Source organism: Parasteatoda tepidariorum, chromosome 10 (genome assembly GCF_043381705.1).
Source record: "Parasteatoda tepidariorum isolate YZ-2023 chromosome 10, CAS_Ptep_4.0, whole genome shotgun sequence".
Lineage (NCBI taxonomy): Eukaryota > Metazoa > Arthropoda > Arachnida > Araneae > Theridiidae > Parasteatoda > Parasteatoda tepidariorum.
This window is the reverse complement of record NC_092213.1, coordinates 53,885,555-53,957,643: the sequence shown is the minus strand read 5'-3', so window position 1 is coordinate 53,957,643 and position 72,089 is coordinate 53,885,555.

Sequence of the window (72,089 nt, the reverse complement as noted above, 5' to 3'; positions counted from 1 at the left end):
AGAAATTTTCACCACACAAATGAAACCTGGTGCTGGAATAGAATAGACATAATTAGAATTGGAAGTAACAATTTCATATACTGAGTGGAATTCTCTAAAAGGCGGTTTAAATTTTTGCACTAGTTCAAGGTACAGTGTACAAGATACCACATCCGGTACCTCCAGCTTACTGTACTTAGCGTTCTTCAATATGGAAGGTGCCGGAAGTGTTGCTTATCTTGCGTTACCTGGTGAGCACCTTGCGATCAAAGTCACGGATGCTAGCAACATTACGTAAGCCACTCTGCTGCAGATATCCATTCACAGGGTGGGCCACATTCACACATAACTCACTGAAAGAAACATCCATGCCCTGGTTGGGGTTCAAACCAGCAGTCAGGCACGCTAACCGATCGGCCATCTGGTCGGCTATCCACCATAATTTTAAATGCTTGTAATTAATTAATTTTTTTTACCCATCATCGAACAGTAAAGAATTTTAATCCATAATTTTAATTGAAAACAAAATAAAAAGAAAAAGTTTAATTAATTTTGCAGACTTCAGTAGTATCTAACTCTCTTCATAAATCAAATAGAAAAGAAGTAAATAATAAATATATTTCTATAATAATTTTTTAAAGAAATTTTTTTTCTCAATAACCGCGTTGGAATACTTGAAGCATCGAAATTGTTAGCACGTTTTCAAAAATCATAAAACACCAGAATCATTCCTTAGGGAAGGCTGAGATAATATAAGGTTTCAATAAAAGCACTGTGAATTGAATTTTCAATGCTCTATCATTTTATTTGAGGTTCTTTATTAAAGAATTTTTACTCATGAATCATGGCAAAATATTAATTCTACTGAAATCAGAGAAATTTAAAATAATCGCCTTTAATTAGTCTTTAAATAATTAAAGTTAATATCCGTATAGTTTCTTTTGAAATTATATTAAACTTGACTATCAATTATGCTTAGGTTTAAAAAGTTATTTTATTTTGCAATTTTAATTAAATTTGAATGATGCAAAATGAAGTATTTCGAAGTAATTAGGAGAGCAATAATATGTGCTGCATTATGGAACTCATTAGTATTTTCTATACAGGCATTGATAGAGCGGTTTCATTAACCTTTAACGACATTAACTTCAAACTGTGTACATTAACTTTCGTCGATAGAAATAATAATTATTATTCTGAACCAACGATTTTTCCCTGACTTATTGATTTTTAACTTACATTTCTGAAAATTTAATTTAAAAGCTTAACTATATGCTGAACTAGCTGAACACTTTCGATAAAAAGGCGTCGAATTTCACTTTCAATGCATTATCAATTACGCTTTTCGCTTTATAAAGGAAATGCCATTCCGAAAAATTCATTTTATGAAAAAAGTACTAAATTAAATTCCAATAAATCGATGGTGGTAACCAGGCAATCAGTTTGATGGGGGTGTTTAGGTGTTCGTAATATATGCGAAAGGAAATTGAAAAAGTGCAGAAAGAAAAAAAAAACTTTACGGTTCTTTCGTATTTTTAATAAAGTTTTTATCGAAAAGATATTAAAGTTATTTATTGTTATAGAGCTTTAGTTATGTGTTTTATTGAAAATTTCTTTGTGACATACGAGTAAAAATAATTATATGAAACACATAAGTTAGCAAAATAATTGCGATTCTTTAAGATTAAATACTTTTTAGTATTTTCGTCAACAACGTGGGTAGATCAAAAATTTTTTTTTCTCGAAGGTGGCATTTTTAAATATCTAGCAGAACAATTCTTATTCACCTCTTAAAAAATTTCTTATTTTATCTATTTTGTTTACGCTTTCGTGCATTTCATTTGTAAACATTTGATATTTTTCATTTATTTCCCTTTAGGGTGATTGAGGAAAAACTGGGCATGGTTTGCAATTTTTTATGAAAGCAAATTTCAAGTAAAAATACCGTATAGTACGGTAATGACGTTACTGCATGAAATAAAACGGGTAATATTTCTTGCAAGAATTGAAACAATATTCTGGTAAATAAAACTGAACATTGGTTTTAATCCATTCATGTAATATTTCCTTTCATATGATTTATCGGATATTCTGATTTTTAAAATTGTAATTCTTATTACCAGACATTTATTAAAACATATTTTACTAAAAAGTAAATTCAGCCAAATAAATAGTTTTGTCATGCGTGTGGTAAAATAACCATATTTTATCACATTCACCAAATTTTACATACAATGAAAATAATAAGATATGGTTATAATATTCCCATATTGTAACCATATCTTACTTTTAATTTTACAAAAATCATTATCAAAGCACATCCGTAAAAATTACTGTTTTTTTTTCAGTGTTTCCATTGTGTCAGAAATACGGTAAATTGTATTATACTCTGGCTGTTTTGACCGTACGATTTTTGTCAATGCTTAAGCAATGAAAAACTAAAATCTATTGAATCTGCCTTTTAATACTTCCTTCTATTTTTTTTAATTGTATAAAAAGAAATTCATCTTTGGTATTTGTATTTTCTTTTTGGGATTTTATATAGTTTAATGTGTAATTTTTCATGTATTCATGTTTTGATATTAAATTTTAATGGGATGTTCTTATAAATAATATCGTATTTGTATCATTGCAGTGTAAAGACTTTAAAGAATAAATACAATTAAGTTTATCACAATATTCCAACGAATTATTCTTAACACTGTGATGTTTTATTCTTTACATTCAAATAAGTTTTCTTAACATCGTAATGAGTTAGTCTCACACTTGCCAATTTACATTTGCAAAGTTTCATTCTTAACATTACATTGAAATTTTTCTCCCTTGTAAAGATTTATTCATAGCATTATAATGTATTGTTCTTATCATTCTAATGAGCTGTTTTAATGCTCTCAAGTCCACATTGCAAAATGGTTTATATTTCAATAATTTAAAAGCTATATTTATTTATTTCGCTTTTATTTATAAATTTGCATTCTACATTTGAGGGAGATATGAATAGAATACAATTCCTTAAAAACGGTTATTTTAAAAAGTAGAAAACAAGGCAGAAACTTCCGACTTTAAACCTGTGTTTATCGATACATCTGAAGGATTGTGTCATCAAAATATCCCTTTCTAATCTAGTAAAGTGCTTTAAAACAGCATATAAAATTGTTTTCTACCATAGATAAAATTCTTAACTCTGCTATAAGGTATTCTTAACACTGCATTGTTTTATTCCTAACATCACAATGTGTTATTCCTGTGTAAAACTTGCAGATCTAAATCATAGCAATTTCAGAATTAAAATAGCTTAAATTTTCATAATTATGAAACAAATAAATTATCTATGAATACCGACTTTATGTATATCGATGCATCTGATCTATTACAACGGCAATTTTTTTTCTATCTATTGATATGCCGAAAAATTTGAGGAAACTGTTTTTATTTTTTTTACCTGACTCTGACGCAACTAATTAAATATTGTAATGTATTATTTTCTTAAATATTCTAAAGAATTATCACATTGCTTGTAAACCTAGATTATAACATTTTTAAAACTGAAATAGATTGCATTTCCATAATATTAGAACTATAACATTTTTAAAACTAAAATAGATTGAAATTCCATAATTTTAGAGCCATAACAATTTACATCCGCTGTTATTTATATTTATACAATAGACTCTCGATTAATCGGAATGGTCAGAAATGCTTCGTCCAGCATAGGCGAGCATCACGAATGATATAATTTATAGCAAATTTTGACGAAAAAAGGATAAAAAATGTAAACTATAAAACATTTTTAGTTAAATTCATTCAAGTGAAAACGATTTAATTAGACATTTTTAATTTATTTAACATTCACAATTCACATAATTTAATAAAGAAACAGAGGTGAAGTTTACCTCACTGTTTTGTAAAGTATGAATTGATAGAAGTTTGTTAATATTTTTTTATTTCCTTTTTGAACTATACCACGAAGATTTCTCAACGTCATTTTTAGCACACACCGGACAATCAAATTCCGGTTAATCGAGAATCTAATGTATACTGAATTTTTCTGAAACATTCCTAAAAACGGCACCTTATTCATACAGTGTGGAAACTTGTAGTATTAAACTGTGCATATCGATGCTTCTAAAGGATTGTGTCGGCAAAATTTATTTTTCTCATCGAATTAAGTGCCAAAAACAATAGATAAAGCAATTTATTTATTTTAATTCAAATACTCACAATTGCCATGAGTTTGCGTCATTAATATACAAAAGCTTTCAGAGTATCCATAACACCGTGATGTTTGTAAACCTACCTAATAACAATTTTTTAAACTGAAATAAGTTAAATTTTCATAATTTAAGAGTTATATATTTTATTAATATTTTCCCATTACATTTTTGGGCCACAACCTTAAAATGGCTTCCTATTCATTCAGTGAGAAAACTTGTGGCATTAAACTGTGTATATCTATGCATTTGAAGCATTGTGTTGGCAAAATATATTTTTCTCATTTAATAAAGTGCTAAAAAACAATAGATAAAGCAATTTATATATTTCTATCCGGTTATAAACATTGAAATACTCTCAATTGCCATGAGTTAACGTTATAAATACATAAAAGCTTTCAGAGTCTTCATAACACCGTGATGTTTGTAAACCTACCTTATAGCAATTTTTAAACTAAAATAAATTAAATTTTCATATTTCAAGAGTCATATCTTTTATTAATATTTTTATATTACATTTTCGGGCCACCGCCTTAAAAATGGCATCCTATTCATACAGTGTGGCAACTTGAGACATTAAACTGTGTATATCGATGCATCTGAAGGATTGTGTCGGCAAAATATCCTTTTCTCATCTAATGAAGTGCCATAAAGCGATAGATAAAACTGTCGTTAATTATTTCTACCTGGTGTAAGGACACCTTCTGCCTTGGCGCAGGGGAATCGTAAAACGGAATATTGTCCTCGCTTCTCCAACCTTCGGGCCCTATCTATTGCTTACTATCAACATCATTATCGTTCTTAGCATGCAAGACTTTCGGATGATCCTAGTATGAAGTAATAATGTCCAGGCCGTGAAAAAGTTTCGAGGGAAATTATTTATGGACGTTAATTACTTTTCTTTGTAGGACTTCATATTAACGTATTTTTTGAAAATGGAAAACTAATATTCAAACAGTAAGGTTTCAGAGCCCAAATCTGCCTATATAAGTATTAATATCATTAAATTTGCTATAAGATAATTTTTTTCTCTAAAAAATGGTTTTATTGTTTTTTTTAATTATAAAATATCATCTTATGTTTTTTTTTAAATAATAAAGGCACTTATAAAAATGATTAATAGATATCATTTAAAAATATGGCATTGACCTATGCCTTCAGAAGAGTAGATCAGTACAGTAAGTTGAATTGTACTGTGAAAAAAGGAAATCAGTTATACTAATCAGTATGGTGGGCTAGTCAATATGACTAAATGAAACACATATCAATATAGATAGATGGATTTTATATAAGCATATAATATAGGTAGATAGATTCTAAAATGTCATCTTAAATTTTTTGTTGCTTTTTTTAAGAAAAAAATTAAAGGTACGACTAAAAATGATTAATAAAGATCAATTAAAAAAATTGCGTTGAGCTATGCGTGCAACAAAATAAAAACTATCAGAAGAGTAAATCAGTAAAGTAGGCTGGATTAGATAGAGAAAAGAAAAGTGAAATCAGTAGATCAAATCAGTATAGTTGCTCTAGTTAATATAATTTTTTTTAACACATATTAATGTAAACAGGCGGATTTATAATGTAGGTATACACCAAAGAGCCATTGCATTATGACCATCCTGCTAATAACATGTAGGACCACCTTTAGCCCTCAAAACTGCTAGCACCCGCCGTGGCATTGATTCCACAAGGTGCTGATAGGTAATCTGAGGTATGTGGTACCAAGTGCTCACCAACTGGTCCTGCAATTCCCACACATTGAGAGGGGGTAGCGTGGCAGCAAGAATTTGGTTTTCCAAGTAGGACCACAAATGCTGTATTGGATTAAGGTCAGGTGAATTTGGGGGCCAAGACATGACTTGAAAGTTACTGGAATGTTCCTCGACGACTCGACCCTTATGACATGGTGCATTATCCTGTTGGTAAACACCATCCCCCGCAGGAAAAACTTTTTTGCCATGAATGGGTGAACCTGGTCTGCAACTATGTTCAAATAGCTTACAGACGTCAGGGATTGTTCTATGAGGATTATGGGTCCTAATGTGTCCCAAGAAAACATTGTTCCTCTGCGAGAAACCGTGAAAACCTGGGCGAGACCATTGTTATAGATGGAGGGTGGTCATAATGTAATGGCTCTTTGGTGCATATAGGTAGATGGATAGCAAAATGGATCGTTCCATGCGGAGAAATAGGACGCAGAACAGTGGACTGGCTTATACGTGAAAACAGGCGGGGATAGCCTGGTTGGTGGCGGGTTGTACCAACGTCCAATAGGTCGTGATTTCGATCTCTGCCGGCAGTGTAATAAATAGGAACTGGTGCACCTTAAATCTGTCCGGTCACAAAGTCCTCCAAGTTTCCGTAACAAATGAATGCCTTTGGGGGTACTGAATTGGAGATTCCTCATTCTCTAGCTCAGGTCAAAATTATTATCTGTAAATGAATGAATGCATGTATGAACAGATTCACCCTTTGAAGCGGGTTGTGACACTTGTGTTTGGCTGAAGACGTATTCTTGGCCATAGATGGAGCCACTGAAAAACAAGAAACTCACCCTCTGCTTTAAATTCGCTTCATTTCACCAAGCAGGCTTAGTGCTTAATTGGCAAGTAGCAATTGAAATAACAACAGCAACATATGTGAAAATAAAACACATACAATTAGAAGTGCCATAGATTATCAATTCAGTGAAATGGAAACCTAATATTTGCCGAGCAGATAAGTTTAGTGAACAGGGCTATATGGAAAAATAAAGCATATAACGGTAACATCATTATGAAAGAGTAGATAATTCCAATGTATTAGTCTAAACGGAATAATTGAACGGGGAAAAAAGCAGCGTGTATATGCAAAATCTACTGGTCTATGTGGGAAAATATAACACTGATATTAGTAGAGTGGTTTATGATCTTTAAATTATAAATATTCAAACATGAAGTTTCATTTTTTTAAGAGTTCCGTTTTTAATATTATATTAAATTCTCTATTATCTCTTCTGAATATTTTTAGTTAAATCAAAACTGACTACTGTTTAATAGATATGCTTATAAACATCGCTGTTAAAGTCTAGACTGGCAGAGAAAGTGCTTCTTTTCATCTCAATTTTATAATGGCTTAAAGTTCAAACTGCGTAAAGTTTTCGGTGCTGTCCAAGATAATAACGTCTGAAGAATTCTTTACAATCAAGAAATTTATAATCGATAAAAGCAACCAAGCTTACTAAAAGTCAAATTAAACCCCCATAAGGTGTCTTAGTCCCCTATGTCGATAAGGGGATTACAACTCCACGAAATTGTTAACCTTTATCGAGTCAGGTGGCCTTCTGAAACGGGGAGGACCTTTGTTTAGATAGCTTTATGGCATTGAGTGAGATTTGAAAACATTAATGTGACCTCACTTGATTAAAAACTTCATTCGCTTCAAAAATACACAAATAGAAAACAACAGTCGATTTGCTTCAAGAGCTTATTTTCAAGACTTGCCAGAGGTGAATGAGAAGAAAGAAAAGGGATTTGAAATATAAACTGTAAAGTTATCGTCGAAAAATAGAAAAAAAAATGAAAATCAGAGCAAAAATAAACTACAGTGGCCGAAAGGGGCTAATCAGGACAAAATACATTTCCACGAACTATGGAATAGTAGTGAAGAATTAATGTCGTTTGTTTTATTCACATGAATGCTATTTCCCTTTTAAAGACCTTATTTCCTCTCCACCTCTCTATATCGTGTGGAAATGCATTTTATGCTGATTGGCCGCTCTCGGCCACTGTGGTTTTTCTTGTTCTGTTTTTCATTTTTTCCCTCTATTTTTCCATTTTTCGTTGGCAAGTTTACGCTTCATATTTTGAATCAATTTTCCTTCTCATTCACATCTGGCAAGTCTTAAAAATGGATTCCTATTTCGAAGTGCTTGAAACATGTCGACTGTTATTTCCTATTTGTATATTTTTGAAACGAATGATGTTTTTAAGGAAGTAATATCTTTCCGCTTAACTTTCTTGGGATTATTTATTTAATAAAGGTGACTAATTAGAAAAAGCATGCATATTATAGATTCCGATAGGGAAAAAACTCGTTTTGCCGGCTAATGCCTTTTCTGAGTGACAGCAAGGAAGAATATCGGAGTTTATTTTTATCGAAATATCATTGAAAAGTTATCCGGAACTTCAGATCTCTGAATTATAAGATAAATACATAATAAGGTTTATATTTTTGCAGTAGCTCCAATGGCTCACTGGTTAAAATCACTTAGTTGTCATTCTAAAGGACTTGGGTTTATTCCTCAATTGCGGTTATATGCGCACCTACCTTCTGATCGATAGTTGCCAGCTTGTCTGGGAAGAAGAGAAGGTATTGTATGCAATGCTGAAAACATTGTCATTATTATGCAGTTAAACACGAAATTACGAAGCTTCAACTTCTCGACTCACCGCGAGCTGCTGTGGGAATGTTTTACTTAACGATATAGTAATATCTATGTTTTTTGGATTGAATAAAAACCAATATATTTAAATATATGTTTTACGAAAATTCATTAAAAAAATGTCTGCCTTTATTAAATATAACTAATTTTTAATGAAAGATTAATAATTGTTAATTATTAATCTGTGAGGCCCGGATAACCTGGTCGGTGGGGCACTGGGCCCATTTCCGAGAGTTCGTGGGTTCGAACCCCCGCCGGCCGAAGTGTAGTAAAGTGACTGATGCACGTTAAATCTGTTGAGTCGCAAAAGTCCTCCTTGTTCCCATAACAAATCAACATCTCTGGGGTTATTGGATTGGAGATGATCGTTCTCTGATTCAGTTCAAAATTGCGATCGGTGGATGAATGAATGAGTCCGCCCTATGAACGGGTGTGACGTATGGTGTGGCAGAAGTCGAATTCCTTGGCCATAGATGGCGACACTGGAAAAACAATAACAATCGCCCCTCCCCCTCTGCCTAAACAGAAATACATCAACAACATTAATCTGTGGATTTCAAAATGAATACGTTATCATACTCACTATCAATTCGAATATATATTTTTCTTTATTCAGCAAAGACATTAAGTGATACAAACATCAGCTGCAGCTGAACATTTGAAATTGTCTTAAATAGATATGCCATGAAAATCACACGCAGTGGGCTTTGAAATATATAACAAGAGGTTTAGTTCCATCAGTAGATGCATAGAATATTTTAATTATACACTAGCCATTTTCATCGACTAAATGGTTCTCTTCCAAGTGTATCTTTGTCGGAAAGCTTTGTCGCCTGAGGCATCATGTTTCTGAGTGTTAAAACGAACCTACTGATGGAAGAGTAGAGGTGGAAGCTTATAGTTCTTATCTGATGTACAAAAAAAAGGAAAAGAAAAGCGAACACCATATAGCGTTTAATCTAATTATCGAATTTTGATGAGGGACTCAATCTTAATGGTTCAAGTGCCTTAACCCTTTAACGATTGGTTAATTTTCAAGAAAACGGTCATAAAAGTACCTATTCTTTTGGCTTTTGTATTTGTATTACGTATTTGATTAGTGCCGATATATCTAGTTTAAAATAAGCTATCTACAATTACCTTAAAATATCCTGGTACTGCCATCTGGTGTGTAAAATGAGAAATAAAATGTTTCCTGGACAAAAGAGTTGAATTAGTTTTATTCTTATTGGCGCGTTACTACTGAACACTCCAGCCCGTCAATATCACGGGTGTGAGAAATAGCGGGCGAAACCTCACCCCGTCATTCTCACGGGAGCGAGAAGGAAGTGGTTAACATAAATATGCTGATTAATTTGCGGCAGAGAAAATCAGACACTAAGACGCACTTCATAAAAACATGTAAATAAGCATTCATTTATTTTGACAGACTCAAAATAAGGGATTATGCACAATGTGGAAAACAGGGTTTTAATAGTTTAGTCAGAAGAGTAGATGGAAATTTTTACCATTCCGTGTTTATTTCACTTTTTTTTATACTTCACTACATCTCTGGAATTTATAAAGCTAATCACAAAATATATGCTCACAGTTATAAAAATCGTTTATCCAAATGTAATTCCTTATTATAAACTACCTTCTATAACTATACGGTATTCTTCGTTATTGAATTTACTAATAGTCGACAAATTTGGACTGTCAGTTATATTATTTACGCTAATTTAATTTACGGAGTCATGAATGTCGAAAACTAAAATTTAAGCGGAATCCATTGAATAGGTTTTGAGAAATTAAAATTAAGATTTGAAATTCTCAGAGATTGGGAAATACACAAAAAAAAAATTAAATTAACAATAAGGGTTTAAAACTTTCGGTTGCTGCTCTAACTAAATTATTGGAAGCATATTTTTCATATTGCGACTATTTCACATATTTTTAGGATCAATTTGAGAAGAAAAAAATTTTTTTAAGCAGATTAATTAAGTTTTTTGTCTGATTTCTTGACATAAAATATCGTTTAAATGATTTAACGTGTGTACGGTTAAGATAAGACAACGAATCTTGAAAATTAGAATAGTACGTGAAATTCCGCTCGTTAGATCAAAAGTTCTGTAGTTATTTTCTGAACGCACTGTACAGAACTTTGCAGAGCATAATTGAAGAGAATAATGAAAGAGAGTTCTACGTGAAGTCTGTCAATAATCAGTTGACGAGTAATACTAGAAAACTTCCTTTTGGAGAAAAATTAAAACGCCAAAAAAGCACATGTTGTCGAATAATGTTTGCCCTGTCTTTCAATCTTTCAATTTTGTTTTCCTTATTGAATAAATGAATTAGATAGAAAACCTTGATTGTTTTCGAAGTGAAATAAGATTCGCTTAATTGCGAGCGCTATGACTCGAACAGTTAAAAATGAGGTTTAGGGATTACAGATTGAATTCTCCAATAGAAACCATGCGAATAAGAAATTTTAACAAGGAGTAGTCATTTTCCAGTGCAGACGGACTTTAGGGATTTTGATACACAATAACTAATTCAAAATCCTTAAACTGTCATTTCGAACCTTTATACACTCAGCTTTTAATTATAAATGGTAGAAAAATAATATTTTTCTTGTATTTTCTTTTCCTTTTTTTTTTCGTTTTTTCGTATTCCGTAAGAAATTCATGTCAAATCTTTTTATCGTCAGGGTAAGAATGGGAACATTTTTTATAAAATCATCAAGTTCAAAAAGCTATTACTTAATTGCAACTTACTTAACAATTTTTAAAATTTTAAAGTAATTTTAAAGCAATATTTTGTTAAAGTCAGTATAGAGCTATCTTAGCATTTACTTTGTTATACCTTGTTGTATAGAAGAGCTTTACCGCATAAAGTAAATGCTAATAAATTCACGTTGCTAAAAAAAATTGTTATCTTCTGCAAAATCAGAAAATGTGTGTTAAAAAGATTTTTGCTCTCAGGAATGGTTTAATCCTCTTTTTAAAGAAACGATTTTGATAATTATTTTTATAGTTTGAATAAATGCAAAGTGGTGTTTTAAAATACTGTATTTGAAAAAAAAGTTAAAAACTAAACCATTTGCTATAAAGATTCAGCAGTTGTCTTAGGGTGCGTTCACAGCGCTCTTCGTGTCAGCGTCTCGGTGTACTTTGATTGCGCAAGCGCAGAAAACTAACAGGTAAGTTTGGCGCTCGTTGAGCACACTTCCTTAGTTTGTTACCTTAAATGGATAATACTGAAAGGCATTCAATGTGACGTCATAACACATTTTTCAAAACAAAATTATTTTTGTTGCTTTATTTAAAGTAGAGTTTCCTATTAAATTAAATAGGAAACGTTTAATTGATGCTGTAGGTTTGGAATAAATATTGTACTGTTCATATTTTTATTTCAATTATATTTATTTAATCGTATTACAAGATAATTTCTCATACAGACAGTGGAAAAATTAATCATTGGAAAGCATTTATGTAGTAACCATAACAAATAACATTTTCAATATTTATTCCTTTATTAATTTGAAAACATTAATAGTGAAAGTCAACTCATATAATTAAGTTATGCACGCAACAGGGAAATAACTTTTAAAATAAAAGAATAATGGTGGAGTAAAAATAGTTTAATCAAATAACAATTTATATCGGGTGCTCAGTCAAAAATATATTTTGTCATTAAAACTTGACAGCCAATAAGAGAAAAAATATCCAAGCATTTAATAAAATTGAAATAAACAAAGCAAGCAAAAGACAAATGAAATTTCATATACTCAATGAAGGAAGAAGACGAAAACAATAATTTAATTGTCCAGTTAGAAGTTTGGATATTACTGCAAAGGAGCGTTTTAAATTTTAGGAAAACAAGCGTTGCTATTTTTCAACTAATTGAGAAAAAAATTACCTCAACTTTTCATATACAGATAATAATGGATTCCCTCTTAGATTAGCATTAAAATATAAACTCTTTTTGGCTATTGCTATATTTTTTAAATTGCTATGTTACTGAGGTTGTTACTATAGATACGTAAAAATTATTAAACTAATATTTATCCCCAAAAAATATGAAAATGTAAAAAAAAATTCTGAAAACGTTTTCCGAATTACGAAGTTAATGAAACGATGCCTGTCATCATGGTCAACAGCTTAAAAAGGTGTTGCAAACAAATCTATAAGTTGAAAAACACAGAAATACAATTTTCAAACAAGCCTATAAATTATTTGATTAATTGTTTTAAGAGATAGTAACTTCAAAGAAAAATTCATTTGTTTTTATATGATTCAGGAAAAAAAAGGCTTAAATAAAATAAATGCAAGAATTTCATTTCATATTTATGAATATAATTTTTATTGTCTGAACATGATTTACATTGTTTGAATAAAATTTATGTTGTTTTAATATGATTTACATTCTTTCAATATGATTTTCCACCCCAGTCGCATCAGCTCATCTTGATGTCCAGGAATCTTGTTTTATTCATATAAATGCTGATTACCTTGTTAACGAAATTAATACCTCACCACCTTTCCATAGCACGCGGAAATACATTTTACCCGTGATTTGCCTTCACGGCCATTGCGTTGTTTTTGTTCTGTTTTTCATCTTTTTTTCTCTCTCAGTCACTATGGTTTTCCCCGTTTTTGTTTCCCCTCTTTTCCGTTTCTTCGTTGGCGATTTCATGTTTTATATTTCAAATCACGTTTCCTTCTTTTCATGCACGTCCGTCATATCTTGAAAATGGGCTCCTTCTTTTGAGCGCTTAAAACATGTCGAATGTAATTTCTTCTTTATATTATAAGCTCTTAATCTCGTAATATCTTACCGCTTCAGTTTATTGGGATTATTTAGACAATAATTTTTCTTTGTTTCGTAAGATTTATTATATTGAATGTGATTTATTATGTTTAAATATGTCTCGCAATATTTAACTTAGTTTTTAAATAAAGTAATATCGTATAGAGATAAGTCAATTCACTTTTCTTCATACGAAATATTTATAAACGATCAATCAGTACTAGCAGCAACCATTTGGAATACGTTTTAATTCAAAGTTAAGTAGCATGAACAAGTGGTTGCCATTAACAACCACAATATTCTAGCAATTGATTGAATGATAATAGTCAAGTGATATAGTTTACCCTCTTGCTAAGGCATCTCTATGCATTGTTTAAATATAAATTACAAGCTCAGATAGAGGCCTGAAATCATTAAAAATTTTATATTTGTAAAGTCAGCTTTTGTTGACAAATCGAGTCATTTACAAACACAAAAATAAACCCATAAATCATTTAATTAACTATATTTCAAAATAATAATTCCAAAGATAAATTTCAATATTTGGTTTTACGTAATGCATATTATTAGATTTTAAACTAAATCAAATTTAAGTGTAATATTCCATTGCAGAAATATAACTTACATCAAAGTAAGTAAGCAATAAGAAAATAATTCGGCTCTTTTAATTTAAATAACTTTTAAAATAATTAAACTTTTTGTTGTTGGCTAAAAACACTATATTTTAATGGCATTCAAAAGCTTTCGTTCGAAACGGAAAAAAATATTAATGTTTGTAAACATCTGAATTAAATTACTTGAATTAAGAAAATTTTCTTTTGACTTTAACGAGAACGTTTCCTTCGTTTCAATGCTGCGGGCATAACAGTTTTATTTTGAGCTAAAAACTTCAATTTTTCTGATAACGCTTCCTTTTCAAAACTTCGCATTCAAATCTGTCTAATTTAATTATACTGGGTTGAATTCACTTCTATTCACTCAAGATGAATTTGCTTCTTAAATGCTGTTAAACAGATTTAAAGTCTTCTTCTTTTTCTTAATAAAAAAGTCGATATTTATCGCAGTATTCAGCAAGAGAGTTTTATAGCAAAATAAAATAGAGAACATGGAAAGAACTTTTTTCGAATTTATAATCATGAAAAAAGTTGTTAGTTCCATTCATGAAACGTAAAAAAGCAATTTGCATTTTTTTAAATTACATTTTTACTTTACGAACGGAAAAGAATGATTTGTATAAATTTATACTTGCATATATAATGAACCATTTAAAACGAGAAAAAAAAGTTACTTTTGAAATATTCTTAAGCGGATATTTTTTTATTATTTACTTGCTGAAAAGATCAAACGATTTAAATACAGATGATTATTTAAAACTGATAATTTTGAGCAATAATCAAATACTTATTAAAGGTTTTCGAATAAATTGTCAGAATATTTATATATTTAATTCATGGTTTCGAGTGATTGTTTAATATACCTGGAATCAATAAAATGGCCGCCGATTTGAATAATCGAAAATAATGGAATGAGATAAAAATACAGTGTTTGCTTCGGTATATTTAGTGAAACATAAAAGTTAAAAATTTAATAATAAAATTACGAAGTTCTTCTACAGATGGCGCTGTGAACTAGAAAAACTATGAAACATTGTTTTCTGCCAGATATTACATAATTCCATCTGGAATATTTTTATTGGTGTTTGTTTATTTATAAAAAAAATATTATTTCAGAAAAAGTAATAATTTATAGATATTTTGATGATTATCGAAAGATGGTTATTTTAGTGACATTAATTTTATAATTTTCATAATCAGCAACGCCATCTGTTGAAGAAGACTGTAACTCATATTTTAAATTTTCGATGATGAAACGCATGGCTTCTAAGAGGAAATGCAGAAAATTATATATTTTTATCCTCTTCCTTTTTAATTTGATCGATTTTTTAAAGTGTCAGCTACTTTTTCGAAACTCAATATTTTTCTTTTTCCAAGATGATTAAACGCAAATACACATAGCACAAATAATACAGTTTACGTATCCGAAGTCAAAAGTAAGTTTGATCTCCCAAAAATACATTTCATCGTCTTTTCTTGCAGTTTCAGAAATGCTTATATAAATGGAATCATCGTTTTGAATCATTTCATTTTGGAATGAAATGAAGCAAATAGAATATTTACTTTAAATAATCTGTGCGGATTGCTAAGGTAATTTTGGGATTTGCTAATAAATGGTGCGAAAAGAATCAGAATAAATTCTTTTCTCCAAATATTTCTTGAGGCTTGAAAAGGGCGATTCTTGCAACAGATAGGTAACTCTTGTGTTCGACTACGTTTACCTCCAGCTTTTATTCAAGCATTAGACACTGAATAGTGTATTTAATCAATCAGACAAACTCACTTTTCATAAGGACCTCTCGAATTAAATTAATCCACGTGTAAGTTACATAAGGATTTAAAGTATAATAAATATTAAAATATTTGTGGTGTAATAGATGAATGGAACAATGATTTTATCCAGGAAATCTATTTCTTTTAGAAGGTGGGGTTCGAATTTTGAATATAAGTTGAAGAATAAATTTAGTGAGTAAAAGAAAGTTTAACCATTAATTCCTTTTGTTAGATCTCTACTTTCTAATTAATTCTCTTTCAAACAAGTAGATTCTACTTCTACAAATAGATACTATTTCTAAAAATAGATACTATTTCTACAAATAGATACTATTTCTAAAAATGGATTCTTCTTCTTTCATTAGCATGACACCCTAGTACAAGCCAGAGCCACTCTAACTAGTCGTTTCTATCTAGTTTGATCAGACTCTTGGTTTCTTCATCTATTGTTGCCCATGATTTTAAGATCTTTTTCCACCGAATCCATGTGGCGTTTGATCTTTCCCTTTTTCGGTTGCCTGTAAACCTTCGAAAAGTCAGCTTCTTAACTGGGTCACCATCATTCCTTCTATAGATGTGACCCAGCCATCTTATTCTATAAGAGTTGATAACTGAAATTATATTCGGTTGCTTAAAGTTTCAATATAATTCATAATTGCACTGAATCCTCCAAACACTGCTTTCTTTAACAGCTTGAAGACGGATCTGAGTATTTTTCTTTCAAATACCAGTAGTTTATTTTTCTCAGTTTTACATAAAATTTAAAGTTATGTTTATTAAATAGATACAACTTTAACAAATTGATTCTACTAAATAGAACGACTTTCTAACTGTAAAATATTGTTTTAATCCTTTCGAAATTTTTCTTTTTAAACTTGTTTTGAAACTCAGATAAAAAGAAGTTTTAAAAGGATTATGGAGGTTAAAAAAAATCAAAAGTTTTGTGGTTTTTTTTAAAAAAATTAACTGTAAATTTTACAAACTTTTTAAATATTTCTTTTTATATTTCTGGGATCATTTATGCTGTGGAGAAATGAATAATCCATATAGAATATATTGAAAGTTCTCTTAGAAAGTACTATGGAGATTAGAATGAAAAATGTCATTGCTTGTTTCTAGAGAAAATAGCATGGGTAAAGAAATAGAAAATTCTACCCGCTTCATCAAATATTCTCTGTATATATATTTATGAATGCTGCAAAGACTGTTGTAAAAATAAATTACGATAGGCGTTGCTTTCAGACATTCTGTGGCGAGTGATTGGAATGTAAAGAATCACAATGGGTACTACTCTTAGGTATGACGCAACGATTGATTGAAATTAAAAAAAAACAATCCCACAACTGTCAAATACAATGTAGCAATTGATAAAAAAAATCAGCAATAACACAAGTTTCAGATATATGTAATAATTGATTGCCTTAAAAAAGTTATTGATGCCGCCACTTTCTAATATTTTGTAACAATTGATTGGAATAAAAGAGAAGTCACAATCGACCCAATTTTTTGATATGTGCTAAGGATTGACAGAAATAAAGGAAAAATCACAATTGAACCAATTTTGAGATATGCTCAGGCAATTGATTGAAATAAAAGAAAATAACAATTAACCCAATTCTTTGATATTCTCTAACGGTGGATTGGAATAAAAAAATTCACATAACCTTTTGACATGACGTAACGACTAGATGTAAAATAAAAATATTGTTGAGCACAAAATTCGGAAATGTTGTGAAAAAGACTGTAATGATTTAAAAATGATTGAAATAAAAAGAGAGTTCAAGAAGGATACGAATTTCATCGATACTGTAGTTTCTTTTACAACTCAGATATACACTGCGAAAAATTCCAGAATAAATTCCAAAATAAGTCACAGTAGAAAGTATTGGTACTCAATCTGCCAGTACTTTCTACCACAAGATTTTTCAAAACAAAAAGTATGATATATCTTAATGTTTACAATAATTTTTGCTGTAGAATTACTTTAATACCCCTGTAAAAATTACGGTATAAAATTTTAAAGTAAAGGTGAATTATACGGTGAAATGGATTTCACGGATGATGAACTCAAGGTGTCAGTGCTATTTGCCGTAATTTGATCCGGAATTATTTTACAGTGTATGCTTTAAATATTTCAGACACTATTTAATATGAAGTAACTTTCTAGATCTAGCAAATTATCAACCAAATATGAGTCAAGGATATTTGGCTGAATTACTGAATCTGAGACAACTTTGAAGCTATGCTCGCTCCGAAATGCTGCAAGTATATTGATTTTGTAAAGCAACGCCAGCAGCAAATTTGGAAATGAGATACTTGTAAATTCTTACACAGTTGTGGCCTTTGATCAAATTAATGTCGTATATTCAATCTTATGTACTGTTTTCCAATTTGATCATGTTTAACTCGTATCGTTAATACACATTACTTCACCCTTGCCGTTAATATAGTAAAGTCATGATGATGAAACTAACTATCGATCTTAAAGTATATGTATACACCTTAACTGATTTAAGCTTGAACTTATTCCAAGGAATGTGAATAAAATACTTAACTTTAATCTATAGATAGCAATAGTTTCTAATTGTACATAAAAATATAATGATGGTGTTGCAGTTTTCTATTGTTTTCACAGTGCAGTTTTATTGGCTGAACAACAGCATACAATGATTTAGTTTTCCATCAACAATATGCTTAACTTTTTTTGGGTTGTCGGCAGCATGAAATTAATTAAAGTTATTGTATTCCAATAAATTGTTTTTTTTTATCCCAAATTCATAGGCAACCTCAGTTATTATTACTTTTTATTTCACTCGACTATTAATATGTTTTTGAATTTGATAATTGGTAAAATCCTAGAATAGCCCACCCCTTGGCGACTTTTGGAAATCTCGCCGAGTTAGTGATTATTACTTGTATCAACACTATTTTTTATTGTTAACAATTCAAATTATTACAAATTTATTAAAATATTTTCAATAAAATAAAATGAAAAATAACTTACCTTTACTCGGATATTTCTTTTATATACCTCTCGATAAATCATATACCAATCAACCACAGTGAAACCTAGTTTGGCGAGATTTCAAAAAATCGCCATATCGTACATCTTCTAGCATCTACCCTGATAATTTTCTAAATTAAGAGTTTAAATCTAAAGGAGTAATTCCTTTAGAATGGTGTACTTCTATTAAATTAAATAATTACGCTACGTTTTAAGATAAATTTATTTAAATCAGTGCTTTAATTTTTTAACTGTTTCAGAATTATCATTTTTGGATATAAATTTCCTAAATATGCTATTATAAATTACCCTTAAAGAGATTAATTTAATGATTTAGAGATTAACTATCAGCTTCATGCACAATGTGATGCCAGCATAAAATGTATTTAATATATCAGCCTGTTTGGTAAATGAAAATATTGAATTTCGGCTGTGAACTCACCAAATTTGTTATAACAATATACGTTTAATTTGAAGCATTATTTTTACGTTTATATTAATTGAAAACTAAATGTGCAAAAACTGCAAAATTATTCGCGTTCCCTAATTAATCGTGATAAAATTGTAGCGTAACTACCAGTATAAATATTAAATACCAATTCACTAGTATATAAGACATTTTAACTTGATTATATCTGAAGTATCTTTTGGTGGATGAAGATTGACATAGTTAATAAATAAATCCCCACAATTAATGTGGCGTAACTACCACTATAAATATTAAATACCAATTCACTAGTATATAACATATGTTAACTTGATTATATCTTGAAGTACCTTTTGATAGATGAAGATTGACATTGTCTTTAAGTAAATCCCTTCAATTAATGTGGCGTAACTACCACTATAAATATTAAATACCACTTTGCTAGTTTATAAGACATATTAACTTGATTCTATCACGAGGTACCTTTTGATAGTTAAAGGTTGGCATAATTGATTTATAATATCATGTAAAATATTTTATACTATTTAAATAAATTTGACTAAAAATAAAAATTTAATTTAAATAAATGTGAGGTGGGGACTTACGCGTAAGCAAACATCTTCCTCTATCACACCAATCATTTTAAGGGATAGTTTCAATTTTTGCATAATTTTTTTTTTTATTATGCTGATAAACAATTATTATTGCGAAACAATCATCAGGGTTGGTGGGCGACAGCGAACCGGGTACTTAGCCCTCTACTATCCACATAAAAATCAGTTACCATATTTTAAGAAATCTAAAGAAAATAATTATTTTAATGTAGTGTAAAAGGTCCCTAAAACGAGATACTCTTTTTATAATTATGATTCGAACATAACAATCATTTTAATGGATACAACTTTCATCTCTATTTTAAATATTTCAGAAACCATTTCAACTGAAGATACTTCCTCCATCAAGCAAATTATCAACTAGATATGAGCCAAGGGTATTTGTCCTTTCAACTAAGCAATTTGAACCAGCTGAGTTACAGCATCTGGGACATCTAAGAAGCTTCGGTCGCTTCTAAACGTTGCAAGTCTATTGATTTTCTAAAACAACGCCGGCAGCAAGTTTGGAAATGAGATACTCGTAGATTCTTATACACTTGTGGCCTTTGATCAAATTAATGTCGTATATTCAATCTTATGTACAGTTGACGAATTTGATCATGTTCAACTCGTTTCGTTGATGCTTATTACTACAACTTTACCGTTTATTTAGTAAAATTATGATGATTAAATTAATTTCCGGTTTTATGGTATATATGTTTACTCTATTGAGAGAAATGAGTTATTCTACATGATTATCTAGGCACACTGAAAAAATATCGTCAAAAATACCAGAATATGATAAAATTTGTAGAGTTTCTGGGTCTAAGGAAGCACAAAAAGGATTGGAAATTTTTACCGAGGGTAATTATTTTGGTAAAATTAACAATAATATATTGTTTTATAATTTGTGTTTACATTTGGTAAAACTTGGAGTTATTATTATGGTATATTAAAACATGGCCTAAAAATAACTTATTTGGTTGAGTTTTCTTAAATGTCTAGTATTCTTACTAAATGTGTGCAAACAAGAACTATAATTTAAAAAAAAACAGTATTACTGGTAAATTGTTAACATTTGACTGGTTTAAATAACGCATGTTTTGGTTTATTTACAAGAACTATGGTTTAATTATTACCAAAAATGACTTAACCAAACAATATGATAATTGGAACAAAATTTGTTTTCACCGGGTAATGTGTATTTTAACTAGGATTATTCACTAAAGAGTCAAAAAACCTGATTACCCAGGTAATCAGCAAACTACCTATAGTTAAAGTGCACATTACCTACTTTGTCCTCGTTAAAGTGAAAATAAGATCTTTGCAGAAGCAATATCAACATTTTTGTTAATTGAAATTGACATGGTGCTATTTATTAAATTTTTTACCGTCAAGTTTCTACTGCTTTTTCTACAGTATTACTACTACAGTTACTATTGCTAATGCAGTTACTATTACTACCACAATTACTACTGACAAAGGATCAACACATAAATTTATAGAATCCATCATCAATCTATTTAAAATCTATAATGCAAGGAATCAAACAATATAAAATATTATTAAATTTAAGGAAATTAACAGAATGTCATTTATTTATTTTTCAATATCTAAGGAGCTAATAAATACAATGAAACCATAAACAAATTAATTGATAGAACAAGAGAAGATAGATTGACAGAAGATAGATATTTGAACTTACGCAATACGAAAACCATTAATGAGCACTTTACCTAGATGAATTAAGTAAAACTCTTGATTCTGCACTTTAAGGAATTACGCAAACAGATTAGTAAAGTAAACATAAATTTATCAACACATGAATTTATAGAATATATCATCAATCACTTTCAAATCTATAATGCAAGGAATCAAATAATTTGAAATATTATTAAATTTAATGAAATTAACAGAATGTCATTTATTTATTTTTCAATATCTAAAGAATTAATAAATACAATGAAACCATAAACAAATTAATTGAAAGAATAAGATAAGATAGATTGATAGAAGATAGAAATTTGAACTTACGCAATACCATGAATGCCCACTTTACCTAGATAATTTACGTAAAACTCTTGATTCTGCACTTTAAGAAATTACGCAAGCAGATTGGTAAAGTAAACATAAAATTATCAACACATAAATTTATAGAATCTATCATCAATAACTCTAAAATCTATAATGCAAGGAATCAAACAATTTAAAATATTACATTTAAGGAAATTAACATAATGTCATTGATATTTTTTTCAATATTTAAGGAATCAAGTCAATAAATACAACGAAACCGTAAGCAAATTAATTGATGGAATGAAAGAAGCTAGATTAATAGAAGATAGATCTTTAAACTTAAACAATACGGGAACCATAAATGCCCTCTTTACCTAGATAAATTGCGTAGAACTCTTGATTCTACACTTTAAGGAATTATTAAAGCAGATTAGTAAGGTACTGTGCATATTAACGATTTTAAAGCTTTAGCAGTAACAAAAATACGTCGGAATAGTTGGCACATTTAAAACTCGTTGAACTAATTTTGTACACGGAGAAAAAGTTTTAGTAAAATTACCGTGCTTTATAGTATTGACATTTCTTTGAAAACATAAACCAAAATATATGGTATTTAAAACATTCATTTGGTAATTTCTTCGTTCATATGGTAATGGTTAACCGGAAATTTTCGTTTTCAAGATTATAATATGTATAACCTCACTTTTAGTAAAAGGTAGAAGACTTAAAAGTAAATTTAACCGAATAAATGTTTTTATGTTATGCTTTAAGGTATCGTGTTGAAACTACCAGATTTACTGCCAAAAAGCGTGGTAATAAACAATATTTTATTGTAGTTTAACTAAAGCGCTTCGGTTAAAATTATCGAGCGTTTTGGTGCTCTCATAGAGCCAAAAACACAGTAAAAATATTCTGGTAGTTTTAACCTACCTCTTCTTTGCTGTGAAATGTTAAAAAAGTACATCCAAATTGTCATAAATTTTTTTTCTCAAACACGTTTGCCTTATTTTGAGGAATGTTAAAAAAGTAAAAAATACGGAGACGCACATATATTTATTTCAATAAAAGGGAAAATTTGGTAATATGAGATATTATTTTTATGATTAATATCAGAATAAACAATTTGTTTTGAGGATCAATATTATTGTATCTAAATTTGCATGTGGCCATTGTAAATCATTGGATTGGTAATATTTCGCAAAACTCAAAAGACACTACCATTAAATTTTGAGAAATAAAAATGTTAACAATGTCTGCCAAATCTGGAGACAGTTTTTCTAATAAGGGATAATACCTAGATAGTATCAAAATTTCTTACATATATATGCTCTATTTTTTATAATATTGGGTCATATTAATTTATAGAGCAATTTATATCGAAAAGGAAAAGATAAAACATAAAAAAATTATCACTTGTAAATGACTAAAAACAATACATTTCAATAATGTAATTAAAACTCAACTAAGGTAATTTTTTCTAGGAGTATCCATTTCCCCATTGCAACTAATAGAATGATTCTATATTTTCATTATTTTGCCCTGATTATTTTGGTTAATTCCACCATCTATTTTTGCAACAATAGGGGTGCCCCAAATTAACGAACTATCGAATATGAGGGCGCTTTCCTTTGCACGCCATAATAGTCTACCTCTATAAATTCGTTTTTCTTATTTTGTAAGAAAGGAAGTAAATAGTGTTTTCAATATACACGTTATAATTATTGACCTACATAATCTTGTTTATCTTATTTTTATGAAGAATAAAGTAAATGTATACTTCAATATACACATTGCAATAAATCAGGCAAACTCAACATGAAACTAATTTACCTTAGATTGTAAAAATTATATAAACTAATAATAAGAATATTATCACTACTTTTGTAAAAAATGGTAATTATTTTTATTAATTCCTATTATACATAATTATATTGTGTGATAAGTTTTTAATGATAGATTTAAACAAATGCTTGACGTCACTTCTCGTTTATCTTATCATGGGAAAATGAAATAAATGTATATATCATGTCTATAATATTAGAAATTATATTATTCGTAACAAAAATTTGCATCAAAAATTTAAATCGTATTGCAAATAAGTTTTCATAAAAACTACCCTTATTATGACGTGACATTTTTGCAGTACAATTTTACCCGGTTAAAAATTTTAAAGTAGATTGAATCATAATGTAGACCAATTTAACTTATTATTAGAAATGGAGCCAAATTTTACCCTAGTATACGAGATATTATTTTTGAGATGAGAATAATTATAATGTATGATAGGGCTCAGTTTTAGCGAAAGTATGTTTCAACGATAATTCCGATATTATGGTATAATTTAATACTGATTTTACTGTACATATGTAGTAAAAAATTCCCATCACAGTAAAGCATTCTGAATCAAATTACAGTATAAGGTAAAGACATTTTGGTCGCATCATCCGTAAAATCGATTTATTATAAAACATTATACAGTAATTTTTANTATTAAACATCAAAATGGGTCCGGGACTTTATAAACACCCTGTATATATATATATATATATATGCATAATATATTATGGTATTTTAGATTTTGTCTCGTAACATGTATCGGGTAAAAAATCGGTTTTACTCTATTACCGGCACTTTTTATCGTGATTTGATGGGGCATTTTTTACAATCTAGACTCTTGTTAGTAATATATTAATAAGTAAATGTAATTTAATATTGGTACAAGGTTCGTGAAAACGTAATGTTGAAACTGAATAATTTTTTATTTAATTCTTCAGGTAAAAATTTTGGATATTAAATTTTTCTTTTTCGCTCTTCGAATTCGATTTTATTTTTTAATAAGTAAAAACTTATATGAGAAAGTATTCAAAATAAGCATTTAATAGACATAAAAAAACAAACTGTAAAAAATCCCGAATCAAATTACGGTAAAAAATAACAGTACGCCATTCACTTTTTACCACAAAATCAATTTTTACCGGTACATATTATAAAACAAGAATCTTATATAGCTTAATTTTTACTATTATAATCACGGTAAAATCACTGAATCACTCAAATTAAATGAATATTACAGTAAAATTAACGTCATTGAATTTTACAGTAAAAAAGGACTTTCATGGTGAAATGGGTATTATAGATGATGCGATTAAAGGGTACTTACTTTATACCATGATTTGATCTAGAATTTTTTACAGCATACTGTTTGAAATTTAGCTACACTAAAATGAAGAATCTAAAATAATAGTTATTATTATACCCTTAAAATAATTATTTAAATCAATTTTTTGCCCTAGACTTCTAATGGTAATAAATAAATAAACAATTCTATTTCCTTCCTAGCCCTAGCATTATTTGAAACATTATGTTAATACTAAATAAAATTTTAAAATTTCCAGTTAAATATTTTGATTATTAGAAAAGTTTAACTTTTTCTATAAATAAAACAAGATGTAAAAAGGGATTTAAAATGAGCTTTAGTTATAAAAAATGTTAATACGAAATCAGAAAATATATCACAAAATTCAATGTGAATGACTAAAACGGTGAATTTAAAATATCCTTAAAATAATTATTTGTTCGATGTTTTTTCCTCAAACCCTTTTTTTCAAGTTTTAATCAACATTTTTTTTTTGCACCAAGCATGTAAAAAAATAAAACTGTTTTGTTTAACTCTATTCCTTATCGTACATTGTCAACGAGCTTATCATCTTTGTAAAATTACATAAAGAGGGAGTAAAAAAGATATAAAAACACATTGAAAAATAATAGGCTTGGATTTTGCTCTCCCCTGCCCCAGCGAAAGATAATCCGCTTTAACGATACATTAGAGAAAAAAAATTCGAAAGAAAAAGTTCGTTTCGTTAAACGTCAAAGAATGATGCTCGCTGATAAAGAACAATTCCAGGGAAGATGAGGGTGAGGGGGTGAAAATAATTTTTTTTCAATAACTCAACTTTTTTTTTGCTTTCCTTCCTAAACAAATTAATTTTTTTGCTTCAAGAATGAAAAAATAAACGCTTAAAAAAAACTATCTTATCTAGTTAATTTGTTAAGCTCATCGGGTTGTTAGTAATAAAAAATTGTATCTTTCGAAGCGTTTCGTTATCAAAATTGTAAGGATATTAAAATATTTTTATTGGATAGTACGGCATCACGCATTCTGTTGTTTGATATCAGGGTTATTAAATAAGTATATAAAAAAATATGACAGCTTAATTTTGTAAATAGAGCCCATTAATGTATGCAATTGTGAGTATTGTCATAATAAACTTGTTCCAGTTTTTTTTAAATATGAGAAATATAATGCTTGTAAAATAAAACCCCGTGAGTAAACAAGTACTTGTTTGTAGAAAAAAAATATTACAAATAGTCAGTTTTTTTAAAGCGTATTATTTTTTGATTTGCATATACTACATTATCTGGGAATTTAAATTACATTTTTTATTTCGTAAATTAGTTTTAACACAAATAAGATGAATAGTTCCGCTGAAATTACGGTACTATACACTGTTAGAAGTTTCTCGGAAGAATGGCAAAATAACAATCCATTTAATTGTTATTTTGCCATATTTAAATAAAACAGTCAAATAACGATAAATAAGATGGTAAGGAAACTATTAACAGTGAGAAAAATCGTTTATTAACTTTTTTTTTATACCTAAAACGGTTAAATAACAAGAATTTTATTTCACCAACTTAGCCCACCTAATAAAACATTTCAGTTCCTTGCAACTACGTACATATTATGGCCGAAAGAGCTAATCTGTCAATCTCATGACCGACAGAACGGGGGTTCGCGTACCAGCTTTCTCCATTCCCTTTAACACACATGAACAATTTCCAGTGTCCTGCTCTCTCCAATGTCCATTATCTAACGAGAAGCCTAGCTCCTATGTATAGTTAAGTGTCTATTTTTACGGTTTTGAAACCATGATAGCTGTAAATGGTTAAAAAACCGTATAGTTTTGTATTTATGATTTTATAACCATACTTGTTGTAAACGGTTTCAAAACCGTAAAGGTGAAAAATCTTCTTTACCGTGAACTTTACGGTTACTCAGATGGACAGACTGCTGCCGGTTATTTTACCTTAATTTTGGAAGGAAAATACTAACAGTCTATGGCGATGACATTTCTGGTAAAACGAATACAATTGCGGAAATAAAACCAAAATATAGATATTTTAACCATTCATTTAGAAATTTTTCCTGTCAAATAGTAACGGTTCACCGAAAATTGCTTTTCAAAATTATTTCCACATGTTTAGGAAAAAGTACAAAACTGAAAAGTAAATGTAAACGAATAAATGTTTTTTTATGTCATGCTCAAAGGTATCATGATAAAATTGAAAAAAAATATGACATTTACTATATTTTTCCATGGATTATAAAACCATATTTTGTTCTCCATTTTACCAAAATCATTGCTGCCTTGTGGAGTTTTCTCGCGATCTCATAAAAGCCAGAAACAGCTTAAATTAATCATATTCTGGTACTTGTTCATTATCATCATATGGTTTACAATTTCAATTCACGAATTTTATGAATGCACGAGAAATTTGTGTAAGCATTTTTATTTTCTGATGCATAGATTTCACTATACCTTCTGTAGAGTATGTAGAAAATATTATTTTTGTGTTAATTTAAAATCAAGTGTTTTTCACCCAATTTTTCAATTTGTCCAACACCGAATTCGTTGAGTTTTCACACATTAGTTTTTACAGTATACCTAATTACCATTGTTAACTTTAAATGATTGATTATGCTTTTAAAATGATTATTCAGACGATTTTCAACTAGAACAATTTACTTCATTTGTTCTACACTATTATTGTACTAAAAGAAAAAAAGACTCAGTTTGCTTACAATATCCAAAATCTCGTTGAATGCCGGATCTTTATCATTCTCTCTATTACGCTTTTCAGGTCGCAAATATTTTTTTTTTAATTGAAATTTTTCGCCGTTGCAAATGAATGCAATGAATCCATGTTGATAATGAATGCAATGAAAACATTATTGGTGCACAGAGAAAAAAGTAAGGTCAAAACTCATAGAATACGATAAATATTCCTGTGTTCAGTGACTCTATGGAAGCACTAAAATTTTAGTAATTTTTACCGAAGTGCTTTGTTAAAAATTTTGGTAAAATTAATAATGCAATATCGTTTGACAATATATGATAAAATTTAGTTAAAATGTTCAAATTTAGTAATTTTATAAAAAAAAAACCATAGAACATAAAATAAAAATCATTTGCTTTGTTAAATTTACTTTTCAGTTTCGTTTTTTTTTAATATGTGGTAATAAAAACTATAATTTTCAAAACCAGAAACTGTAAGCTTTTACCGTATGAATTATAAAATGAATGGTTTAAATATCGTATATTTTAGTTTTTTTTAATCAAAGTAAGGTTTTCATTACTTTATAGTAAATTTGCCAGAAATTACAATGAGGAAGAAAAACGTGTGAATATCCAAAAATGTAAAATAAAGTTGAAAATAAATTACTGAGAATAATACAGAAAATAAGTCACAACTTATAAGTCAAGAAACTGGAAAAAAAAGTTCTGAAATAGAACAAAGCAGTTAGTTTAATTCAAAACTTTGATTAATAGATGTCGGACAAACTTGTCTACATCTTTTATAAAATATTGATGTTTCATCATAAAATATCGCTAAAGAAACTCTCTACAGACAACAAAATGTTTTTCGCGACTTTCTGTGGTCATTTTTCATAGTTTTGAAGTAAAGTGAAATGAAAAACAAAATTGATTTATTATATAGTAAGTACATAGATTTCTTCTCGGATGAGTTGCTGGAGTTGTTTTCACTGCTTCAACTTCAAAAATCAACTAATACTTAGCTGCACAGTTTCTTTAACTTTACAGCTAAAGCGTAGTTCTGAAATTCATTACTTTTTATGGATAATTTATTTTTCTAAATTGTTATCATTAAGTTACTGAAAACAGAACGCTGTTTGTCATGTGCCAAAACCTTTCATTAAAAATGTATTATTTCGATAAAAATTAAAATCGTAATGAAAAGGGTGTTGAGTTTAATTTTTATTTATTTTTAAGACGATGGAGGTTTAGTAACATTTTTTGGGCAAAGTGCTTCCAAAAATTTAGTTTAAGTTATTAATAGAGCACTAAAAAATGTATTTATGCTTCATTAACATTTTAGTTATTATTAATGAAGTTGAAGTTTCTTCAGTTTCAATTCTAATACATAGTTTTATTAGAGTCAATATTTTAAATAAAAATTAGTTTACTTCCAAAATGACGTACTAACTCTAATCAATAAACTCGAATCAATAAATTTTTAAACAAAAATTGCTGTTCGCCATGCGTTCGAACATTTCATATGGTCATTTTGTTTGAAATAAAGGTTGTAATGAAATGGTGTATTAATTTTTATTTTTGTCTTATAAAATAGCATGATTTATAATTATATTTTGCTACAAATGTTGACAGAAAATCCAAAAAGTTGTTTTTTTGCCATTCGGTCAGAATTACTAATATAGAACAAATATTTTATTTTTGTATCAATATGATTTTAATTATTATTGGTTAAGCTGAAGTTTCTTCAATTTCGTTACTAATAAACAGAGAAAAAAATTGACGAAATTACCGCATGTTTATATGAGCTTGTTTTAAGGTGACAATATTGATTTGAGGTTTATTCGAAGTTGATTTCAAAAACGACCTTAAGAGTTCAACCTCCTCAAATGTATAATCAAAGTGTATGAAGGTGTTTTATTCACACTTGAGGTTGTTTTGAGGTTAGTGGAAATCAACTTTAGAGCAATCAGCTTAGGGAGGTTGGTTTTGAAGTGTACAGATTATTTTTTATACACTTTGAGGTGTGAATAATTTCCTTCGATCTAAACTAAATTATTTCTGAGTTATATATGAGGTTAATTTTGTGAGATGTAAATGAGGCTGAAATTGAAGTTTATTGGTGAGGTAATTTTTGGTGCAAATCATGATCTAATTTAATACCTCAGGTGCATTTTTGTACATCTGTCAACCTAAAAAAACCTTAAAAATACCTTATTTTCCTACAAGGACAACGGTATTTCTGGTGAAAAAAAAGCTAGAATTTTAAGAGCAAAAACCAAAATATACGATATCGAGACCTCTTTATTTAGTAATTTTTTCCGTTTATATGGCAAGGAATCACCAGAAATTCTGTTTTTCAAAATAATAGTTTTTATTATTACACTCTTAGTAAAAAATTACAAAACTGAAATGTAAATTTATCCGAATAAATGGTTTTTATGCCATGCTCTAAGATATCATGAAAGTATTATTAAGTTTAACTATATTTACCTAATATTATTACATATTAAAAATCCTGATTTTACAGTTAATTTTTTCAAAAATCATTTCAAAAGCGGTTCTGTAAAAATTACCAAGTTTCTTGAAATTCCCATATAGTCAGAAACACGGTAAATAATAACATATTCTGGTAATTTTGGCCGTACTTTGTTAGCAGCGTAAATAATTTTATTTTGAGTTAACGCTGCTTGTAGCACATAAAAATTTTCATTAAAAATATATTATTTGAATTAAATAATAATCACAATAAAAAGATACTGAAAAGTCATTTTTTATTTATCTTTGAATTGATCATAACGTTCAGGTATATTTTGGTGCTTAACGTTCACATTGCATCCGGGCATCAAATTTTATTCTCGATCCATTTACAAAGCAAAAAAACAGAAATGTTTCATCCATATTTCAGTAATATTTCTAATTTAAATTTTTTTTCAAAATTTTTTTTTTCTAAATATAAAACTTAAATACTGACAGATAATTTAAAAGTTCATAATTTTTTAGAGATATTTTTTTTTCTAAATAGTTAATTTATTCAGAAAAATATATTATCGAATCATGAGCTTTCATCAGTTGTTATTTTTCTAAGCAGCTTAAATTATGCATCTGAATATAAAACGCTGTTTACAATGTGCTAAAACCTTTCATTAAATGTTCATTATTTTGATAAAATTTAAAGCGCAGTAAAATTTTGCTAAAAATAATTTTTTTAATCATTACAGAAAGATTATGACCTTCGGTTATATTTCGGCGTTATAAGTTCGCAGTGATTCCTGAGATTTAGTTTCTTATCTTGAAGAGTTACTCAGGAGGGACACAAAAATTTATTTATATTTCAGCAATATTTTAAGTTTTAACTTTTTTCCTTTTTGATTGCTAATACATTGTTTAAAAGTTCATAACTTTCAAGAGATGATTTATTTTTGTAAATGGTTTTCCGAAATTACGCAAATTTAAATATTATTTGTCATGAATTGTAAAATTGTTTATGACATAGATTTACTGTCATGAATGATTATTTGACATAAATTGAAAAATTTTATGGCAGTGATTTACTGTCATGAATGATTATTTAATACGGAACGAAAAATTTCATGACAATGATTTATTATCATGAACGATTACTTGCCAAAAATTCAAAACTTTCATGAAAAAATCAAATAAAATCAAGAGATATGCGTTTTATATCATTTTTTTGAAGATCTTTTTACAATTAGCTACAGTTTTATTTTAAGGGTTAAATTGTAACACTTATTTTTATTCAAGAGTTGCCCATTTTGAACATAAAATTACATTTCAATTATGAATATTTCAAGTAACAGCGATTTATTTTAACAAATATTTGCTTAAACATATCCCATTCGTATGACACATTTAAAATAAAGTATCTCTAAAAGTATCCTGTTCAGTTTTAGCGAAGTATCCTAACAGAGCAGGAGGTTCCAATTTTCAGAATGCAATATTCTTTTGTAACATTAGCAGTAACATTTCCATTTCCTGCATTATCTCCTAATTATGCTGTTGCACGAAAACGCATAATCACCTAAGGTCACTCACAAGTTACAAGAACTAATGCTAAATTTTCTGAAGATATAAACTTACGTTTCATTATTTAAAGCACATTTGCAATTTTTCCGAATAAGGAAAGAATTTGAAGAATATTAGGTAAAATCCTACAAATGACATTTTCTTAATTTTTCATATCTAGATTATTCTTCAGAGTTTGTAAACTATTTCAAATAAAAACATTTTTTTGTGCCTTTTTGTTTACATTTTTAGTTAAGTTTTATTTATTTCATTCATTAAATTTTTAATTTTTAATTTTTTTTTAAATAAGTTTCTTTATTTTGTACAGTTTATTTTATTTATTTTATTCATTAAATTTTTAATTTTATAATTTTTTTTAAATAATTTTCTTTATTTTGTACAGTTTATTTTATTTATTTATTAACATTTAAAAATTTTAAAAATATTACAACAAATATAAATGTTAAAAGCATTTTTCTCAAAATAAATAATTTATTTTAGAAATTATTTAAAAATAATTTTTAAAAAAATATTTAAAAAATAATTATTTAAAAAATGTAAAAAACTAAAAAAAATATATAAAATTAAAAAATTATAATTTTTATTGAAAGTATAAGGCATTCACATTATAATGCAGTAGTAGTAGCTCAATAATAGAACTTAATTATCTTCTAATGAGATACGAATTCTTTTTGCTGAATTATCGTTTGAAATGGAGTTAAATTCTTTCCACGCTCTATCATAGTATAACATTTTATTTCATATTTAACTATTACTTTAACTTTTTCATTCAAAAATTTTATCACTAAATTATTTCAATGACATAATACTTTGTAATATTGTTCATGAAATTGGCGTTGATCATGTAAGAGATAATTAACGCAACAATTTACGGAAGATTATGTAAGAGAATTGACGTAGGAGATAATTAACGCAATAAATAACGCAAGATTATAATAAGAGATAATTAACGTAAGATAAGAGATAATTAACGTAATAATTGCGAAAGATTATGTAAGAGAATTAACGTAAGAGATAATTAATGCAATAATTAACATAAGATTATGTAAAAGAATTAACGTTCCATTTTAATGTTTAAATAACAGCTTTGATGGATTACTTCAATGAGTTTTCTCTGTAGATGTTTAATGAAATAAGTGTCAAAGAATAAATTTAAAAAAATTTTGAATACATTTTAATGTTTAAATCTTATTTTATAAGATTCAAGCAATTGGCATTGATTTACGAAAAACCTCACCTTCGTGTTTTATAAATGATGCACTATTCTTGATGGTGTTTATTCTTAAAAGCTAACCTAATTGCTTATAAGATCATAAACTGTGTTTGAAAAGTATGTAAACAGACTATTTTTTGTTTATGATATAAAAAGCACAGTTTAAAATTTTATTTACATAATTTACTTTTTTTTCTACTTTACACCTACACCAACTTCATGATATTTTTTAAATTCAATTTTATAAAGAGCTTTCAAGTTCTTGCAGATGGAGCACCATTATTTTCATTCCATTCATCATTATTAAGGCCCGGATTTTGATGACTTTTGCATTTTTTAGCATTTTTTGCATTTTTGGACATTCTTTGTCCTTTAGAGCATTTTTTTAGATTTATAGGGCATTTTTCTTTAAATTTTTTGGCGTATTTTGCATTTTAAGCATTTTTTAAATTATTTGTTAATTTTTTCCAATTTTTATTATTTTGTTATAATTTTTTATTATTACACTGGCTTCCAAACAATGAAGAAAATCTCTAGGATATTAACAGGTGAAGCAACATCTTTTCAAATTGAAGAATAATTGTCAGTAAGTGAGACCGTCTTTTTCAAGTAGACACCAATAACATCAGTAGACGTTGAAAGAGGCTTCTCCAGGTATAAAAATTTACTTTCAGACTAGAAACGCTCGTTTACATTTCGAAATATCAAAAAAAAATTTAATAATCCAACGTAATTCTGATGTTTAGTAATATTATGAGATGGAAGTTGTTATATTCATTTAAGTTTTTATACAAAATGAAAATGTTTTGGAGTCAATATATTTTCCTTTTATTTGTTATTTTAGGATATAAAACATATTTTTCAAACTTTAATGAACGTAGAACAAGTATTGCATTGCTTTATATTTTTTGAAATGACTCATAATAATTTTAAAGAGTAAAACATTGCTTTAGTTCAATATTTTTACTTCATTTAAGTCATGTCATAAGGCATTTTTAGCGCAATTTTCGCATTTTTAAGGGCATTTTTCGTACTTTTTAAGGGCATTTTTCTCACTTTTTAAGGGCATTTTTTGCACTTTTTAAGGGCATTAATTGAGATTTTTTGGGTCATCAAAATCCGGGCTCTAATCATTATCATTTTGAATTTTCTGTTTCACTATTTTTGAATCTATGATCAATCCCATGGTAATTGGACTTAACTCCTACGCAAATCCTTTCTTCTAAAGGAAGAAAAAACATCAATATTTTCCAAGTTAGTAGTTTAATGGATAGGTCCTTAGAAAAGAATAAAAAAAGAGTATTTTGCATGGAAATTGAAAATGTTTTGTAAAGAAGAGTCAGAACTAACTATTTTGGTTTAACCCTTATGCAAAGTCATTGCTGTTGTTTAACCTAAATTTAAGAATTTAAACTAAAGTAAACTTTCAATGTTAACATAGTAACTTTTGAATGTTAAAATTCTTCCCACTCAAATTTGTTCAACGGATCTCTGAGAAATGGTTAAAACTAGCATATGGTCAAAACTAGCATAATATAGCGATATTTATATTATTTCTGGTTGTATGGGAACAACAAAAAGCTCGGTACTTTTTGCCGAAGGGCTTTGGTAATGATTTTGTTGAAATTAACAATAAAATATGGTTTTATAATATGAGATAATGTAAATGTAGTAAAATTTGTTAATTTTTTTGTTATACCTTAGAACATAAAATAAAACTACGATATTTAGTTTTCAGTTTTGTATTTTTTTACATAGGTGTGGTAGTGCGAGCTATATTTTTAGAAACTAAAATTTGCTTTAAACTGTTACCACACGAACAGAAAAAATTATCCAATGAATGGTTTTAACACTGTAGAGTTTGGTATTATTAAATAGTATTATTAATTTTTTAAAACAAAAATTTTATTGTCCTAGAGTATTGTAATTTTACCAAAATTCTTTTTCATGTTACAATACGGTGTAAATTTACTATAACTTTAGCAAGATGATAAATTAAACCATATTTCCGTTGAACCGCAGTATTATGTAATAAAGTAAAGGAAGTATCAAAATATGGTTGAACTTAGCGCTATATTACGGTAGCAGCAAATTTTGACTATATTATGGTTATTCACGGCCTAAAATTACTAATAAAATTATGATTAAGCAGCTAATCCTTGCGAAAAAGAAGTTTTATTAAAATTTAAAATGTCTAGTTTTATTATAATTAAAATGATCGTATTGTTTTTTATTTCTATCAATTTATAGCTAATATTATAGTACTTATAACTCCATCATTTCATATTTTCTAAATTCCATACTCTTTATACAACTTAAAAAATTTGAAACAATCAATTAAGTCTTTTGATACTATATACTACAATTATATTCGATTTGTATTCAATTGATAAACTCACCAAATAGCTCAAAAATAAACTGCCTAAATATTGAAACATTGAAGTAATAATACCTTTATTTCATGCTTGATAAATGTAGACAAGCGACTATACTACTAAACATCAGAAGTCATTATTTAAGTTTCAGTAGATAGCCTGGCGAACATATCATTGTGGCTTACATTAAATAGCCAACATTTCAAACAGACATTAAGCTTATTCGGACAGCATTTACATGCAGAGGCTCCAGTCGTAGAGTGATTAAAATATGCCGATATTGCGTACATCAAAGTTTTTTTTTAGCCAAGTGCACAAATCGCATTGTTATGAATTTTAAAATAATTTCTCATTAGTTTTAGATATTTTTAATTTCGTGCCAATACACGTTGTTCAACACAAAAAAACATAATATCAGCTGTAAAATACCCAGAAAATATTTTACATAATTAGTGGGGACACCCAGCAGCCACTAGAGTGAATTTTTAAAAATCCTGGTTCAAATTTTATTATTAAATTGCATAAAACCTGTAGCTTAGAGATAAAAATGATTGTATATCCAAAATCAGTGATGTATGGGTATTTAATTTTATAACCGTCGTTGAACAACCAATTTTGAGTTTACAACTACTAATGCTCAACTCCGTAGCCAATTTGGAGCTTAATCCTGAGGACAAGGGAACTCCTAGAACAAGTATTTGAGGAAATTTGCCTTCGTGGAGAACTTTTTGATGGAACCAACCGCATTCGCTTTACATGGACAGGAAAGTCACGAAAACCTAGTCTAACGGCAAAGGGACTCTACCCCATGACCAGTCTATCACTAAGGGTATTTTACTGTTATCGGAGCTAGAACGGTACTGAATTAGTATCGACCTGTGATCGCTGGGATTCGAACCCGGGCTACCTCTTTGGATGGCGAACGCTCTATTCCCTGATCCACCACAATTCATGCAAAGATATTTTTAAAGAAAAATAAATCATTTGGAAATTTTTATTCAACAGAAAACAAGAAATCCCCCCCCTCTTTGTATTTGAGAGATAAAAGTCAATATAAAGCAATGGTAACTTTCTTAGCATTTGATTTCTTCTCGTTTAAAACAATAATCAGTTTTCCTAAATCTTTCATATATTTTTAAAACTATTGGAACAACTTTACGAGTTATAGAGTAAAGCGTATAACTTCTGAGACTGACTTTTCTGGTTTGAATTGGTGGTTAGCGAGTAAAAATTAAAACTACTGTACTTTTAGATTTTTTTAAAATTTAAATAAGTACTATGAGATTTGAATTTATGGCAGTAAAAAGTATTAGCACCCTCAGAGTCTATGCATTTTTTTTTCCACTATGGAACAAATTATTTTTGAAATTTAAAAGAAAGCTACTGTTTTTTTTTAAAGCGGTAGGAGATAATTATTACAATTAAGAGAAAAATTTTAAAAAAAAGTGGAGTTATGTATATTTCGTTTCTGCACAGAGAAAAAAAGTATGATCAAAATTACCAGAATATAGCGAAACTTATTGTGTTTCTGACTCGATTGGTATATTGATAATCTTTGTAATTTTTACCAAAGCGCTTTGATAATGATTTTGGTAAAATTAACAAAAAAAAAATGTTTTATAATATGGCATGAAATTTGGTAAAAGAGGTGAAATTTATTAATTTTAGCATGAAACCTTAGATCATGCCATAAAAATCATTTATTTAGGTGAATTTACTTTCTACTTTTGTATTTTTTGCAAAATGTGTGAGGATAATAACTATAGTTTTAAAAGCCAGAATTTCCGGGAAATCATCATCACATGAATGGAAAATTACCAAATGAATGTTTTAAATACCGTATATTTTCGGTTTTATTACCAGAATTGCAGGTTTTTTGCCGGAAATCTCACTAACATGCAGTGCGGTAATTTTACCAGAATTTGTTCCTCCGTGTAATGACCAAGTTTCTTATTTCTGAAAGTAGTATGACTTTTTTAATTATGTTTCTTGAAGAAATTCTGAAATTTATTTAACAAAAATTATAACATTTCATGTAAGTGAAAAACAATAAAAATATAACATATTTGTCAGAATTTAAGAAATAGTTTTTTTTCTTCTTTAATATTGCTCTAAATCAATTCATATTCTTTTGCCATATGCTGTGAAGTAAAACTATATTTCTTTGCTTAAAAACGAAACCATATTCTGGTTGCTTATGTATTTTTCCTTTAAGTTCTTTTCTCTTATGAGTAATTTAATTGGTTAGCGTTTTTTCAAATCAACTGATGCTATTGGTTGTTTGATTTAATTTTTCAATAAGCTTTCTATAGCGTTTTTTCAAATCAACAATTTATTTCTCCTTTATATTAGCAAGACTAAAATTTTTTCCAACTGCTCCGTGAGTTAAATCGTCATTTGTTTGAAGTTAAGAAGAACTTATAAAACAAATACTAAGCATATTGGAGTTCTCAACTTATATTACTTTTTTGTACGCATGAGAAATAAACCACGTGTGTTTCGGTATAAAACCTTCATAAACGATTCGTTTAATTAAATGTAAAGCCTGGTTTTTCTCCTATCTTCAATGTAAGAGACATGAGCCAATTATAGCTGTGTTTCAAGAAATGTGGAGGTAAAAATATGAGTTGTTATCTTAGGAAAAGTCATCTTATGTTATCTTATTCAGTTAAATATGAGAAGTTATAGTAAGTTTAAATACACGATAAAAAAAAAACTAATTGTATGAATATGGGTAGAGACCACATTTACGGACTCGATAAGGCCACTACATGACTTGAAAAGTTTAGTATTTTAGCTTACATTATTGCGTGTAAGTAACCAACATAAAATTTTTAGATAAATTTCTTTTAGTTATAAACTATAATGCTTAGGTTAGAAATCGGAGCTATAGCTATAAATATTATCTGTAAGTTATAACTTATAAATTTAAAGGCTGTTTTGTTATAACTTATAAATTTATTGTTTGGTAAGTTTTAGCTTATAAGGTTATAGTTTGTGAAGTTATTAGCTATTACTTATAAAATGACATGCTAATAAGTGATGAAAGTTTAAAGTTTTAACTTATAAAGTTCTAGGTTGTAAATTATAAGTTAAAACTTATAAGGCTATAAGTTGTTAATTAATTAAACGTCTGTAAAGTTATAACTTTAAGTTTTGTTAACCATGTATGAACATTATTCAATATTTATTATTATTGTTCTTGTCAGGAATAATATTGTAATTTAAATAAGGTAATGAAATGTTATACCTCAATTTTTGATTGATTTGTAAGTGAAATAAATTTATTATTTCGTGATTAAAAAATGTATTTTTCTGAGATATAGACTTTGTAAACTTTCTCAATTTTTATGCAGCAAAAGTTAATAAATCTTACTTTTAGTAAGTTAAATTTTATTGGTAATTAATTTGTTGTAATTTTTTTTATTGGTGAGATTTCTTTTAAAGTTAAAAAAAATTATTAAATAAAACGGGAAGTATTTAATTACTTCCAATACAAACTTATTTATTCTATTACCCTCATCAATTAATTTTTGAAAATATATTTTTAAAATAAAAATTATGCTCAAAACGAAGTATAAATAATTACAGATAAAATGTGGTATTTAATTAAATCTCAAATATTACTTACATGGTCTAACAATAGATAATGAATTGTCCTTGAAACTTTGTTACTTAGATAAAATTCAAAACATTTTAGCAATCATTCTTATTAAATATTCGAAATATGTAATTTAAAAGTAATTTACTTTTAAAACAAATTATTAAATATTAATTAGTTTTGAATAACAGTTTGGAAGCATGATTCAATACAAGAAAATGATAAAATTAATTATCAGTAAAAATGACGCACAATTAATTTCCAGAATAAATGTCTAGCAATTTAAAGATAATTATTGACTGCAATACGCTACAAGGGCCATTAAATTTAACTTATGATAAAGGACTTGAAAAAAAGTTTTTCTGCACTTATTAAATGAATGCAAAGACGAATTTTTTTGTTTGCAAAATTTACCAAAGTTTATTCAATAATTCATCGTAATTATACAGAAGAAATGATTATGTATTTTAAAACTTCTGCAATCTACTGTCAATGCACAAAAGGAATATAGTAATTATATCTTTTAATTTACTAGAGTAAATATTTGAAAAAAAATATCTTGAACATAAAAATAAAATAAAATTAAGCCTCTGAAGCTTGGAATCAAAAAATAAAAAGTTAGAAATAATTAGAAATGAAGGAGCTCTAATGATAACCGTCACTAAACATTTGAATTAATCGAGTACGCTGGACCCTTATACTCAAGTAGCGCCCTCTGCCGAGAGCCGCTTGATGTCTGTAATTATTAATCTCAAAGAAACACGAACCTATTTTCTTTAAAACTCGTTTCCGGCAGAAGCAGCGGCTTCATCGAATGCTCTCGCTCGCTTCCTCCTTTAGAAAATAGCTCCCCCTTTCAAATAATGGTAGCGGTTTTGGCAGCGGAAGTTTCTAATTTATTTCTTTTGAAACGCGTTTTGTACATTAATTCTTTTCCACTTTTAGGGTTGAGGCTTTTTCTCTCTTTCTTTCTTACAAAGATGATAAATGACGTAGATGCTGGATAAAATTAAACTTAATGGATAAAGATGGGACTTATAAGGAAAAATAAAGAGTAGAGAGGAGGAGAAAAAAAAATTGGGCATATATCCATATAATCTTATTTTTTGGAGATGAATTTTTCTCTCTTGTTTATAAAACGCAGATGATATAAATCTTACTAATTGCGTCCATAAACTTTAGTTTTAGTAATAAAGTAAACAGTGAAAGAATGCGCGATTATTAAATTGCTTGATAAGACAAATCGTTCTTCTTTTTACCTCGCCGCTCCCTGTGTAGAAACCTTCAATTCCTCTCTGCTGAAGTGGGGGGTTACTTTTTCATACTGCTCTACCCTTTTAGATGCCAGGGCCTGTGACAAGAAGCAGTTACACTCCAAGCATTTAGGAACGCAAAGTTTATCTAATAAGGATCCCTGGAATTTGCAGATGAGAATTTTTGAAGATTAATATTACTCATAATGATTTGTTTTTTGTCTGGTTTTTATTTAATTATCAGTCTACTGGTGTATTTTATCATGATTTAGTACATTTGAAAAGCAGACGCTATTAAAAGATGTAGCACCGCGATATGGTTGCTGTAATATTAAGAGATGGTGCTTTAAACGCTTTGACAAGAGCGATTAATTTTAAAGTGTAAAGGATTACTTTCAAGGGAAGATCGTCATAATTTTAGAAAAAAAATATGCGATAGTATCATCTATATATCCCACTATGCTTTATTAAGATTTAGTGTTGACAGCTTTAACTGTTAAAGAGTTATAAATGCAATTTAAAATTTATAATGTATTGTCTGCAATTGAAATCTGTTACATTTTTTCGTTCTTGTGTTCAATCGAATTTTTGAAAAAAAATTGTAGAGAAAATAAGAAATACTCTGAGATTTTTTGTTTGCCTAATTTAGGTATCTTTCTCAAAGTCTATAACTGAAAATAGAAAAATAAAACATTAAAACAGAATTTATGTATGGATATGTTTAGGATAAAAACGTGGATATGTTTAGGAATTTATGCTTAGGATAAAAACTTCAACCATCAAATAGGTCCAATTATTTTGAGTAGACTTTCTAAATATGAAAATCAGTCTTCAAGTTGAGCGCTTGAATTAAGTCTCAAGTGAATTAACTTGAAGACTTGATTCAAGTCTTCAAATCTTCAAGTTAATTTGCCAAAAAATAAAACATGAAAAGAGAAGCTATGTATGAAAGAAAACTTCAACCATCAAATAGCTCCAATTTCTTTGAGTAGACTTTCTAAATATGAAAATAAGTCTTCAAGTTAAGCGCTTGAATGAAGTCTCAAGTGAATTAACATGAAGACTTGATTCAAGTCTTCAAATTTTAAAGTTAATTTACCCAAAAATAAAACATGGAAAGAGAATTTATGTATGGTAAGAAACTTCAACCCTCAAATAGTTCCAATTTTTTTGAGTCTTCAAAATCAGTCTTCAAGTTGATTACTTGAATGAAGTCTCAAGTGAATTAACTTGAAGATTTGACTCAAGTCTTCAAATTTCAAAGTTAATTTACCCAAAAATAAAGCATGGCGAGAGAATTTATGTATGGAAGAAAACTTCAACCATCAAATAGTTCCAATTTCTTTAGGTAGACTTTTTAAATATGAAAATCAGTCTTCAAGTTGATTACTTGAATGAAGTCTCAAGTGAATTAACTTGATTCAAGTCTTCAAATTTTGAAGTTAATTTACCCAAAAATAAAACGTGGAAGGAGAATTTATGTATGGAGGAAAACTTCACCCATCAAGTAGTTCCAATTTCTTTGAGTAGACTTTCTAAATATGAAAATCAGTCTTCGAGTTGATTACTTGAATGAAGTCTCAAGTGAATTAACTTGAAGACTTGATTCAAGTCTTCAAACTTTGAAGTTAATTTACCCAAAAATAAAACGCGGAAAGAGAATTTATGTATGGAAAAAAACTTCAACCATCAAATAGTTCCAATTTTTTTGATCTTCAAAATCAGTCTTCAAGTTGATTACTTGAATGAAGTCTCAAGTGAATTAACTTGAAGATTTGACTCAAGTCTTCAAATTTCAAAGTTAATTTACCCAAAAATAAAGCATGGAGAGAGAATTTATGTATGGAAAAAAACTTCAACCATCAAATAGGTCCAATTATTTTAAGTAGACATTCTAAATATGAAAATCAGTCTTCAAGTTGATTACTTGAAGGAAGTCTCAAGTGAATTAACTTGAAGACTTGATTCAAGTCTTCAAATTTTGAAGTTAATTTACCCAAAAATAAAACGTGGAAAGAGAATTTATGTATGGAAAGAAACTTCAACCATCAAATAGTTCCAATTTTTTTGAGTCTTCAAAATCAATCTTCAAGTTGATTACTTGAATGGAGTCTCAAGCGAATTAACTTGAAGACTTGATTAAGTTCTTCAAGTCTTCAACTTAATTCACCCAACAGAAATTGAGTTTATTTCATAAAAACACAAAGTGTTAGATACATAGGTAGGGAACAGGGATAATATCCCATGGAAATTCCGTTTTATTATCGATGATCTTTTTGAGCATTTTTGATGATCCTGAACTACCTTCAGCGCATTGATTTTTTCTTCTTTGATAAAAAAAAGTGATGAGTTCTACTTGGGAGGAGAGTGACAAGTTATAAAAGTTTTCACATTTTATCCTCATTTTTGACAATATTCATAAAGATGTGAGGCAATCAGACCATCTTTAGCCGTCGCACCCAGTCCTTACTTCATAAGCAGGTACATGAATCTCCATGTCTAGCCGTTAAATATGAATTTAAGGATCATTACCAAATCCATGCTTTTCTCCCATATTTTCGAGCTCCGGGGCATAATTCATTTCCGTGACGAACAGTGTGCGTGCGAACGTCAAATGATGGTTTGTAGGGGAGGAACAGTATAGTTTAGAGCCCACGGTCATTAGTTAGCGCTTAACTATTGTGGGAGCTTAAAACACTATCGGTATTCTATGTCGATGGCTTTTCCGAAATTTTTCCAATAAAAAAAAGAAATTATTTTGGAGACGAGGAGAATTAATGACTTATCTCGAACAAATAGTCATAAACTTTTTTTCTTTCTTTTTACTCTATCTTGCGATCTTCTAAGTCTTCGAACTTATGACGTATACGTTTTTTTAAAAAGAAAATAAGACTAATGTTTGCATATAATTGAAAAGTGTCAATACTCGAATTTTTATTTATTTATTTTTCAACCAGTATACATTATTTCTTATCGCTTGTAGATTATGTTTTTTAACGTTTTAAATGGTGATAAATGCTATACACTAAAGAGATGATGCCGTTATCATTGACAATTAATTATGTCTGTAACTGTAACTGACTGTTATCGGTATTTTTATGTAACAATGCTTTAATCGAAATAAAAATATCGAATGTGATTATTAATCTTTGGAAAATACTACAGTTTTATTTTTTTTTCTAACACAAACTTGCTTAGAATAAAAGTCGGTGTCCACTTTATGACAACGGAGTGAGAAAATTTTTATCTGAAGTTAATAAAAAACACCAACAGCAGTTTATTATTTTTAGGTTTTCATAGTCTGAAAGGAACGATAGATACATAGCTATATTTTTTTAAATTTTATAATTTAGTATATATGCGAATTTTAAAAACAGTACAACTCTAATTACTACTTCCAAACACCCTAAATTTAATTTTTGTTAGCGGGTTCGATCCCCGCCGGCCAAAGACTCCCAAGTGTAGTAAATGGTGACTGATGTACGTTAAATCTGTCGAGTCGCAAAGTTCTCCGTGCTCCCACAACAAATCATACCTCTGAGGGTACTGATCCAGGAGTTTTCTTGCATTCTGGATTGGTTCAAAATTACAAGTCAACGGAGTTGAACATTTGTAGTCGTAAACCCGAAATAGGTTCGACTGTTCAACGACGGATATATAAGATATAAAATAAATAAAAATAAAACACTCCTTAGATTTTATGGCGCTGTAACTAATGATGAAGAAAGATTGGTTTACTATTCAAATTAATCTTTCATATAATCATAATATTTACCCAATATAAGTCTAGGTTGGATGGCCATAGGGAGAGATAGCCAATTTGAATATCTCCGATATTTTTTATGATATTTTAGCAGATGCGGTTTCGCAGGCAGCAGTTTAATTTAATAATCCTTTTAAATATAGCAATGCTTTATGCAAACAGCAAAAAGTATGTAAAATTTTATTGTTTATTTTTTTTAGGAGTAAAATATTTTTCGGTAAGTTAGTATTATGCTCTTTTTTAATGATCAAGTCATATTTTTCTTTCTAGTAGCTGGATTTTTAAAGTAATATATAAAGCACACATATATTATAGTGGAAAGAGGTTATAAATTTAATCTCATCATCTTCTTTTAGGAGAGATGGTCACTTTTCAATAATACGTATCGACATCATAGGATGTATAAAAATGGGCCAACTAGGATACATGCATTGTAGGATCATTAAAAAAGATTTAAGAATATGTAACTAATGTATTTCAAAATTTAGTCATCAATACCACGTTTAATAACCTCTAACAAGTAAATCTGGCTACGAAATCTTTGGGTTTGTTAATGGTTTTCGTTTGGTTTGGATCCGCTTCGTAATTTTAAGATGAAAACTAATAAAATAAAATCTTTAGCTTTTTTATTGCGATTTTCTAAAAAAAATATTTGCGGACTGTACGTACCCAGTAGATTTAACTCCGACTCGGCAAACCAGTTATATTACTCTATATAATCCTACATATTATCTGATTCTACACACTCAAAATAAGATGAATATAAGTGTGTGGAAGAATACAATATCACAACTTAAAATGATGGCTAAATGAAATGTGTAAAGTGCATGGAAGGCTCCATGCACCATGTATAAGCAATGAAAACAATTACCAAAAATATTGTATAGTTCTTTTGAAAGGGAATGATTAAATTTGTACATTAGATTTTGTTTGTAGATTGTTTTTGCAATTTTCAGAGATAAAATTCATTCTTTACAGCTTATTCTAAGTTTTTATTCCGATTCTTCGGGCCTAATATATTATCCGGTAGAATACTACACATTATCCGATTCTTCACACTCAGAATGCTGTATACAATAACAACAACTACAATAACACAACTGACTACAATAACACAACTGACTACAATAACACAACTGAAAATGATGGCTGAATGAGAAGTGTGAGATGCATGCAAGGCTCTATTAAACATGTACAAACTACGAAAATATTTGCTAAAAATGTTGTATAGTTTTCTGAAAGCAAATAATTAAATTTTTGCACATAAGAATTTTTTTCATAGATTGTTTTTGCTATTTTCTTAGATAAAATTCATTCCTTACAGCTTATTGTAATTTTTTCATGGATAACTGTATGAATTGTGTATTTTCCATATTTTAACTTCACGCTTTTCTTTCGGATGTCTATATCACCTCGACATTAAGGAGAGATGTCCACTTGTAAATTTATTTAAAACAATTTTTTCGTATTTTGTTCTCAATATTCCATTCTCAAATTATGTTAAGTAAACGTATGAAAATATATAAACATTTAAACGTATGAAAATATAGAAACGTCTGAAATATGTATAAACATTTCTTGTATCTCTATTCTTAGTATTTTTATACCCATTTGAAAAAAATATAGCCATCTATTCTAATACTATTTACAAGAAAGGAAAATGTTGATAAATATTTGCAATTAAAATTATTTTAAAATTATGACTACTCTACATTTTTTGTTAAAATTATCTAGAGAATTTGAATGTTATTTACTTAATCAGCTTTATGTATACTATGCCTTAAGTTGTTTTGTTTAACGAGCTAGTTAGAAATTTTTGTCAAAAAATAGACTAAAAATGTCTTTTTAAAAGATGTCGGCAGTTCAGAGAAAAGAACGATTTCAAATTTTGAATTAGAGATAAGAATGTATCAAACATTTTTTAAAAAATCTCTCACAATATATAAACAAAACAAAACAAAATATTATTCCCCATTGTTATCTTACAATAATGCTCTTTTGTAGAATAGTATTTCTTTAACTACGCGTCACATGCTTAGCAGTTTATTTGTGTCTTAATGAGTAAATTAAGTAGAGCAAGAAATTTAGTTATTTGAAAATAGACAAATAATTAATCAAGGTTTTTTTCCACCTGAATTAGATTGCTTCAAAATTCACCCATTCATGCATGGAAACTAATGATAATCTGCAAAAGAAACTTTCGATATGTTTCATTCTGAAAAAAGAATATGAAAAGTTTGGAACACTTTCCAGGAACATTTTCCTCCGTCTCCTTGATTGAACATTAAACACCGTTTCCAAACACTATGCTCTCGCAGAAAAATCGATTCGTAGTTGAACCATAACGAGACTAACGGATACTGATGTGCTTATTTGCGAAAAACTAAATAGTTTCTTAATTAGGATAGTGTTTCTGCTCAAAATTAATTTACATTTCCGTTCAAATTGAACTATATTTCTGTTCAAATTCTTCTATATCTGTGTATTAATTGACCCATGTTTCCAATTAAATTGAACCACGTATTTGTTCAAATTGAGCCATGTTTCCCCACTTTTGTACTATGCATCAGTTTAAATTGAGCCATGTTTCCATGTTTCTGCTCAAATTAAACCATGTTTTTATGCAAATTGAACTACGTCTGCGTGTAAATTGAGTCTTGTTTTCGCTAAAATTCAACCATATTTCTGTTCAAATTCAACCATGTTTCCATTCAAAGCTAACCAAGTTTCGGCTCTAATTGAACCAGGTTTTTGTTTAAATTAAACCATATTTCTATTCGAATTGAACAAGGTTTCGGTTTAAATTAAGCCTTTATATTGTCTTGAAGAGAAACATCGGTTCCGTAAAATGTATTTCTTGATCTTCATTGAGTAGCATAATTTTTTGATTGATTGATTACTTCATCCATTTGACATTACTATTGCACTCTGTTCTCGCAGGAAAATCGGTTTAAAATTGAACCATATTGTCAGTACTTCAATCATTAACTTTATAAATTGGTTATAACAATAATAAGGTGTTATACCGAATCATGTCTCTGTACAAATTCAAAAATAATTATGTATAATTAAAATCAAAGAGAATTATTTTTTACTGTTCCATTTGTCATTGTTTAAAAGTTCAAAGAATTCCATAATTTCTAACAATGATTTGAAATTACCTGTAAGCACAACTCCATTGTGTGTGAATAGTGATAAAGCTAATATTTTTTTGATGTATCCAATATTCCATCCGTATTAAAGATTTATTTCAGTTTCTTTAAATGCTTAGTTTGAGTACTTAAAATGAAATTTTAAAATATTTAGGTCCGAAAGATATAAATAACCTTTCAGATGCTCAAAAATTGAAGAAATCGTTCAGTACTACAATTCATATTATTATGAAAACTTGCGTGAACATAAAATCGCAGAAGTTCAACCACATTATCACTCAAATTAATTTGTACACTTTATAACTTGATACTATAGCTCAACTAAAACGAAACCTTTTCAATACCTTATTGAGATTACAGCAAATTCGCATGGTATTATAGTTCAAAATACAAATATGGTATAAAGTTGGTTTGGTTTTTGTGAAAATGCAAGTAAAAACCGTGAATTTGAATTTTGGAAAATAATAGTTTCTGTATAATAATGTTTAATATTTTTGTATAATATCTGCCTATTAACACTGAGATTTTTCGATGATTTTAAATCATAAAAAATCTTTCTTTTTACACATTTCAATGAAGATCAAACTTCTTGCTAAACTCACAAGCAGTCTTTCACAGAATTTTTTTTTTATCAGCGTTAAACATCCAGCCTATTTTTAGGTTTACGACTATCAATATTCAACTTCATAACCCTATAATATTGTATTCAACATAGAGGACAAGGAATTCTTGAAACAAGCACTGGGATACACTTGCCTTCATTAATAACTTTTTGAAGGAACAAACTCATATATGCGTTACTTAAAGAGGAAAACCACAAAGAATTCCCACTGTTAGTCTGATGGTGCGAGAACTCTAGTCCATTGTCTGTCTGCCACTGAGAAAATTTCATTACAGCTCTGGAGCATTGAGTAGAATTCAGCTATCCCTTTGACAGAATAGCATAAATACTGTTCAAGATTTTCTGGACGAGACAAGCACAAGAAACAGACAATATTCTTTTTCTATTTCTTGGTTCCATTTGAATGAAAGCATGGTTCAATTTAATCATGATACAGCAAATTTGCACGGCATTATAGTTCAACTTTGAACCGATTTCTTCCAAGAGAATAGTCATACTATTTATTTTTAGTGTTTTAGAAATAAGCTTACTTTTGATCTAGATATATATTAATACGCTACACTTATTCTAAGCAAGGCAATTTTTGCAAGGAAAAAAAAACCCTTTTTATGGTATACAAATCACTCAATTAGTTTTAAGCAGTGGCCACTGAAGCAGTAAAGAGGAAAAAACCTTTTTTTAGAGAAAAAAGGGAAAAATAAGGTACACTTATGTACTTAGTATAGCTGAGTATGTCAATAAAAAAGGGAAAAGTGTCAGGAATCTCGAGGATACAATCAAGAGGTTCTGCGAAAGGTTGTCCGTATCCGTCACTGCTAATTGAATGTCCAATCCTTTTGGCAGGACGGTAATTCTCTCCGGCATGTGGTGACGTCAGATCACGTGTCCATTCTAACCCTTGGCTTCGTTCAATCTAGAAAATACAGGCCACCACTAAGGGGTGGGTTGGATATAGGGAATACCACGTAAGGAAAAAAAAAGGAGAATTAGATTCTGGAAACGAAGGTGTCACCTGGTGATTAATAAGCGGTCGCAGTTAGGCTGTTTCAGTACTAGAATGTTACTGTAAATGGTTTGTAAGCTAAAAATAAACCGTGAATGGGGCTTTGTTGCGATTCTGATTTTGATGTCATTACAGGCATTACATATTTCCTAGCTTTTAAAATTTCTTTAGTTTCATAAGTGTAATTTTTTTAATCATTTTTAATCCTGCTATAATTAAATAAAATTAATTATTGATTAGAATGTTGGAATGTTAATTAGAATGTTAACATGAAAATAATGGTGCTTGGAATTTTTATCTTCTTTTGAGGATCATTTGAAGAACTGATTCTTTTAAAAGTCACATTAAGTTATCGCTTAGGGTTTCACTGGAAGCTCTTCAGCTAGTGTAAAAAAAATTAGTTAAATTAAAGTGCATAAAATCTAAAGAAAATGTTTAATTTAAAAATATTTATACAGCCTTGATAGAAATAAGTTATCGTACTTTAAAATAGAGAATTATTGTAAATATTTTTAAAAAACTTTAAACTCTTTTTGAAATTTTTTTAAAAAAAAAATAGTCTATTTGGTAAAATTATATCAAAAAAAATATGAATATTTTTTCATGATAAAAATATTAGAATAGATTTATTTAACCTAGTAAATTTGGCAAGAAAAATGTATTATAAATAAAGAATAGTATAGCTTAAACATTGTATTTTGTAATTCTTTGATTTAAGTTGTTTTATTTATTATTTAAATTTATTTTAGATAATAACTAATACCGACCACTTATTTATTTGCTTCCTGCTAACATGCAAATTATTCATAAAATTTTGAATTTCGTGAAACTAACAATGTTTTTCTCGTGTTTGTTAGTTATTCATGAAACCAAAAGAGACATTGATCCTTATATAACTGAAAAATTCAAATATTTAATTAAAGCAAGTAATGTATTTTGTATCTCAGCTGCCTATTACCAACTACTTTTTTATCTAATCTAATGCTGCCTGTTTACTCATTTATGTTTTCGACACTGTTACTTTAAGCATTTATATTGTTTTAAATTTCGTTAATTACACGAAAGCAATTCGTGGCTATTTGGAAAATTCAAATGTTGAAACAAAACAAAAGATTAAGCTATCTCACTTATTTAAAACATCTTAGAAATACTTCCTGACCATTTACTTATTTTTTACGGTAACTATGCGAATTGTTCACATTATTGTAAATTTTGTTAAACATTTTCTCTATTGTTAGTTTCACAAAAACTATAAGGAAAACAATTTATGGATAATAGGAAAACCAAAATTTTTAAATTTAAAAATATAAAACTCGTGCTTCCACTGGAAAATTTTTCTTTTTATTGGTGACTTAGATGAGTTTAAATGATTTTTTTATTGATTGAGGTTGAAAGAACAATGATTAGAAAGATCTATGCTTAAAATTATTTTCAGAAACCAAATCTTTATTTAAAAGTATGTTTTCTTTCAAAAAATAGCAGATTGAGTGTTGTATTTCTAATACTTAGTTTCCAATTTTCCAATAACTAGTATTATTAAGTAGCAATGACGTCTTTAGACTTAGCATTAAAAAATTACCAACAATAAAATCAATGGTATCAAACAGATAATTGAAAACAATTTTCTGAAATCTGCTTATGCTAAAAAAAACAATAATAAAAATTGATTTAATCATACTGTAACTTTATATCTGCTTTTGAGCCAATAACATTTAATTATGTTCTATTAATATCGAAAGTGTTATTTAATTCTAAAATTGTAATAATAACAGTTTTTAATAAGATTAGTTAGAATAAAACGTTCGAATAGTTTTTAATCAAATTTTCAGTTTAACCTCTATCAAATTGATGAAATTACCAGCTAATTCCTCCAATTAAAGCTAATTTCCCCAATTAAAGACATAATTTCTTAGATTTATTTTTATTCTAATTTGTTGTACGTTTTTGGCTGTCATACTTGAGATTTTATGCAATTACGTTCGATTAATATCATAAGTGTTCGTTAGTTCTAAAGTTTTAATAATAGTTTTACAATAGGACTATTTAGAAGAAAACGTTTGAACTGTTTTCAATCAATATTTTCATTTTAACCTCCAACCAATTAATAAAACTACCCGCTAATTTCACACGTACCATAATTGAATTCCACCCTCAGGGTTTTGACTGACATTTTCATTATTCTAGAACGCGTCTGAGATGGCATGTGCCTCAAAGAATGATTTCTCACCCCTTTTCTCTACCCCATCCTCAAAACCAACTTCAAAGTTTTCTCGGGAGGCGGGAAAACTTTCGGAATGCCACACAGAGAAAATTGTTGCAAAGAATTATTATTTAAGATATTTGAAACATTCGCATCGTCTCTTGCACCCCACGCCACCTTAGAGAACTCTGTTGCAATTTCTAGAAACTCGAGACTCCGACGACCAAATACTTTGATCATTTTGAGTGTCACTTTTCCTCCTTCTAGTTTGGCAACAGTTTTGCTTCCATCTAAATTGCAGACGATTCTTTTAGGCTGATTTTATTCTTATTCTTTATCAGGAAATGGAATTAATATATTATTCATTAGAGAACTGATGCGATTTTTAATTAAAATTATTATTATTTTTCAGGTTATTTATGATGAGGTTCTTGATTAATTTTCATTCTAATTTGTGAAGAAAATTTTTCCTCGAAGTTATTAAATTTAAAAATCTCATTCTGGCGGCAGAGATTTCCTGAAGCGGGAAAAGTTTAAATGAACATTTTAATTAGTTCGAAAAAATAGGCGAGTTTTAATCAAGAAAAGTTTAAAAAAATAGTACTAATTTGATTTCGATTAACTTTTAGAATATTTTTTTTAATTTTTAAATTATAATCTTACAACAAGTTGATCATTTCGGTAGCCATTTTTCTTCAAAAATCCGATTCTTTCTGCGACACTTTTGCAGACGATTTTTAAACCTGGAGCAAGCGAAATTGAAATGTTTTTCTTTAATAAGATGTGCCGTTTTCTTATTAAATTTGATTTTTTTTTGTTTAAATTCTACTTCCTCTTCCATGATTCTTATTTTAACTTGGTTATAAATATTTCAGCAAAAATATTCTATGCTTCCGCTTTTCCATTCCATTCGTCTAAATAATTTATGAGATTGAAAAAAAAAACTAATTTTAAAAATCAGTGTTGTTGTTCAAATATTTTTCCAAATTTTCAAAAATGCTCTTCTGCCTGCATTTTGTTTACTTTAGTAACAATTTTTTTTTCTTTAATCCTAGAATCGCGCTGACGAGAACGGATGTTTTTAAATTATAAACATATATATCATAAATGAATTATGAATGGTATTTCTCCAAGGTATTACACTGCGACAGAAAATTCAAATATTTCTCTCTGCAAATATTGTGAAAAGGATGAAATCTCATTAATTTTAAATTAAATTTAATTAATTTCCTACTCTTGCGGGTTTCGAAGATCAATAATGTATGCAGTAAAATTAGTTTTTTTTTTTTGTTTTCAAAAATTATTCTGCTCTCTCGTTTACAATTCTGAGAAAGAAGTATTTTCTCATTATATTAAAATGTAAATATTCGCAACAAGTCTATAATTTGCTTGGATATTTTAAATGAAACAACTACTTCTAGTTGAATAAATAAAACCTGGAACGAATTCTAGCAAATATATTCATTAAATTTAATTCTAACACATTGAAATCACATTAGATATGCCGAAATTCAAATTGGGAACATCTTTTAGTGCAAATAGAAAACAAATATTATAAAGTGGAATATTTATAATGTTTTTATATTATAATACTCGAATATTTTCTCTTTGTAAAGGAATAGACGGTAAGACTTTGGAAATAAATTACGAAATCTATTTTCGGTTTTCTAGAAAGATTAAATTATAAAAGAAGCATCGGTAAAATTGTGGCATTTAAAGGGTTCTGAAGGAATTTAAAATGATAAGGATTTCACGATAAGCTCGTATTTCTCTTAGAGTAATGAATTTCGTAAAAATGGGAATCCGAAACAAATTGTCTAAACATTTAAAATGTATATTGTTTTGGAAATAAAATGCAAATAAATATTTTTCTCCCGCAAAATACACAGAGTAAAGTTATCTCAAGCATAGATCAAATTTTAATGAGTTTGAAAATACTTTTTTTAACATCTTGATTTCATTTTAAGTTGGCATTCTGAATATTCTAGACACCAATATTACTGCCAGATATCTTGGCAATATATAATCCTGTAGAAGTTTTTTAATTTTATTTTATTCTATCAAATAAATATTTAGCGATAATGGCTAAGAATTTTACATCACTAATAAAAAAATTCTCACATCATAACCCTTGATGCAATTTGAAGTTACCTGTTTTTTTCTTGTATAAATAGCTCATAACATAAGTAGTGCTGGGGAAGTTTCTTTATTGTTGTTGTTTATAATGCCACTTGCCAATATCAGGAAACCTTCTCGGTAAAACCAAACAAATTTAAGACAAGTGGTGCGTATCTTGATTTTCAGTGGTGCCATCTATGTTCAATAATACTACTTCAGCCACACATGCCTCACAATCAGTTTATAGGGTGAACCCATTCATACATCCATTCATTCATTCACAGACCATTTTTTTGACCTGAACCAGAGAACGATCAATCTCCAATTCAGTACCCCCAATAGTATAATTTGTTATGGGGATATGGAATACTTTGTGATCAGGCTGATTTAACGTGAAACCAGTCACCATTTACCGCACGGGGAATCATCGGTTGGCAGGGATCGTACCCGTGACCTCTTGGACATGGGCACAACATCCTATCATCCAGGCTATCCCACTCTAGTTGTTTTATTATGAACATTAATATTAGAAATTAGAGTTGATATGTATTCTGAATCTAAATACACTTGATAAATTTTTTGACTCCAATCGAACCCCGATTAATGTTCTTGGTACCAACAGCCATGCACCAATTATTTTTAATGCATATTTTAAAGTTATTTACACTTGTTATACTCTTTTTATTCGTTTCCCAAACTCAAGTCCTCCAGAGAAAAAAAAAGGAGAAAGTAATTTAGCTACTTTTTTTCTTAAAAGATACAATGTAAACTTTGAGAGCTACATGCAGAAAGAAAAGAAACTTTAATTCTTAAATGTTTCTTTTCTTACTGTGATTTCTTTATAAAAACTGTTGCTAGAAAAATATTATAAAGCCTTAAATGATAGAAATAACTTCTGCTCCTTATTCTCACTAAAATAATATACATTTTACAATTCTACCATATTTAATTCTACAAGATATGCGTTTAAACAATTACTGGTTTTTTTTATTTACACATCAAGATAAAACCACAAAAGAGACGAAAATTCAAGTACCAAATCCGTCGCATTTGAATGTCATTTTCCTACTTTTAACATCATTAAAATAATCATTTCTCAAAAGCCATTTTTAAAAGGTTTCATTTATGCTTCTGTATCGTCTAAGTCCATTATAATATAGCAAAAGTATATAAACTTATTTTAAATGCTTATGCATGGATATATATTCTGGTATTATTTGATTTATAAAAAATTTGAAATACAGAGCCTTAAATTGCAATAAATTTTATATTAATCTTGGTATTTTGTCCAATTTGTGGTGTATTATGAAACATGTCCTGGGTTTGTGGTGTACAAATGTGAATGTGTACTGTTTTGAAATTAGTTTGGAGTGACGTGAGTGAATATGTGTCAGAGGCTTATTCCAATCTCTTAATTTAAAAGTCTCAACTATTCAATGATGTCCTTCATATGCATAATTTACTACAGATACTGAACCAAGAAATCAGAATCCTGCTCAACCGGTAAGAAATCTGATTACTTAAGATAAGATGTTAAAGTTTTAATTTCACAGAGAAAAAACTCTGAAAAAATTACCGTATTGCATGGTAATGACATTTCTGATAAAAAAAACTAATTCTGGTTAATTAAACCAAAATATGCGGTTTTTAAACCATTCTTTTGAAATTTTTTTCGTTCAAAACTCACCAGCTTACTAGAAATTCTGCTTCTCAGTTTTATTTCCACACCTTAAAAAATACAAAACTGATGCAACAAAAATGAACAAGTAAATTTAACCTAACAAGTAAACAAGTAAATTACAATTTTAAAATTTATGAAACAAGAAAATTTAACGGAATAAATATTTTTTATGCCATACTCCAATGTATCGTGAAAAATTACTAAATTTTACAACATTTACTAAAATTTATTATATATTCTAAAGATGCATTTTATTGCTAATTTTACCAAAATTGTTACTAAAAAGCTTCGATAAAAATTGCCAAGTTATTTAGTGTTCCCATAGAACTAGAAACACGGTAAACTTTATCATTTCTAGAATTATTTACCGCAGGTTTTTTTTTGTGTTTTAATCATTTATCCAAATACAAAACATAGCAGTCAATTTTTAACTTCGTAATCAGAATTCAGTTCATTAGGTAAGAAAGCACTTTTCTTCTGATAATGTTTAAAATTTTAATTTCTAATCATTCATTCCTATGCCTATCGTATCAGTTATAATTTTGTATCTCTCATAATTTTGTATCCGTTATAATTTTGTCTCGGTAATCAGAATCCAGTTCATCTGGTAAGAATAAATCTGGTTACATTTGAAAATGTTAAAATGTAAATTTCTAACCGCATATTCATATTCATAACAAATAAATTTTAGTTCTTGTCTCAGTAATCAAGACCCAGTTCTCTTGGTAAGAATAAATCTGGTTACATCTGAAAATGTTAAAATGTAAATTTCTAACCGCATATTCATGTTCATAACATATAGGTTTTAGTTCTTGTTTGAGTAATAAGCATCTGATTCACTAGGTGAAAAATGTGATTTCTGAAGATGATTTCTAGGTGATTTCTGAAGATGTTAAAATTTAAATTCATATCAATGAATTTCATTATTAGTATAGGTCTTTTAAACGTTGGCAAATATTGCCTCACGGCCAATGATTGATGTCTCATCTAATAAGAAATTTAATATTTGTTGTTTTAAAAGATACTGTTTAAAAATTGATAATCTTTAAAAACTTAAAGCAAATTTCAGTAAATAACATGTGCATCCTAATTTTAACTTAATTTATAGTTATTTTTTACTCTAAAAATACGAATCAAATATTGATTTAAACCAAAAATGAAACTCTAGTAAAAACAGTCCTTCAAAGCTGTTCGTAGTGTTCAGTATGTTATTGGACGACAAAGTCACTTACGTTGTAAGAAAAAAGAAAATATTTTCTAAGAAAACATACTAGGCTTGGTATAAAATTAACAGAAAATGAAAGAAAATAAAAAAAAGGATTGATATGCAAAGACAAAGTAAAATTTAATATTCATTGCCAAGAAAAATAAAAACTTTCGAAGTGATCCGGAAAAAAATTCATAAATGGAATCACCAAAAGTTAACAAAACACTTCTTAGATTTTGCTTCAGACAATATTTGAGCAAGTTATTTTGCTAATCTATCTTAACCTGGCAACGTATCTTTAAAGCGATAACAAAGAAAATGTTAAAGTTAAAAAAATATAAGAACATCTTCTTTCTTTTCTTGGCTAAAAGATGTTGGCTATGGATTAAATGATATCAACGTTTATCTTCGAAGTTCGTTGTTATTTTGATTTTTTTTCTCTTGATTCTATGTAAGATTTGATTTTTCCTGTGTTTGTCTTTTAGTCCAAAAAAAAGAGAATATTTTTCTATTCTTGACTTGATGCTTATCAAGAAGAGTATGTAATCTTCCAAAAAGGTTGTTTGTTATCTTTACGTTTTTAACATATACACGGTAGTTGTTTTTTTTCGAAAACAAGCAATTTTAAAGTGTAATTTTCCGGAACATCATTCTCATTTTTTCCCCATTAAGCATTTTGAAAGACAACTGCTTGTCAAAAAAAATCTATTTTCTAAGGTTTTTTTTTATTTACTGTAAAGGTAATTTTCTCCTTTTTTCGTGTTCTGAGTTTAGATATTTTTAAATTTTTAAGAGGCCTTAGCTAATGCAGAAAATCTGGGCTCTGATAATGATATTAGAAAGAGAAAAAATTAAATTAAATATTGACCGTTTTCTTGCTCATTTATATTAGTGATGTAAAATATCAAAGTAGTTCTAGCTTAACTATTAGTAATGGTGTATTGTAAGCTTGCAAATTATTTTCAAATCATTTTCATCAATTTTAATTATTTAAATATTACTCAAATAAAAAATTATTTCTTTTCTTTAAGAAATTAGTAGGAATGATTATTGTTGTTGTTGTTGTAGTAAATTTACATCTCACTAGAGCTGCACAATGGACTGTTGGTGACATCAGGAAGCATCCCTGAGGATGATTTCCGAAGATCTGAGTTCGAATTTTGATCCACTGCAGAGGAGTTGGCACCCTTGCTTAGACTACCAGCTCGCGAAGTTGAGCACATTACGGTAGAACAATTTAACGAAGACCAATACCGCACACCCTTGGATGCGAAGCAGACTGTTCCAAGTGTTCACCCACCCGCACACTGATTGCAGTCAGTGATGGTTGACTTTGGGGATCTGCTGGAAACTGCGTCTTAAGGATCAGTTTAATGCGGGACGAATGATTATTGAATTTCGAAAGAGTAAATGGGACATCTTGACCTTAGCGATTGCATTCTAGTTCTGATGTTTTTACAGATACAGCAGAATTATTTAATTAAATATATTGTAACAATTGGAGAGTCAGACGAAACTGAGAGAATTTCAAAAAATATAAAATCGAGCCGATATAGTAATTACGATAATATTTGAATCAGTAAAACAGAATTGGCGTTACAATTGTTGACCGACAGGAAAGCACTGAAGCGAATTAAGAAAAATTTTAAAGTAGTTAATTTAAATTTGATGCTATTTTATTTTATAACCGTCCTTAAGCAGCCGACTCAATTTTGGGTGTACGACTACTATTGTTCTACTCCGTTGCCTTGTAATTTTGAACCCAATCCAGAAGACTAGGAAACTCCTGGATCAAAAGTATTGATGGAAATTTTGCCTTCGTGGAGGACTTTTTAAGTGTACTAATTCACGTTTGCGTTACATGTAGAGGAAAAGCAGGAAAACCTTTCAAAGGTTAGTCTGACAGCAGAAGGGACTCTAACCCATGATCCGTCAACTACTGAGGACATTGTGTTCTTGTGTCTTCAAAACCCTTATGAATAGACGAAAAATAAAAACAGTGAAAAATATCTATCACAATGTTAATTAAATATAATTGTTGAAATGTACATACCTTTATTCCGAAAATGTGTTAAGTTACCTCAATATACAAAGGTTGCATCTTTTCTTATAAAGATTATAAAAAGTTAAGTTTGAAAAGTATTGAATATTCAAGTAATAAAACTGAATTCTCATGGAAATTTGATCAAAGTAATAAGTTTAAAAATTTATGAGGAAACTCAAAACCTCATTAATTATTTTTCTCTTATTTCTAAAATATAAAAGTTAAAATTGATTCCTTTTAAATTTCTTACATTTTTAACTTACAATATTAAGTAACTTTCAATGTTACTACTTATTTTGTTTCTTATTAAAAGATTCAAAGCACTCAGAAAGTTAATTAAAATTGAAAAAAATATTTTACTTCAACTAACTAAAAAATATCAACCACTTTATATCTAATTCGTGCGTTTATTAAACTAATAAATTACTTTAATTACAGAAACATTTTACTTTGTGAACGGAATTCTTTAAATTCCGTTAATAGAGTTAAAAGCAGTACCTATTTCATTGAAACTGTAATCGAATTTCAAAGGTTATAAAGAATAAAAGAAGAAAAAAAGGTTTGAATTAGTGAAAGAAAAAAGCTGTTAAATTGAGCTTCAGCTCGTGTTGGATATCGATTAATTTGATTTTGAGATACACTGGAAGAACGGTGAGGTTTTCTTGCTTTCTGTAAAGATAAAAGACTTAAGTTTTGATGTTAGGAAACAATTTTGGTTTTTGATTCTGAATTAAATATATTTTATAAAGAGAAATGATTTTATTTTATCAAATTAAATTAAAATATTAACATTTTTAGTAACAAAAAGATTATGTAATGAAGTTGCGTTTATTGTTTTTAAAATTAGAAGCGTGATTTTTCGTACTTTTAATTTTAAGCAGAAAATAACACTTTTAGAAATTTATCAGTAAAAATGGTTAAATGACAATTCATTTAATTGTTATTTTACCATATTCTAGTAAAACAGTCAAATTACCGTAAATAAAATAGTATTCAAACAATTTATCGTGAGAAAAATCGTTTATTTACTTCTTTCACCTAATACGGTTAAGCAACCAGAATTTTATCGCCTACCTAATGAAGCCACATAGTTTAACTGCTGGATACGCATTATTGCCGAGTGAACTAATTTGTCAAGTTCATGACGGACAGGACGGAGGTTCGAGTCCCAGCATTGACACCACTATATTTCCTCGATTCCCTTCAACACATGAAGAGTTTCCAGTATACTGCATAATCTGCTTAACACACTTTATTTTTAAAAGCTTTAGAACCACTCTAGTTGTAAATGGTTCTAAAACCATCCAGTTTTGGATTTAGAACCATACTTGTCGTAAACGGTTTTAAAACCGCGAAGGTAAAAATGTTCTTTTACCATAAACTTTCTGGTCTATATGATGAGCAGATGGCTGCCGGCTATTTTATCGCAATTTTAGAATGAAACTAGTTTATAGTTTGGTATAGTTTATAATAGTTTGTAGTTTGGGTAACTTATTTCGCAGAAACTTTTATTAAGTATTGCAATTGTAAATGCGTTTATTTAATTGTAATAATTTTTTTCCCGGAAAACAAGTATTTTTGTTATTTATCACAATATTTAATTGCTATACAAGCCCGATATTCATGCTTCCAATATAACATAATAATATAAATTTGAAAACTTTTTTATAAATTTTCTTTCAATAGAATAATGGAAAAATTAATTTTTACCTCGGTTAAAGATTAAAATTTAAATTTCTGGTTTTAGGAATTAAATATGGTAAAGATTAAAACATATGTTTTACATCGTAGTACTAAATATAACAAAATTAAAATACACAGCACTAAAATAGTAAAGTCATTTTTTATCTTGATTAAAGATAAACCTTTCGATTTCGGTATTTATAAATTTGGTTGAGAATAAACCTATATTTCATACCATATTTACGTAAAGAAGTAAAGTAAGGCTTTCTTTATCTACATTAAAAATGAGAGTTTAAATTTCAGTACTAAGGAATACATCTGGTTAAGTACTAACCTACGTCAAAATGAGGGGAAAAAATGTTTCGAAAATGTTCATACCAATTTTTTAGTCTTTTGTAAAAATTAAAAAAAGCAAATAAAAATTAAAACTATTCTTCAAATTTGAAATTTTAAGTGTAAACAACTTTGCTGCAAACAATAAAAATTTTCTTCCTTAAAATAATTTTATGTAAGCTACAGAATAATTTTTGCAAGACATATGTCTTTCTTGAGAAATATGGTTCCGCAAAATTTCGCCATCTTAATATTACGAGCATAAGGTTTTCCACTGCGATATTTAGAATAAAGAAGTTCCTCACATGTTATATTTTACCTGAAAAAACTTTCCCAATCAAGATATTACCCACAAAAGATATTGATTAAAAAAATCTCACAAAACATTCCTATCTGATAATTTTTATTCTCGGGAAATTGCTTATGCAAAATATTGCCCCCATGTTATCTACTTTATAAGGAATTTCATCTAAGATATTTGGTGCAAAAATATTGACCAGGTGCGATATTATTCCCCCAAACAAGATTTCAACAAGAAAAAAACATAGCTGATAGTACTAATTCTCTATCACAAGTTATTTTCTATTAAAAGAGGAGGACCATTAATAAATTTTCTCATGCACTACAAAATGTTTTCTTAGTCATGAGATATTTACGATAAAAATTTTTACTATTTTTAAACATTACACACAAATTTTTGTCTCCCAAGAAACTTACATTGGATACTTGAAAGTGATGCCGTTTGTATTTGCTACAATGCAGCAGACAATCAGATTTAATACGCACGCGTCACAACACCAATTGAATCTGATTCAAAAATTGATTCAGCATGATAATAAACCAAGCCTTAATATCTGAAACGTTGACATGCCACTCTCAACCACGTGATTAGGTGCAACCTTGTGATTTCAGTGTTCTTCTTCTTCTCGAGTCTCAAGTGCCCTATCCCCGTACAAAATATTATCAAAGAATAATTTTTCGAATCGATTAAAAAGGAAGTCAATCAATTCAAGATATTTCTTAAAATGGAGATTTCACATAAAATATTGACAAGTGATTTTCGCCAGACAAGGATTTTCTTTAAATATTTGAACTATGCAAAAATGTTTCCAGTCTTTTTAAAGGCTCATATGTTAGTTCATTTTTACAGTGTCGCATGACGGTCTTATTTGATGGTAGTCTATTTTTTTTTTTACCTTAGTGCCTAATAATTATAATTTTTCTACCTTACTTGATTTGTGGTTGCTTCTAGGTGGCAACGGAAACGAGATGGATCGTTCACCATCTTTAATATAAGATAGAAATAGAAACACTTTTTTCAATCTTTTAATAAGTGAAGTAGGACCAATATTCAAGCAATACCTTGACATAAGAATGAAGGTCTTGATTATTTTTCATATCTTGTTTCAAATGGAGAAAATTAATGTGCTTTAAAATGAAATAGCTATTAATATAAAAGCGACGAATTTCATTTTTTAATAATAGTTGGCATATATAAGCTATATGGTTATATATATATATATATATATATACACTACCGGTCAAAAGTTTGCGAAAATTTTGAAATCTACGAAAAAATGGTCTAAATTCAAATGTTTATAGAACTGCTAAAAATCAGTCAAATTGCATGCAAATTTGATATGTTCTAAAGTGAATCCTCTACATTTAGTTACATATGATCAAATTGCAATACTTTATTTTTTGCGATCTGAATCCAGCTTTTCATCATGGGTTGTTTCTATGGTGAAAAAAGTTGCTAAGTTTGAACACTTGCCAAACATGCAAAAAAAATTTTTTGTACTTTCTGTTAATGGAAAATAGTTATTTGAACCGTTNAATAATATTAAATAGAAAAATATTAACGAGAAAAAAACAAAAACCCAAAAGTCTTCCTCAGGACACATACACATCTTTTGGTATAGCTTAATTCTGCATTTCTGAATAAAGAGGATAAGGATAAATAATTTTTATCCTAAGATAAAAATTATTCTTTATAATTTAGAAATTTAGTTGAAAAAGAGTATGAAGTAAAAGAAAGCAGACGCCAAACTTACAGGCGTGTCGCAAAAAATGTGGTTTTGGTTTAAAAGTGAAATACTAATTTAACAGTTAACAAATTTTGCAAAGAAGAAAAGTCTTTAAAGTTATGTATATATGTATATAGATGTATGTATATATGCATGTATATAGTTGTTTGTAAAACTCTTCCTAATAAAATCAGTTTCTTTTTATAGCACAATACATGAAATAAATAAATATCTGGCGTGGGAAATGAATTGCTTGCAATATTCATAAGCGATTTGGCGAAGTTTTCATTCTTATCTAGATCTAATGCGCCCATTTGGGCATACACCCAAACTATTTCAATCTGTATTAAGATCCTTTTATGATGGTGTAGTAATTTTATGGATTTAAATCTGGGGAAATGCCAAATATGTCAAAGATAAATACAATGCCAGAGGAACAACAAATTGTAGTCTTGAGCTATCTTATCCAGATGAATTTAATTGCTTGCATTTATTTTATTGTTTTTGGAAGGCTTCAAATCAAATCTATTTTTCTAAAAACATTCCGAGAATTTATGGCCGGGCATTATACTACATAATATTAACATTTAAAAATAGTTTTTAATGCGTTTTTTGGCTTACAAACATATCTTTAACATATTCTAGCTAAGTAATTAAATTGAAACCACCGGCCCTAGTAATTTTTCAAAGAAATGTCCGGTAACAAAGAGATGTGTCAGTAGTAATTGCGTAGAGCTAATTAGTGACGATTACAAAAATATTTAGAGAGATAAATAGTAGCCGCTAAGAATATCAGGAAGAAAAATAGCGTCTTGGCAGAAATTTATGCATGAGGAAAAAAGGAATAGTCAAACCTATATAAGGTACTAATTACAGTATTTCTGGCTCGATGAAAATACCAAAAACACACGTAATTTTTCCGAAGCACTTTCCAATGGCTTTTCGTAAGATTAACATTATAATGTGGTTTTATCACTATGCTGTTTATTTTTAAATGTGGTAATTTGAGTCGTGGTGCCTCAGAGGATAGAGCGCTCACCTTCCAATGAAGTGAACCGGGTTCGAATCCCACCGATGGCTGGTGGATCCTAATTCCACACCCGGCTTGCTTCGACTACAATGCTGGCGCGAAGCAACCTCAGTGGCAGACAGATCATAGGTTAGATTCCCCTTGCCATTGGGCTAACCGTATGAGGTTTTCATAGTTTTCCTCTCCACATAGCGCAAATGCGGTTTAGTTCCATCAAAAAGTCCTCCACAATGGCTAGTTTGTCCCCATGCTCGATCCAGGAGTTCCCTAGTCTTCTAGATTGGGTTTAAAGTTACAAGGCTTCGGAGTTGAGCATTGGTTGTCGTAAACCCAAAATTGGGTAGGCGGTTCAACGACGGTTATAAAAAATATGTGGTAATTTTATCATGATACTTCAGTGCATGGCATAAAAACCATTTATTCAGTTAAATGTATTTTCAGTTTTGTATTATTACTAAATCTGCGGTGATGAAAAATATAATTTTGAAAACCCAAATTTCCGAAATATCGTTAACACGTGAACGGAGAAATTAACAAATGAATAATTGAAATATCGTATATTGTTTTCTATTAACGAAATTATGTTTTTTTACTACCAGAAGTGTGATTATTCTACAACAGAATTTTAACAGAATTTTTTGTTTGAAGGCTCGAAAACGTCAATATGATCGAAAACGCACATTATCGAAATAATCCTCAGATAAGGCCCCATTGAAAGACGAAACATTCTATAAACTAATTTTTGAGTGTTTTGATTTGATTCTTTAAACATCGAATAATAACTAAATGCTTTTAGGTCAATTTTCTTAATTGTAAGAATATTTTAAACCGTTTGGTTCCTGTTATTATAGTTTTTAAAGTTGATCGATAATTGATTATATAAACTAGTTTATTGGTTATGGTTACTTGTTCTCTTAAAAATAGAAAAATAAATAGTATTATGTACATTTAAGCGTATATAAACGATGATGTTGTTCTAGCAAAATCTTATTTTCACTTTAACGAGTGTGGTAATGTGCAGAGTATTTAGGAAATTTGAAAAAGAAGACATTTTTCAGCACTTTAACGGACTACCCTCAATAGATCTATGATTCAATATTAGTCTGCACATTATCTAGAAAATTATACGAATAACTTATATCTTAGTGATATAATAACTTACTTAGTGGTGGTGGTAAAATAAAATTTAAAAAAAAAATCTGAACTGACAGAGACTAGATTAAACAAATAAGCTGAAGATCGTTTGAATGGTTAATGAATTTGTTTGAATATGTTGACGTAAAAGTATCACAAACATCAATAAAAGAAACTACAGTAAAAAAAACTAACAAATGAACGAAAAATACAAAACACTATAAATCTCCATTCTTATTATTCTAATATCTTTTATTTTGTATTTTATAAGAAAATAACTTAGACCAACGACTCTTAAAGACTCATAGTTTAATTAAATTATGTTTTTGATATTATGTTTTGATGATTGAAAAGTAAACAATCTAATCATCAAAATTATGTTTTTCTTTCCAAAATAAAATTTTGATCATTAACATTAACAGTAACATTGTAATACAGCTACATTTCATGATAAATGCAATTTTCATTTTTTAAAAAAAAAAACTTTTTTTGTAAGAGATAAACTTCATAAAGAAAATATTGAATTAAAAAGCTATAATTACACAGAAAATAAAAAAAAACACCAACCTTTTTAAAACGAACGCTATTCGTAACCCATATTCACGAACCGACATGAAAACGAAACAAAGAATAATATATTGTGAATTTTAAAACAAAAAAACTGAAAATGATAAAGAGTTTTTTCTTCTTAAAAGTAGCATTTTTTGTGAGAAAACAAAAGATAATACATTTAAATATTATGTAACGACAATAGCAGATTATGAGAAAAAAAATTGGCATAAAAACATATGAATAAATTTATACTGCATTTATAGATATAAAAACATTCTAAAACAACAGAGTGTTTTCATACTCTAAACTTGAATTTATTTTTAATAAAAAACAGACGATTATATATTTAAATATACATATATATATAACTTCTGATTTGTATGTTTGAATAGATAAATGAGAATAACGACTATGTTGAATCACGAGAAAAAAAAAAGTGTATTGAAAACATATGAATAAAGTAGAAAAAAATCAAAAGAAAAAAAAACTTTTTTGAATAGGAATAGTTTGGAAAGAAAAATTCTTACTACAGAGGACCTTCAACGACTGAAAAAAGAACAAAGTTTGAATATAAAAAAAAGAAACTAAAAAAAAAATGTAACAAGTTTCTGAAAAAAGGACATTTGCTAAGCTTTTCAAAAATATGCAAAGTAAAATGGATGGAATGTATAACGTTGCTACTGTGTATCTTGTATCTATTCAAACGATTTTTGTGAAGAAATCGATAGGGGAATTTTATTCTAAAATTCGAATGATTGAATTGAAAGTGTTGTAAAAAGTAAAATCCTTCTCTATTCTTAGTCAGTCAAAGATATAAGATAAACTCTTATTTTTTCTGTTAGTCAAGTATTTATTTTTATTTCTGATTTCCTGGTGCAGATAAACATACGAATTGCAGGCGCACAATATAAATATNTCTCCACATGCAGAGAAAGTGCATTTCTGTGTCTAATTCCGTAACCTAACATTCTGAACTAATCAATTACCATAAAGGGTAGCCCTCTGAACCATCAAGATTGAATCCTAGTATGTGAAAATAAATGTGTTCATTAAATTAATTGCTATTCAGGGTGTTCGCCTCTTTTTCCTTTTTGCTCACTTTCCATAAACTTTCTTAGTCCATCACAAATTTAAACCGGGGATACACAAACTTTGCCCTTCACAAATTTGTGCTTCGGGTGACCAATTGTGCACAGATTAAACATTTGTTGAAACTTGTATAAGTATGCATATTTCCTAGCATCACATGTCTTTGTATATCACGTACGTACTTGTAAATAAACAGTCCTTTGAAAATGGATAATTAACCCAATATTCTAAAGTCTCATTTCTAATATTCCGTATTTTTCCATTTTAAACACCTTAAGAAAAAAACAGCCCAACAGCTATCGATTTCGAAATAACCGACAACGAAACTATGTAAAAGCCAATAAAGAACAGAATATTTCGATATATATATATATATACATGTGCATGTGTGCGCGTGTATATATATTAATTACTATTAAAGATAAGATAAACAACAGAAATTATGGCGTGTTTTTTTCAGTTATATGGATATGTTATATTTGAAGAGAAATAAACTAGAATTTGCGATATATATATTTTATTTTAATATTTAAAGATATCTATAAAATCGTAATTCATAGGGAGTATGAATATTCCAAAACATTTTTCAAAAAACCATTAATAATTCAAACGGATGAGAAATTCAATTTCCTTCACTAAAATCAGAGAGAAATAACACGTGATATATTTGTTAAAAGCTTTTTTGAAATCAATAGGAATGTTATTTTGGTTATGTATAGAGTCTTTTCAATGCTAGCAAAGCTGTGGTTAGAAATCGTTGAAAGTAATCAAAATAATAGTTTTTATTTGTGTACAACAGCATCTTTCAAAGTGCATTTTTTTACCAAACATGTATAGATATAGGTGTTGTCAATAAAAAAATTTTGCTTTTTCCTATATTCAAGGTTTTTAGATTTTCATTTATTGTATCTTGATCTTGATGCTTAAACTCATCTCGGAATTCTTCTCGATATTCATCAAATAAGAAATCTGCATATTACTAGAAATAGCATTATCCATATCCTTGAAAACATTAAAATGCATTAAATAAATCAAAATTATAATTTTACATATTAATATGAATGTTATTAATATAGAGTAAAAATTAATATTACTTCCTCTTGAGCAAAATTTTGTAGTATTTATCAAAATTTGTTAACACATGCTGAAAATTCTAAAGAATCGATTTTCTTTGTATAGCAGTATTTTTTGAAGATGTTCTTGCAAATAAAACCCAAAAATATTTGTGAAAAGATTTTACCAACCTTCTAAAAGGTTTTTATAACATTTAATACTTATTTTGAAAACTGCGTACTATAGCTAAATTATCAAATTTGTATGATGCTGGAAATGGCATTAATATCTATGAAAATTTTTTAACTGTCTTAATAAGCTAAATTAAATTTGAAATTTACAAGGAAATTTAAAATGACCCATGAAGGCGTTATAAGAAATAAGAAATTCGTCAAATGATTTTATTGATACAATACCTGCGCTATAAGTAATCTACACACAGTTTAAGAAATTTCCGTAAGAATTAGATGATCAGTTTCCTGTTTTTGAAAAAAAAACAATGAAAAATAAATTGTAACGAATAAGCGTTAACCCTTAATTTATACGGCCAACTACTTTTATTTTTTAAGAAAAGTCCAGTATCCTTAAATGTAGCAAATTACAGTAAAATTTAGCTCAGTTGGCAGTTAAATTAGACTGTAGTGTACTGGATTAATTTAGTAATTTTAAAATTAAATGTATTTTCGATAATTGTTATCTACTTTTGCAGAAAAATATTCTCAAATATAGTTGTCATGAAAAAAATATTAGGTTGAAGAGAAATTAATAAAATTACTATTTTTTTTATTATTCGTTATGAACGAAAATATTTCGTAACAAGAAACTATAAATATCCACAAACTTTCAAACTATTGCTATTTTATAACAATAATATATAATCGAAATAAATTGCTTTTTATTTTTAGTTTGGTTTCTAAAAACTTCATATCGACTGCAGCCACTAAATAAAGCTTTTTAATTCATCTTTGTTACAGTGTACGCTTTTTTTAATGGTATAGACATTATACAAACAAAAAAAATGAATAAAAAACGGGCGACCCTGAATAACTTTTGATCATCACGTTCTAAGAGTCATTCTTAATGGTCCAAGGGGATGACCTTAAAATTGCAATTAATTAGTGCAGAATATATTGTAACCTACTGACAGTTCTATACGTAAAAAGTCGTATTTTAACCTGCAGTCTTCCCCTCATTGCAAAACCGGTTTTTCCATGTACTTCGATAGAGAAATAGTGCATTGGGGAGAAACTCTCTCAATTTTGCACTTTCGCTAAACCGCCAGTGGGTTAAGATACGAAATCAGACACAAAAAAGGTGCTTCTCTGAATAAACATATCTTTCTTTTTTCAACGGATTCGGATTTTTGACTTCAAAAATACAAGGGGTAGCTTCTACCTGGAAAATATGATGTTAATAGTTTGGTCATAAGAGCGATTCACAGTTTGGACCCTCCAATGCTAATTTTAATTTTTGCGTATTTCGCCCCACCTAAAAAACTTCTTAAGCGAATCAAAAAATATTTTCCACACAATTATAATAAAATCCGTTTATCCATAGATAAAGCCATGCAAAAAATAAAACTTAGTAAATATTTATTGCATTTTTATTTGTTTTTAATAATAGCCGAAAAAATTTTTAATTTTAAGAAATAAAATTTTTTGCACCATTTTAAATATGTAAATTTACATGGCAGATACTAAATTTGAGCAAAATCGATTCAATCAATTGATGAGATCAAATATTTCTTGAGATCAAAAGTCTATTAAATCACATCAAATGATTGATTTCTGAATTTTACACTTAATACTTTTTTCTTGTTAGATAAAAAAAGAAGGGTAATGACAAACCTATACTTGAATAAATAACAGCAATAAAATTTTAAAAATTCAATAAATAAAAATTAATATCTTAAGATCACTCGAATAGACAAACTTTAAGGGCAGAAACGTTTTACTTGCGTAATTTTAATTTATAAATTTACTTTAGGGTAACGAATAGTTTATTATGCAATAGATAGAATAAATAATAGCTGCTCGTTCAAGGTTTAGCCCATAAGTTTGTGATTGGTTCCAGAAGAAACATTGTCAAAGTAATAAATTAAAAAAAAAAAACTACCACAGTGGTCTGTGAACAAGAATAAGAAATAAATCTTAATGTTAGAAGACGCATAGAGAAACCACAATATATTTTGAGAGACATGTCTTTGGAAAACCTTAAAAGGACTTTAGACAAACCTATCGCTAAGAGGAAGGCCTGCATAGGCAAATTTCAATGTTTGATGGAGACCTGCATAGACAAAGCTTACTGTTAGAAGAAGAAAGGCATAGACTAAGCAAACCACAAAACTTCATAAAAAGTCATGTCTAGACAAACTTAAACACTTAATTAACATAATTATATGCGCGTTAGTTTGAACAGATGATGAAACTTTGGATGGTTAAATTCAAGCATAAACTAAGTTTTCGATGAATAAATTCGCAGACAAACGTTAGATTTAGAAGAATAGATGCAAATCTTAAATTTAGGGTTAAAATGTACCCAAGTAAAGTTAACATTAAATGAATAAATGCATATATAAACTATTAGTTTAAAAGAATAGCAGCTGAAACTAATCTTTGCCTTTCCAAAAGCCTACACCAATCGATACATGAAGATATGGATAAGGAACTCGTGTGAACTCTTATGTTGACGGCTTCATGAAGCTTTAAAAGAATAGCTTATATTTGACAGGAACTGAAGTTTAAAACCGTATAATTTTAACAGTAAGTAGGGAAAAGATTTAAACAAAATCCCTTAAGATGAGAGAATAGCCCTTCGAAATTGAGCACTAAATTGGAATTTTTCCCGAAATAGGGAAAAACACTTCCGATTCAATCCACGTTCGTTTTCTCTTACATCTCTTCGCGGAAACGCTTTTCCGCCTGCATTTAATTATCAGGCGCGCACACACAGAAACAGCGAAGGTCACAGTTACAATCCGATAGAATTACCCGTACACATACGTTTTCCCCTTTTCATCCTTCGCCTGGTACGTGCCTGCTTTATAAAAGCGGAATTAATACAGAGCGGTGTTTTAAATTATAATAAGAAAATGAGTTAGCTCTCTCGCTATGTCTGCAAAGGTAAATGCGCGTTAGTGTGGTTTGTGAAGTTTCTGACGTAGGAAAATACATATGGAAGAGGGGTTTAAAAGCGCGGACCCACCGCCGTGTTGCTATGGTTACGGCACTTGGAAATTTATTATTTACATTTTCATGACACGGCAAGCAGCAAGCGTGCTCTTTTACTAAACTGCCTTTCCTCCAGCGGGCGATATGGGGTAGTGCGGGCAGAGGGGTAAAGCGAATTTTGATTTGATAGTTTTTATGAGAATCTGAACAAAATGAACTTGTCGACACTCTGATACTTTTCTTTTTTTTCATTTTATCCTTTACAAGGTCATTTTTGCCAAGCTTCTTTCATTTACTGAGTGCGTATATATATATGGAGGTATCGTAGACATTTTTTTTTTCACTTGAAAGAAAACTGAGATAAAAAGTTGAAGAGCTTTTAGTGAACGAGATGCTTTCATGCCTCTGTTCACCTTCGGGGGCTTATTTTGACACATAGGACATAAAATTTCTGGGAGGGAAAATTTTGCACATAAAGAAAAATTTTTTAGTACTCAATCCAGATGGCGCTACTGTTTATCTTTTATATGCTGTCGCTGATTTAACTTTATAAAAAATGGAAAACTAGTCTATGCAAATTGAGTATTATAATGCATAGGAGGAGTTATTTTATAAATCCTTTTAATCACGGTAGCCAGATATTTATGAGAAAAAGGATTTTTCGATTAATCCTACCAATGGAACGTTTTGAGTGAGGAACCTATGCTGGGAGATTCGGAAGTAAGACGAAGAAAATGTTATTTTGTCAAGTTTATTTTAATACTAATATATGTGCAATGTGCATAGCAAACTCAAACAACCCGTGAATACCATGATGCAAACTGTACAAACATAAATAGTTGTTTCGTTAATTTACTATATAAAATATAAATGGATTGTAGTGCCATCTATCGACTTAATTTTGGATTGTAGTGCCATCTATCGACTTAATTTTATACCATTTAATTTAATTTTGTAAACAGGATGAGGTTTTAAAAGGAAAATCAATTCGAAAACCATCCTTGATTTAGTCAATCAAAATATGATTGGATAAATGCATCACTAGAGAAATCCGTTTTTTTATAAACTAAGTGCTGTGAAGAAAACGTCTAAAAACTATTTGTTTATGTAAAAAAATAATTAATTAATTAGAATTAATAATTTTAGTCAACTTTTTAAATCGTTCTAGAAGAGAAATAACCAGGACAAATTTAAAGCCGAAATTCTGTTTTCTTCAAGTGTTTATAGGAGCGTATTAAAGTCTAAAAGTAAGAGAAAAGACAAAAATGGTTTTAATTTAAAAGTTCAAATCGACGCTGAAATAAAAACGAAATTAAAAGTGCTAAATTGATTTATGCATACAATTAAAAAAATAATTTGTGTGTGTGTCTGTGTGTCGGTATATCGGATTGCGTATATACTGTAAGATCCAAAAGTAGGACATCAAACTTGGAACTAAATGGGTGCAATTGCGAACCAATTACGAAGCCTGATTGTTATTTTTTTATTATATATTTAATATAGCGACATTTAAAAAATGGAATTTTCTCTTTGGCTTATCTAGAGCTATTTTTTTTTAAATGAATTATAAACGATTTAGTTATGTCACATGTTTTAAAGGTAATAATCAGTGATGCTTGTAGCTCTAATAAAAAATTTATTTATTGCGTGTTTCGCATCATTTTCTTTTATTTGGTAATTAGAATAATAAAAAAAAAAACAAATTTTGCACTGAAAGGAAAAAGCAATGCCGAGATGGGCCAATTTATCGAGGATAAACACTAATATATTATTAATGATGCTGATAATATTATTTTCGATGCCTATAGTATAAATAAATTATGCCTATATTATTGATGCTAATGGCAAGTAATTTTGCTAGTAGTTACTAATTCAGGTAAAATAATTAGACATGTACTATAAGGCAAAATTAATGCAGTAATGTCATTATTTCGTTTATGAGAGCGTAAAAAATCTTCAAACTATTATCGAAGTCAATGATGCTTAATTAATTTTGGTTAAAGGTACTAAAAGAATTAATTGAAATAGAAATAAGCTATGAACAAAAAAAGCAAAATTAATCAAAAAAAATGAA